This window comes from Peromyscus eremicus, chromosome 1 (assembly GCF_949786415.1).
Source record: "Peromyscus eremicus chromosome 1, PerEre_H2_v1, whole genome shotgun sequence".
In the NCBI taxonomy this organism is placed as follows: domain Eukaryota; kingdom Metazoa; phylum Chordata; class Mammalia; order Rodentia; family Cricetidae; genus Peromyscus; species Peromyscus eremicus.
The window spans coordinates 23,060,325-23,112,147 of NC_081416.1; the positions used below are offsets into that span (position 1 = coordinate 23,060,325).

General features: G+C 38.1%; 1 protein-coding gene, 1 non-coding gene and 1 pseudogene across 2 annotated transcripts; all 3 read right to left on the bottom strand.

The window, feature by feature from the left end:
• Positions 1-7,002: 7,002 nt before the first annotated feature.
• LOC131896315 (cytochrome P450 2C26-like) lies at positions 7,003-25,004 on the bottom strand (annotated as a pseudogene).
• A 6,326-nt stretch (positions 25,005-31,330) lies between these two features.
• Positions 31,331-47,355, bottom strand: LOC131902784 (cytochrome P450 2C27-like). Its single transcript, XM_059253752.1, has 6 exons — positions 47,290-47,355; positions 46,507-46,683; positions 38,821-38,962; positions 34,264-34,451; positions 31,534-31,672; positions 31,331-31,485 (listed from the first exon to the last, which is right to left on the bottom strand). The coding sequence occupies exons 1-6, from the start codon at positions 47,353-47,355 to the stop codon at positions 31,331-31,333; spliced, it is 867 nt and encodes a 288-aa protein (XP_059109735.1).
• A 2,704-nt stretch (positions 47,356-50,059) lies between these two features.
• On the bottom strand, positions 50,060-50,132 carry Trnak-cuu (transfer RNA lysine (anticodon CUU)). Its single transcript has one exon. It is a non-coding gene; the product is annotated as a tRNA-Lys (tRNA).
• Between the last annotated feature and the right edge of the window lie 1,691 nt (positions 50,133-51,823).

Here is a 51,823-nt window from a genome sequence, read left to right on the forward strand (position 1 = left end):
TGAAACTCTTCTGTAAGACAAGGACACCATCAATATGAAAAAAATGGCAGCCTACAGAATTGGAAAATATTTTCACCACCTCCACATCTGATAGAGTGCTAATATCCCAAATACATAAAGAACTCAAAAACTAGATGTTAACAAACCAAACAATACAACTAAAAATGAAATACAGATCTAAACAGAATTGTCAACAGAGGAATCTCAAATGGCTGAGAAACACTCAAAGAAATGTTCACATCCTTAGCCATCAGGGAAAAGTAAATCCAAATTACTTGAGATTTCATCTTACACCTATGAGAACAGCTAAGATCAAAAACGCAAGTGACAGCTCATGCTGGCAAGGATGTGGAGCAAGTGAACACTCATCCATTGCTGGTGGGAGTGCAAACTTGCACAACCACTGTGGAAATCAATAGGGTGGTTCCTCAGAAACCTGGGAGTTAATCTACCTCAAGACCCAGCTACACCACTCTTAGGCATATATCCAAAAGATGCTCCATCCTACCACAAGGACACTTGCTCAACTATATTTATAGTAGCTTTATTTATAATAGACAGAAATTGGAAACAGCCTAGGCGTCCTCATGTAGCTGGAGAATTTTTCTCCAGCTCTCATTGCCAAGTCCCGCCAGTCCCGGAGCCCACTTATAAAATAAACACACAGACTCTTACATTATTTAAACTGCTTGGCCATTAGCTCAGGCCTATTATTGTCTAGCTCTCATTCTTATATTTAGCCCATTTTTATTAATCTTTACTTTGCCACGTGGCTTGTGGCTTACTGGTACTTTATATCTTTCTTGTCTTGGCAGTGGCTCCAGCCGGTCTCTTTTTCCTTCCTCCTTTCTCAATTCTCCTCTCTCCTTGTCCCGCCTATACTTCCTGCCTGGTCACTGGCCAATCAGTGCTTTATTTATATAGAGCGATATCCACAGCACTTCCCTTTTTTTTCTCTTTTAAAAAGGAAGGTTTTAACTTTAACATAGTAATATTACATATAACAAAATAATTATCGAGTAAGAATTATAGTTATAATATAAAAGAAGATATCTATCTTATATTTGTGAGTTTAAGGTTTTATATCTAACTTATCTTTTATCATAACTAAGGAAAATTGTAAGTATCTAGTCTTTAACCACATCAAAGACCTCAGAAGGATATAATACTACCTGAGAAATGAGAGAAGGATGCAAGCAACTTTCGGGAGTCTTGTAGGGTAGACAGAGACAGCTGACAGCCTGGACAGTCATTCAAAGTTCTCTTGTAAAATTGGGGCATCTGTCTTCATCCCACAGGCCTATATTCTCTTATTCACTTTTTTCTGTGTCCTGTAGAATGTCTGGCAGTTTCCTCTGCAAAGCAGGAACCTGAAGGACCATTTTGTCAAGCAAAGCTCAGTGGTCACGTTTCTATGGGTCCTGCATGTCTAGTTGATCAAGCAGTCCAGGCAAGAACAGTTTCTTGCCCAAATGGCTATTTTTGTCAAGGTGAAGATAAACTCCATGTTGAGTGTCTTCAATGTCCATCCTCCTCTCTGAAGTAAATCGGTGCTGTCAGGAGCAGACATGTCTCACTGTCCAGAAAGTCTAAATTTTTAAAACATTTTAAATGCCATATTCTGTAGGTCTTTAAAGTGTTTGAAGACTACCTATCTATCTGAAATATATCTATATATACCTAGAAGACTTAACTAACATGGCTACAAACATGATTATCATAGATGACTATTAATCTATTTTTAATTATCCATTACAATTTTAAATGAGTTACATAAACATAATACCTCAAACAAGAATAGAAATATATATACAGTATAACAAAATTAAGTTTAAATTTGTATCAATAAACTAAAATCTACAGCAATGTAAAACATTTTAAACAAGTTGTTACTCTTTAAAAGTAGGTTTTCTCTCCAGTATGTGTTCTTTTATGACTTTGAAGATAACTCTGAAATGAAAAGGCTTTACCACACTGTTTACATTCATAGGGTTTCTCTCCAGTATGTGTTCTGTTATGCCTTTGAAGATCATTGTGACATAAAAAGGCTTTGTCACACTGAGTACATTCATAGGGTTTCTCTCCAGTATGTGTTCTTTCATGACTTTGAAGATGACCATATTGTGCAAAGGCTCTACCACACTGATTACATTCATAGGGTTTCTCTCCAGTATGTGTTCTTTTATGACTTTGAAGATGACTGTATTGTGCAAAGACTTTACCACACTGATTACATTCATAGGGTTTCTCTCCAGTATGTGTTCTTTTATGCCTTTGAAGATGATCTTGACATACAAAGGCTTTACCACACTGATTACATTCATAGGGTTTCTCTCCAGCATGTGTTCTTTCATGAGTTTGAAGATAACTCCGACATACAAAGGCTTTACCACACTGATTACATTCATAGGGTTTCTCTCCAGTATGTGTTCTTTTATGAGTTTGAAGATATCTCTGACATGAAAAGGCTTTACCACACTGATTCCATTCATAGAGTTTCTTCAGCCTATAGGCTTAGTGTATCTGACAGACTCATTTGTGAAGTAGGATGTACACAAGGTCAACAGTTCAACCTCACATTGGGTGAGAGCAGTCCATGTACCAGAAACACCTGAATTCCACTAGTGTCATGTCATGATTCAGGATTTTTAATTCTGGAAATTGTTGATGGTTTTTTAATTCAGCTGTCCATTCTTCTTGGCTGTGTATATATGGCTTCATCTCAGCATCCCGTTCTTCTCCATATCCCTCTATCAAATACCAGTCTAATATTGAGAGGCGTGAGCTTAGTTACTCTTCAAGAATAACTGTTTCAGCTGCTGTTCCATAGCACATCAGAAGCCATCAGCCCACTGGCACCCAATGGCTCGAGTTTCCACCTTAAACCTGAGAAAATTTAATAACCAATTCTAAACAGAGACAAAAACAGGTTCCTGCTTCATGTCTCATACAGGCAGCTAGACACCACAAAACATGGGTTTGAACTACTGGCGGGTTCCTAGCCTGCGCGTTTGACCGGCAGTATGGTGGGAATGAGACGTGTGCCAGCGGCACATTACGCTGTGTGGTAGATGTAGTCTTTACTACTATATATATATAAAGAGGTTTCTGGGCTACATGCTACTTTGATAAAAGTGTAGACCCACTATTTCTGAGAGTTACGGCTCCCAGAGCTGACGGAAAATGGACCACCACCACGTTGGGAAGCTAAAGTGGGCGGAGCCAGCAGCCATAACACTGTTTCAGTCTTAGAATGCTGCAGTTTAAAGCAATAGGTTCACAATAAGACTGATTCAGATGGAATAGTTTACAACGTGTGTAAAATGTACGTAGGCTTAAAAGAGAGAAAAAAATATATACAGTTATATAAACAAATAGATAGTTTTTAAAAATAAAGTCTTTAAAGAAACATTAAAGGTAATAAGCCACATAAAGATGGCTATCACACAGAGAATCTGGATTATGTTGTCTTTGATATTCGTAACTGAAGAAAAATATTTGATTGTAAAAGCTGTTAAGTTATGCCAAAATGTAAATTTTAAAGATAACTTGACTTCAAAATTTGGATATAAGGATATGTTGCTTTGGAAAAGAGTCTCTGCTTTTGTTTCCACAGAAAGTCAGAGGCTATGGATTTGTTCCAGATTAAGACACATCAGGTTTGACCAGCCAAGAGAGCTCTCTGAAAAGGGGCCTACTTCTTGTGTGTATGTCTTTACATAGTCTAGCTGTTCTGCCTTCTCATTGGTTGTAAACCCAAACACGTGACTGCCTTGTCACTGCCTGTATGTACAGCCCTGCAGGTCCTCTACTGTATTGAGATTAAAGGCGTGTTTCTCCAATGTTGGCTGTATCCTTGAACACACAGAAACCTACCTAGCTCTATCTACCAAGTGCTGGGATTAAAGGCATGTGCCACCACCGCCATGCTCTTGCTATGGCTCTAATAGCTCTGACCCCCGGGCAACTTTATTTATTAACATACAATTAAAATTACATTTCAATACAAATAAAATACCACCATATTCTCACCCATAAAATGGATAAATAAATCATGGTACATTTATACAATGGAATATTACTCAACTGTTATAAAAAATGACATCATGAAATTTGCAGGCAAATGAATAGAACTAGAAAAAAGAATCCCCCCTTATGTGTAAATGAGTGCATATCATATCAAAAATGGTATGTTCTCATTTATAAGTGAGTATTAGCTGTTAGGTAAAGATAATCAAATGACAATGCATAGACCCAAAGAGGCTAAGTTACAAGGAGGGCTGGGGGCATGCACATGGATCTCTCCTGGAAAGGGGAAATAGAAATGATTTTGCAGTGGATTAGAGACTGGTGTTCACGGGAACAGGATGGATCAGGTCAGGGAGGGAAGGACAGAGGGACAAGTACAGGGAGAGACAACTGGAAAGGGAGTATTTGGGGCCAATGTGGAAACCTAATGCAATAGAAACTACTTGGAACCTAATACAGTGACCCTAGTGTGTTATTTTTAAACTAAATCTCAATCTTACAATTTTGCCAGTAAAAACTCAGAGGTCAGATGCTGGGCTGAAAACCTGATGTCTCAGAGAAGACAAGAAGCAACCAGCTGACCTTCCCTATTAGCCAGCATCTCAGAAAGAGAACTTCTCTTCTGCTTTCCCAAACCAAAAAAGCCACCAAACTCAAAGACCCTCCACCCTACTTCCTGTGCATTTCTCTATCCATTTTAAAAAATTCCTCTTACTCTCTATAGCTACTTCCTGTCAACTAGTTCCTGGCTCCACTTCTTGATCCAAGGTTGATGTTATTTAATTAACACGATCTCAGGGTTCACAGTGTGATCAAATACCCCACAGCACTAGTGAGGACTGCTAGTAAAAGAGATACAGAGCCTAACGAGCTTTCAGCTGTAATCAGGCAATATTCTCAGTCATGGGGCTGGAACACCAACCCAACCACAAAGACTTTGACCCACATCTGTCCTGGGCCCCACAAGTTGTGCTGTGGTAAAGGTGGCTCAGAGCTTATGGGAGTGTCCAACCAATGACTGGTCTAACTTGAGGTTCATGCCACAAGAGGGAGCCCATGCTTGACACTGCATGGGTGGCCAGGAACTGGAAGCTGGATGGGTCAGAGACCTAGGGTAGAAACAAACATAACTAACTGCTCCCCCACAAAAAAAAAAGTCAGTGGTATTCTGCTCATAAATTGGTGCCTGGCCCAATCACTATCAGAGAGGTTTCCTCTGGCAACTGATGGGAGCAAATACAGAGACCAGCAGCTAAACATGATGCAGTGCTTGGGGAACCCTGTAGAATAGGGGGAGGGTTTGTGCCTAGTCTTACTGCATCTTGTTATACTGTGCTTGATTAATATGCCTGGGAGACCTGCTCTTTTCTAAAGGAAAACAGAAGGGCAGTAGATCTGGGAGAGAAATGAGGGGAAGGGGGACTGGGAGGAATAGAGGGAAGAGAGGCTGCAGTCTAGATGTATTCTAAGAGAAGAATAAATTTTAAAAAAGCATTAAAATGTTATCATTTAACATTTTAAAATGTTATAACATGGCAAAACAGCCACCTTGTGTGTGTATTCCTCCCTGTGACTTGTCCTCACTCTGTTTCTTTGCAGGCTACTGCTGCTTCTGGTCACTGTTTATCTGTTTCAGGTGAAAATACTGCTGGCTACTCCAGCTGCAGTTCAGTCCAAGAGCTTTCTTACTGTCTTCCACTTTACATTCTCTTTTGTGTTGGAGAAGGGGGAGGTAGGGTGTGCATGATTAGGTGAATGTGTGAGAACAAAGACATATCCATGTAGAGGCCAAAGGTAAACCTTGGGTGCTATTTCTCAGCAACTGCACATTCTGTTTTGTGAGATGGTGTCAGAGACACTAGGACATGAGGCTTGACTATTAAGCTAGTATGGATAACCAGTAAGCCTAAGTGATTCTCCTATCTCTGCCTCCTAAACACTGATATAACAAGTATAGGCCACCATGCCTGGACTTTGATTGAACTGACTTTCCACCACTCCCTCTTTACATGCTCTGTTATTCTCATTATGTGGATCAGCATGATAAGTTGAGAATATATGTTCTTTTGTTTCTACCGTGAATTTTAATGAAATTCTGAGCAAAAGCATACCAATCAAACGTCCTTATCATTAAAATCATGCAGAAGATAAATTACTGTTAATTATCATAAGATAATAATCTCTTGGTGTTTCAGTTAAACCACAATAACTGAAGTTTAGATATACGTGGGCACAAGTGATGGGAACACTGTTACACAAAGTAGGAAAATGAGAACATATGTGTGCAGTGACTCCAGAATCTGCATTTTGAAATACGTGTGTTTCTTGATCTTAAAAGATTTGGAAGCTATGAGAGGGGAGAAAGGACACAGGGTCCTCTGTAATATGAATTGCTAAATGGTCTTATTAATAAAATAAAAACCAGGAGCCAGATATTGGGGTAAAAGCTGAAAGATCAGAGGGATAGAACAAGCCAGCCATAGCCACAAGTTCTTACTATTAAGAAATCCTCAGGCCAAGAGAGAGCTACTTCCTGTATGCTCTCACCTATATACCTTTTTATGCCCTGCCATCTTACTTCCTCTCTCCACCCAGCTACATCACTTCCTCTTTCTGCCCAGCTCTATCACTTCCTGTCTGTCTGTGCAGACATCCAGACTTCTATAGCTAACTAGTGCTGGGATTAAAGAAATGTACCACCATGCCTTCCTCTGTTCCCAGTGTGGCCTGGAACTCAGAGATCTGGATGAATTTCTGCCTCCAGAATGCTAGGGTTAAGGGTGTGTGCTCCCACTGCCTGACCTCTATGTTTAATATAGTGGCTGGCTTTTTTCCTCTATCCCCAGACAAGCTTTATTGTATTGGGGCATACAAATAAAATATCACTACAGTACTCAATGTGGGAAGAGGTATATGAGGGCCTGGAGGGGATTGCAGAAGACAACACATCAGGAGCCAGACATTCTGATCTCTTCAGAGAGGAATGAAGCAGAGCTCATAAGGGGGTGGCAGAGAGGCAAATCCATTGCTCACTGGGGTCATATTGATGTCCTTTGGGTGAACCAGAGATTTCAGCTTAAAGTTCTGTAAATTGGTGGTCAGAAATAGAAACAGTTCCATGCGGGCCAGGCCCTCTCCTACACACATCCGTTTTCCTGGTGGAGGGAGGTAGAAACACCAAAGAAGGTAATTATTCCTTGCACACAACAAGTATTATTCTGAGATGCACTGTGCTGGCACAGATACAAGAAAATAATAGTAACTGCTGAGTTGTTGGGTAGGTGGTTAGATAAATGGATGAGGGAAGGGAAAACTAGGTATAAAAATAGATTAAGGGAGGCATATTCCTAATTAACATATAGTCTGAAGGAATTTGTCACTCAAAAATATTTTTCAGCTAGACATATTTGCTCACACCTGTATTTAAAATACCAGGGAGGCTGTGGAGTGGGGATTGTGAATCTGTTATAAAGATCACAAAATCAGTCATTGGAGAAAAGCTCTGTGATGAGAGTTAGGGTATTCACCGATCTGATCACTGGGGCAAGCCAGTTCAGTTCAGGTGCCCTCTCCACTATTTCTAGTAGTCCAAACTGGGGTCATCCTTGGGGATTCCTGGCAATTTCCCTAGCACCAGGTTTCTTTCTATCCCCACGATATCTCCCTCCATCATGGTATCTCTCTCACTGCTTTCCCACTCCTTCCCTGTTCCAGCAAGACCATCCCCTTCCCTTATGTTCTTATCCACCATCCCCTACCCTCCATTGTCCACCCCTCTCCCCCAGATCACTCATGAATATCTCAACTATTTCCCCTTCCCAGGGCCATCCATGCATTCCATTTTGGGTCTTCCCTGTTAGCTAGCTTCTCTGGAGTTGTGGGGTTTTGTCTGGATATCCTTTGCTTTACATCTTGAGGGGTCCCCAGCAGTAGAATCAAAATTTATCCCTGGTGCATGAGGGGGCTTTTTGGAGCCCACTACCTATGATGGGACAGCTTATGAAGCATTGAGGCAGGGGTAAGTGTAGTGGGTAGCCATTCCAGCTTTTATCTGGAAGTTCCAACCCCCATTGAGACTTCAGCAACTGTCACGCCTACAAGGCGGGGCCAAAGGAGGCACATGGAGACCTGAGATCTGGATGGGCAGCGCACTCACTCGGTTCCAGGACCTTGGACGGTGAAGGTGGGCCAAGCAGAGCTCCAGAGAACACCACTGGACTGTGATATACCTTCCCCAGACCCTGAGACCTACCTATCCCCTAACTTGTAAGTTATGCCATTAAATAAATCTCCTTTTAACTACGTGGAGTGGCCATAATAATTTCACCAATATCTGGCACCCAATGTGGGGCACGAACCCACGACCCTGGGATTAAGAGTTCCATGCTTTACCGACTGATGCCCCAACTTTACAAGAAAACTTTAAATGACTGTCCAGGCTGTCAGCTGTCTCTGTCTACCCTACAAGACTCCCAAAAGTTGCTTGCATCCTTCTCCCATTTCTCAGGTAGTGTTATATCCTTCTGAGGTCTTTGATGTGGTTAAAGACCAGATACTTACAATTTTTCTTAGTTATAATAAAAGATAAGTTAGATATAAAACCTTAAACTCACAAATATAAGATAGATATCTTCTTTTATATTGTAACTATAATTCTTACTCGATAATTATTTTGTTATATATAATATTACTATGTTGAAGTTAAAACCTTCCTTTTTTAAAAAGAAAAAAAAGGGTAAGTGCTGTGGATATTGCTCTACATAAATAAAGCACTGATTGGCCAGTGACAAGGCAGGAAGTATAGGCGGGACAAGGAGAGAGGAGAATTGAGGAAGGAGGAAGGAAAGGAAGACCTGCTGGAGCCACCGCCAAGACAAGGAAGATGTAAAGTACTGGTAAGCCACGAGCCACGTGGCAAAGTAAAGATTAATAGAAATGGGCTGAATATAAGAGTGAGAGCTAGACAATGATAGGCCTGAGCTAATGGCCAAGCAGTTTAAATAATGTAAGAGTCTGTGTGTTTATTTTATAAGTGGACTCCAGGACTGGCGGGACTTGGTGGTGGGAGCTGGAGAAAAATTCTCCAGCTACAGGTAAGTGCTTGGACTTGCCTCTACTAGATGTGCCTCCCCATGGGAGGCTCTGCCTCTTGTGGCAGGGAGTGGGGGATTAGGAAGGGAGGCTGGGGTGTGGGAGGAGGAATGAAGGGGATCTTTGATTGGTGTGTAAAATGAATGAGAAAAATTTTAATAAAAATAATAATAATAATAATAATAATAATAATAAAATTTTTTTAAAAAGATCACAAAATCAACAAAGGGAGCTCAGGATCCAAACAGCACACATATTGCAGGTATGGACCCAATGTTCATTGCTCATACCCTGAATTTGGGGGAGGGGAGCCTGTTACCACTTCTGGGCATCATGGTCCATCTACAATGTCTCTATCATCCCGAGGTGATCTGGAAGATTCTGAACTTAGAGGAAACATCCTCCTCCAGTGGTTCATGCCCTTCTTTAAAATGAGCTGAATTATCTTCTGAAAATTTTCCATGACCTATGCACTTTGAAGCAGGCAAAAAGTCTTTTAAGAGAATGATGCTCTATTTTGTGCACAAAAAAGTGATATATGAAAAAGTAAGGTGTAAATTTCTCTCCAAGAACCCTCTGGCCTTAGAATGAGTAATGATCTCACACTACATTGGTCCAACCACATTAACATGAATTATTCACTCTGGATTTCCAAGTGTGTCTCAGTCCCTTTTATGTTTTTCTGTGTTTTTGAATACATAGTTCAGCATGGAGGTGAGTAGCAGAGCAGAAAGATATTAATTTAAATAATGAAGAAATCTCCATTTTCCTGGTGAGTAAAGTATAAATAAAGTTTGCTTTCTAGGATAGTATCTTTAGTATCTCTGTGATGTATCTAAAGGAAGATAACAAGTGGCCTACACTCTACCTTTTTCAATTTTGAATAATGATGGAACAATAAAATGTCTCAGTTCTGTGGCTGGACAGGGAGGGTGCTTCTTAAAAGGACAGTGCATGAGCACTGGAAGTCATGTTCCTGATCATGCTTAAACTGCAAATCTACCACCCCCTGTGGAGTCACTGTGTGAGTCCTTACAACCCTTAGGGCACTGCAACCATGATAATGAGTTTCTATTACCTGCTGAGAAAGGCATGAAGTAGTCACTTTTCTTAAAGTTTCCATTCCCATCTAGAAAGTGGCCAGGGTCAAATATCTCTGGGTTGGGGAATTCCTTGCTATCACATAGCACTGATGACAGTGATGTTATTACTGTTGTTCCCTGCAATGACACACAGAAAAAAAAATAGGTTACAAAGAAATCACAGGGCCATAGTTCAATCTTCTGTTCCATAGAAGGAACTAGTACAGACTAGCAGGGACATTTCTAATAGTCAGAACATGTAGGGAGCATGGAGGAGTGTGAGGCCAGTCACAGTGATGTTGTTAAAGTGCTTTCAGTACATTTTGAATTCCATAGTTGAGTGTTGATCATATCAAAAACATCATTTACTATAACCAAATTGGCTTAATTCCTGAGATACTGGTCTGGTCAATATACAAGATGAAAATACCCCTCATATACACAAAGAAAAAAAATCATACTTAGTGAGGTCACCTACCTCAAAGATACAAATGCTTCACGTTCTTTCTTACTTGAGAGTCTAGGCTTAAAATTATTTGTTTTGTTTTGTATATCTAACGTGAGTTACATATGGAAGGTAGGAAACTAAAAACAAGTCATTAACAGTGGAAGACACATTTGGGAGGGGGAGTAGAATATAGGTAAAATGAACGTAGTAGAGGCAGGTTTCAAGCAGGTAGTGTAGTGGCATAAATGGGAGAGTAGGCAGCAAAATGAAGGGTTAAGGAAAATGCAATGTACATGATGAATCTATGTGGGAACCTCTGATCTTGCAATCCAAGTACAAAGATACATAAAAGGGGGAGGAGGAAATAGGAGAACATGTCACATTAAAGAACGGAGAAGAAGCTGGGAGCTAAAAGTTTAAACATGGATAGGGAGTTGGGAGGAAAGGTCCTCACAAGATTAAGCCAACTAACAATTCAACATGGATTGTTACATAGCTCTTAAGACCTCACCTCTACTAAAGCAACTCAAAGAGGGTCACTATTTTTTAGGTGTGTGGCAACTGGTATGATACCTGCACCTCAGGATGATCCAAACCCATGTGCATACGGGCAATACTAACTGGACTCAATGGATTAAATAAATAAATAAATAAATAAATAAATAAATAAATAAATAAATAAATGTAAGACATAATTGGGAGGGAGGTGTGATGGGGTGTCCTGGCAAAGAATGTGAGGGGTGAGGGTTTGGTATAATCAAGATTCAGTGTACACATGAATGAATTTTTTGTTTTAAATTTTAAAAAAGGAGAAAAACCTTTAAAAACATAACAGAGAAGTCATGAACAATGTGTGGCCAAGCAAATCTAAATGTATGCATGTGAGTACAATACATACACTCAATGATGAGAGTATAGTCAATATATAGAATCATAAAAATGGGTGCAGAAAACATATCTGAATAGAAGGTACATATTTTCTTGGTCAAAATCCATGCCAAAGTAAAGATATGGGAAATGTGCATAATCTGATCAATAACTCTTTCCAAATCTTCTTAAGTCATCAAATTTGACAAGCAAGTATTAAAGCTACATTCCTTTTTGTTGCTCAGAAATAAAACAAATAGATGCCCATTACAATCGGTTATGTTCAATGAAGGGAGGTCCAAGTCCCTCCCCCTGTATCAAAGCTGTGCAAGGAGTCCTACCATAAGTAGTGAGTTCTAAAAAGCCCTCTCATTCACAGGGGATGGATCCTGATCCTAATTCCAGGGGGTCCCTTAAGCAAATCAAGCTATACAACTGTCTCCTTTATGTAGGCCTACCTCTACTGAATGTACCAAGCTCTGCTGACACCCCATGGGAGGTCTTACCTTCTTGTAGGAGGGAATAGGGGTGTTTTAGTGGGGGGAGGCTAGAGGGGCAGGAAGAGGGAATGGGGAAATCTGTGACTGGTATGCAAAATGAATAAAATATTTCTTAATAAAAAATAAAAAATAAAAGAAGAACAAGAAACAATCAGTTATGTTCAATGCTACCCTGGAATTATTTAACCCATGAAATGACATCATGAACAGAAATTAAGAACACAGAACTGGAAAAGTACATACAAAACACTAATCTACATAACACCTCCAGACTCCACATACATTTACAGACAAATCATTAGCAGTGAGTACTAAAATTCACGTTTGGTTAAAATCAGATAAACAAAGATATCAAATCAATTGTTTTCATAAAGCAGGTTAAAAAGGTTATAGGAAATAGAAAAAAATCATATCAAAAAATATTATCAATTAGGAAATCTCTAAGAAAGTATTTCTAAGCTACATTGCTGGAAAGAAAATATCACAGGTAAACAAAACCCAAAAATTAAGAATAGTGATGAATCAAAGGATTGAGGATACAGATTCTCTCCAATTATCTCAAGATTTACTTTCAAAATGATAGACATTCTAGAAAAGTGTTTTGAGGAATTGACAAAATGTTAGAACATTCACATGGAAATACCCAAATTTGCCAAAGCAATATTTGCAAAAAAGAGCAAACATGGAAGTGTCATTACTAGATATATCTATCTGTACCTGCAGTAGAGCTGCCCTCCAAATCATGGAGCAGCTTAAGAACCTGCAGCACTGTGTGACTTAGAGGACTGAAATCACACTATGAACCTGGGGGCATCAAGAGCACAGAGGTGATGCAGAGAAGAGACAAGTTTACCTTGGGGATGAGGTAGTTCCTGAATTTAACGTCACAGGTCACTGCATGAGGCAGGTTGGTAGAGGAAGGATGTCGATGAATCTCTGAACCTCATGAATCATGGCATCTGTGTAGGGCATGTGTCTCCTGTCCTGCATGCTGGGGCTGCGGTTTCTGCCAACTACACGATCAATCTCTTCCTGGACTTTAGCTGGTTAGTCACAGTGAGAAGTGTTGGAATAGAACAGAACTGACATGTTTGTCACAATTCAGAGCTACACGTTGCATGAAAAAGTAGCCCCAACAGCATTATAAATGTATTTTATATTCAAGAGTACACTTAGATAAATAGAGATAATACATATGGACTCATACTACTGCCTTACAAAATAACTATTATGATATCTCAGTATGTACTTATTATAATAGCCAATAGTTAAATACTCCAAATAATAAAATAATACAATTAATCCTTATATCATAGTCTAATGAAGGACAATTAAAAATCAAATGTTGAATTTTTGTCACAATACAATATATTTTTAAAATCATTCATAAGTGTGTTTATGTGTGTCTGAGTGTGTATAATTTGAAGTAATATCAAAACTTGCCAAGTTCAAAATTAACATTTGTTTCTGAAATATAAGCATATTTGTAACAATTAATGTTTCCTATATGCCAGATTACATAATATCTATTGTCTTTCTGTCATGAAAAATTAAAAATATGAGTTACAGTTACATTCCATATACTAAAAGGTATCTACAAATAGATCACACACATTTCCTATAACTTCATTTTATATTTTTATCTTCAGTACATGTTGAATTGCAGCACTTAAATATTAGAATATTCATTGTGAGATTCATTGAAGGTACATAAATATTATTCAATAACATGAAAATTATTAATTTCCATTATTAGTGATCATTTTGACTGATATCTTTTCAATTTTGTTTGTAATTTTCCATTTCATGTGTTAGAATTGCTTCTAAGGATTCAAGTGGATGCTTTAGCTCCTGGAATAAAATCTCAGTTGATAGGGAGTACAGACCACACATTACTTCTTATTTTTTCCTCAATCTCTGTTCATGCCTACAGCATCCATGTGGTAAACACATAATCTGGAGCTTTGTAGGCTGAGTGCACAGAAACCTATCCTATAGTCTTCCCTCCTCTCCAATATGGGTTGTTCCAATTCCTGAAGTCAGTGACTTCCTTGACTCTGCTTCAGAGAAGTATGTAAAAACATTTTCAATTATTTCATGAAGAAAGGGAAAGTTAGCATAAACACTGAGGTCTATCCCTACATTTTTGCATAACATCTAGGCAGTCTCAATGCAAATAATTCCATGTAACTCAGGGGTCTCCCTAAAGAATTTTATGCTTCTATCCTAGTGTTCTGAAATTCAGTGACTATTTCTTGGGTTTATTCTGAGGGGTACTTAGAGCTTCCTCTCAAGATGGTAAAATGAAGATATCTTTACAGTTGCTATCATATCTAAAATGTAGATCTTGCTGCTGAAATTCATAAGCAAGATGGAGAAAGGTGCTCTGTCCTCACAATTCAGAGACTGGAGCAGTTACCCTTCCCTTTTCATCCCTATACATTGCTCTTTCTCTGTCAACCACTTGAGATCATTGAGTATAGGGCTTCTTACACTTCCTTTCTTTTGAGAGCAATTCTAGCTTCTGTGGGGAAAACTCAGTCTCCTGAGGAATGAGGGTAGGAAGAGGACCCTGGTGAGGATAGTCTCCTCTTATAACCTTATTCTCTACTTAGACTCTTATTGTTTTCAGATTGAGGTCCATACTGTGGCTGGAGAGATATAGCTTATCTTTCTTAGTTTTCATACATATTCATCTAACACCTATGTTACAGCGTCATGTTCCCTTCCCCATTTTTCCTCACTCCTCAATACACTATTGTATTTCAGAACTCTTGTGAAGCCCTCTTGAATGTTTGCTATTTTCCTGTCCTCCTACCATTTAATTTCTGGCATTCAGGTTTATGCTATTGTCATTTCAATGTATATTGAGCACAGATGAAAGGTGAATTTCATATATTCTAGAACATCAAATGTATTTAAAAGTAAGTTTTATCTTGTCCCATTTGATTGCCATCTCCTGGAGGCCTGCTCCCCACTGAAAAGGAAACAGAGGGGGACCTCTTCTGCTTTAGAAAACATTAAGGTAGTTCTCATGGTTACTGTGTTTATTCTGTGACAATAACATAAGAACAAAGGCTGTCCACTCTGTCATTCTCTTGGTTCCTATCTCCAGATGGAATTTCTTCCTCTTAAGTGTGCAAGAACCATTGTTATACTGGGGAAAGCATAAAAACTATGTGCATATGATATATATGCATATAATATTCGAAGCTAATGGATCGCGTGAGTGTCATAGTTGAATTCTGATTTTCAAAGATAATACATTATTTCTTAAATGTTAACTGCATAAATGTTTATAAACATATTAGATAATTTAATAAAAACTGTAAAATAAAAAAATTAAATTCTAAAATAATGTTATTTGTAGAAGAAAGTACCATTGGTACAACTGAAAAAAAAAATGTGTTTTTGCATGGAAATGGACTTTTGGAATTATAAAATTCCTTCATTCTGCCTAGGAGAAATAACTTTATAATAAATTTATTTATTTTGAATACTTATCAAATTGGAAATTATCTGGGATAAACTCAAGAAGACCCAGGATTTTACTCATGCTTCATCAAGGTGTGTTTTCACCTCTGTGCAATACAAAATTTGCCTGCTCTTTAAAAAATCTGATTTGGGGACTAAATGTAGGTACAACAAGCCAAAGGATGCTGGTGCTGACTGCCACAGATCACTTCTCAGGGAACCCAGACACTGATCAGCATTTGATTGCTTTTCCTAAGGCCTGTTTCTTCATTCCTCTCAGTCATCCTGCTCACTATGGCCATTGGCACAAAAGCTTAAAGACTGAGCCTTCTCTAAGAATAACAATGAGAGGGACACTAACAGCATCTTTCCAGTTCCTACAAGAATGCTGTGAGTTACCGTCTGTGTCCTCACCTGTGACATGGGGGTGCTTCAGCAGGAGCAGGAGAGCATATTTCAGCGTTGTGCTTGTTGTCTCTGTCCCAGCACTAAACAGATCAGTCACAGTGGTTGACAAATTTTCAATTGTATATTCCAAGTGTTGATTGTGGTTTTCCTAAGAAGTGTTTGATGTAATTATCAGGTAAATTGTTTACTACCACATCTGATAAAAATGACTCGACAATATTGTACCATTTTATATTGTTGCCAGCACAGAACTTGAAAGTATAGTTCCAGGAGAAATTAGCACAGACTGCAGAGATTGGCCCAGAGCATCAAAATTTCATTTCCTACATCATTTTTTGTTTGCTTGCCAAAAAAATTTGAACTTGGACTCATGGGATCCTCTGCAGCTAGATGTGTACAATGCAGGATAATTTGTCTTAAAAAGGTGTAAACAGATTATTTTTTGATCATTCATTTAAAACCTATGCTGAATATATTGAGAAAAAGTCAAAAGCTTTTGACTGTAACAATTTGGGGTTTCTCTGTTGTGCTATAACTGGTCTGTAATGAGATTTGTTGCACTATAGTTAAATCACCCCATTCTTTATTTGAAACATTCATAACTAGATTTAAATTAATAGAATTAGATAAGTAGAGATACTGTGTTAGATGTTACAAGCCTATTCAATATTTTGCTATTCATTTCTTTGTAAAAAAATTTTATGGACTCAGTAGTGCTGCAGACTCACAACAAAGTTGTAATTGTGTAAAGGATAAAAGTATAAATATATAAAAGGAATAGGGAACATTCAGGAATAGGTTCACAAAGTTGAGATAACTTGGCCTCATTCAACAGGGTGGTCAACTAGCAATATGGACTGGTTAGGGAAGGATGGATGGATGGACCACACACACTGGGGAGAGCATAAGTCATGAAGATAGGATGCAGACACAATGATGGCTCAAATGGGATGAAGGAGACAGTAAGTAAAATTTCAAAGCTGAGTAATGAAGCTGAGAAGATAATATGCAATAGATATTTCATCATGGTTACAGCAGTGGATGTTTAGTGAGGATATCATTCTTAAGTATTTCCTAACTTAGAAAGTGATGAGTGTCTAATACTGCGAAATCAACACTATTGATGCTATTAAAATGACTCTCTATGTTGACATCCACTGTGTTTTTGTATGTTGGTATGTTTCTCTATGTTGATAACTAGCAGCTAGAAAAGACAGTCATCTCCCTTTGTAATATCAGCTTTATGTTGTTTTCTTAACAAGTTACATATGTCTTAAATGAAAGTAAAACTATTCTAAAGCAGTACACTTGTAAACCAATTGTGTTTACATATTATGAGAAGCCTTTGGATATTTAGTTGTTACAAGTCTTAAGAATACCATTGTGGTGGTATTATGTTCCCCAAAATATTGTACACCCTAATAAACTTACCTGTGGTCAGAGACAGAACAGCCACTAGATACAAAGGCTAGAAAATGGTGGCACGCACACCTTTAATCCTAGCCTTTCAGAGATAGAAATCCTTGTGGATCACTGTGAGTTCAAGGCCACATTGGAAGCAATCAGGCATGGTGACACACGCCTTTAATCCCAGAAAGTGAGCCTTTAATCCCAGGGAGTGATGGTAGAAAGGAAATATATGTAAGGCATGAAGGCCAGAAACAAGAAGCATTTTGGCTGGTTAAGTATTCAAGCTTTTAGGTTTTTAGCAGCACAGTTTAGCTGAGAGCCATTCGGATATGAGGACACAGAAGCTTCCAGTCTGAGGAAACAGGATCAGCTGAGAAGATGGCCAGGTGAGGTTAGCTGTGGCTTGTTCTGTCTCTCTGACCATCCAGCATTTCACCCCAATAACTGGCCTCAGGTTTGTTTTATTAATAAAGACTCTTTAAGATTCCTGCTACATACCATATAGGAGGGGCTGGAGAGATGACTCAGTGGTTAAGTGCATTGGCTGCTCTTTCAGAGGTCTAGAGTTCAATTCCCAGCAACCACATAGTGGCTCACAATCACCAATAGAGGGATCTGATGCCCTCTTCTGGCATAAAGGGATACATGGTGATAGAGCACTCATAAAGAGTTTTTTAATCTAAAAATTAAAAAAGAATACCATATAAATCTAGAATTTACACAAATGTTGAACTACATTAAACTAAAAGTAAATGCCTGGAAATACCCTTCATATCATACATATGTTATCTTGGTTGTTCATACTGTTTCTTTCTGCACTGGGATTTTCCCTTTGAAGTAAGTCTGTTGGTTAATTTTTTACTTTTTATTATTACTATTTTGTTTTATTCATCTTTGTTCTTTTAATAAAGATATCTATAATATTCAGGAGAGGATATAAGACACAGTAGGATTGAGGTACCATTTTTTTCTGTGGGATTGATATTTGGGGCTAGTGGTTCTATCACTAGTCTTTCTCTGAGGATTAGAGAGTGTCCTGGGTCAATTCAGGCCTCTTCCTGAGTCTGCAGTTTGTGCTGTGTTGTGAAACTCCCTGTGTCTGTGACCTTAGTCTAGGGAAGCTTCAACTTTATCCCAGGTCCATGGCTTCCACCACCAAGGGTTGTGAAACTCCTCCCTCACCTATAGACCTTAACCTCGGTCAAATCTCATCCATATCCTGTAAGTCTTATCCTTGTTCAGATCAAGCTACCATCCTGGATGGGCATGCTGATTCAATGGAAGAATGACTATTACAAGGTTACTAACTACTTTCTGGTTGATTTTAAAACCTTCTCCTCCACAGCAGTGAATTTCATACCTGGAAATGTATTCCTGGTTAAAAGCCCATGGACAGTGAGGTCAGATGCCCTAGGACACAACCTACTGCTGTTAGTTTGCTGAAGAGTCATGTAACCAAACTGTTGTCTAAATGTTTACAATTCTCCCCATAAACCTGGCCTGTTATAAACTTAGGTCAGAGAAGCTTCTTTTTGCAGAGATTAGCAGTCAATTCAGAGAGGTGTAAGTGGTCAAAGTGCTGAGAATAAGAGAGCAAGTGCTCAGTCTTAAGTCTAACATCTTTATCAACCCCATCTTCCCATTATGTTTAGGTAACACTGTGCAAGAATTGGTAGAAAAACTGCAAGAGCAAGAGGATGGGAAGGAGAGCTGTGAAATGTAGCCTTCTGGACATAACAAGCTTATTCCCCTCATGAAGTCACTGCGGCTGTGGTTATCAAGACAAGACCTGAACAAAATCGAGACACTCAAACTTACAGCACTGATGGGGGCTATGCAGGTCCCACTATTTATTGAGATGCCATTGGTTGATAATAACCACTGGGGAGAAAGAATCATTCTTTTGAAGGTATAGCTACTGAGAGGTTTCCCATGATGCAGTGCATGCCCCCATACCTATACAAATATGGGGAACATCTACTGGAATTGTGGGTTATCAAAAAAAGAATGAGAGTATGAACTTGTAGACGGTTGCTACAGGGAGGATATAGGAGAGTAGCAAAAGAAATGGGGAATGGACATGACTATAACCTCATTGAATATATATGTGAAATTCTCAAGAGTAAAGAAAATTTTCTTTTAAATAAATGGAAAAAAGGTCCTTCTAAATATATCTGTTATAAATGTTACAGATAGTGGATGATTAAGGAAATTAAGCATTAAATTAATGCCATATTAAAAATTAAAATCCCCATTAAGTATAATCTTATAGATAAATACAAAAATTAACATATTTTCATATTAAATTAAATTCTATATTCTGTACCAAAATGTTTAATGCACAAGACAATTACAAATGAATACTTTGCCTATACAATGTGTCAGAAAATAATAAATGAAAACAATAATGGGATGGATTTGGGAAAGCAGTGAAAGATGTATATTACAAAGATGACAGGATGTAAGAGCTTACACTCTATGACTTGATCAAGGTTAGTTTCCATCTTACTTACCCTTTGTATTATTGTTCTCCTCAGCTAGATTGCTTTTTTATGGGAAGGTAAATTTCAATGTGTAAATTCCCCTTATCTTTTCCCAAATCCATATTGCATACTCACACACATAATAAATATTCAAGTTGTTTTTTAAATGAAAATGGCCTAAGTATTTAAAGATCTTTGAAAAATATGTAAGTATTCAATAAATGAGTAAATACTTGAACAATCAAATAAATGGGTGTATATCAACACTTTACCTGCTTTGCTTTAATCAGGTAATAATCAATAAAGTCCTGAGGATTTGTAACATCCAATGATTCTTGATGTTCTTTTATTTTCTCCAGAAGGTAGCTTTTAATATCATAAAAATTTTTTAGCTAATTTCTTATGACTTCCTGGACAGTAATCAATGATTACTGGGAAAGTATTGCAGAACTATAAGAGAAAATACACAATTTTATTAAATGAATGTGGTAAAATAGAGAAATGCACGTAATGACATAGCAAATCCAATTTAGATTTATAGTTCTGCATATGGCTGGTGTCCACCCTGAAGAAGAGGTGATTCATTTTATATACAACAATTTTCTATGCTAGTAGGAGATTTGAGGGAGAAAATCCTGCCCAGATGATCAACGTTCACAGTAATTTTTTCACATTCGTGAATAATTCATTTCTGCCCTATGATTTTGAAATATCATATAATATAAACTACTATAATTCATACTTTTTAGATGCCAGCAAATGTTAGGACAGTTGGGTAACTTGGTTGACTACAGAAAGCTAGTACCTTCAGACTTTGTTCCTATCATCCAACCTCTGACATGGAGTGAGTATGTAGAAGTGGGTGGGCTGGTAAAGATGCCTTGAAACTAATTCCACACCCTTAGTGACTCCTCTGTGGTCCACAGTCATTATTTAGAGAGAGAAGGAGATATCAATTTAGGCAGAGAGCAGGAAAAGATTGTGGGCATCTTTGTCGTCAACACACCTTAAAACCATTTATATTGTCATTTCTTCCTGTTACTTTGTTATCCAGGAATCCAAACTGAAGCATGAAACATCTAAAAGAACTCAGTGTATCCTAGAAGGTTTGTTATCCCAAATATTCTTTAGCAGAATATTTTATCTACACTATGATATTTCTGTCAAATACTGGAATGAAGATGGACTTAATTTTTGAAACACAGGACTTGTGGGTAGTGTAAGAATGTTCTATGAGTGACTGGACAGCCTTCTCAAAATGAATGAAGTAATTTATAGAAGCAGCTCTCTGGTAGTCAAGGAGAAAATCTGCAGAGGTGCCTAAGCAGCTTGAGCCAACTTGGCATTTGCTCTTTGCTTTCCTATTTGTTTAGCAAAGGGCTTAAACCTCCCTTCCAGATACCCTTTCCACAATACTCTAGGCAGGATGTGCGTTATGTCACCTCAACATTAGTCTGTATAGAATTTGACCTGTGAGAAAGAATGACCATAAGTGTGTTCTCAGAAGGAAAGGAACTTGAATTCACCTGTACCCAGGCAGAGCTCAGAATCTGGTCATTCTCATTTAATTTTTCCAACAAGGTGAGAAAATGTTTATCTTTGTAATCAAAACGATTCTGGAAAATAATGGAGCAGATGACATTGCAGGGAGCACAACCCAGGATGAAGGTGGGATCAAAGGGTGACCCTGGAGAGTTGGAAACAATTGTGAACATACATCAAAAACATTTTCCCTTGTTAACAGCTAAACACACTTTAGAAATTTTAAGCAATATTTTACTTACAAATTCCCCTCACAGCTAACAAATTCGGTGTACATGGAATCAGCATACCTTAAATCTGAATTAACCTTAACCTCACTAGTTGAATAAGAGCAAATCTTATCTACTGTACTGACTTGAATCCTTTAGCTGACTGCTATTTTCAGGCAGGAAAAAAGGAGTTTTACAAACTTCAATATGCTAGTGCTCAGAGCAGAATCAATTCTCCCTGTAAAGTGAATGGAGGGAATTTCTTTGATTATGCCAGTGGTATGCTAAGCTTTTAAATATTACCATACTATAATCTGTCAGAAAATGTATTGTTTTTAACAAAGAAGATAATGAGTAATACTTCAGGATTTTTCTTTGCCAATCACAGGTAAAATGTGATTTTCAGTTTTTCCTCACTCTGTTTTGAAGAAGAACTTAAAAGGAAATCTACTTCAGAATTTAAGCAGATAACCTGATTCTTCCTTGGCAGGTACTTCCTGGGTGAATAGCATTCACAGTGGTAGCAAATTAAGATCTGCCCATCCTCTAAGGCAAAAGAGTGACTATGTAGAGACATGATTGTCAGGACAGAAAACAGAGCCAGAATACACTCAGAGAAAGATGATATAAAGTGTTAATAGAAATAGTTCAAATTCAGTTAAATGAGTCTGGTCCCTAAGCTTGGTTGTGTGTTTTGCAGATTGAAGCTGTCATGTGTATTGTCTTAAAACATATAAATAACAACAAAAGAAATCATGATAACGTTTTGAAATCATGATAAGATTCTATTGCCTTGGCTAAGAAATGAAAAATATACATTGAATCATTACTACCTAGAACTGTGAACATAAGCCTGCAAGACACCTTGGGACACCAGGGAAGCTGGGGAGACCAAAATATGTACAAAATAAAAACAAATATCATCCAGATTGGGCTCGACAGGGGAAGATGTAACCATTATCAGTAGCAATTATTCTCTGGTGAAATGATAAGCAATCAATAAATCATATTTGTGCTAAGGAGAATGCATAGGTCTGTAACTCATCAGAAAATTAAAATGAAAGCTGTGCTCTTTATGTCTGATTTGAAAACAAAAGAAAAACCTTTGAGATAGAATAATATCAATAGATCTTTTATACTCAAACCTACAACAGAATGGAAAAGTCAGAACACAAAACTTTGCTCACCATTGGTTTTCCTCAGTTCCTCCACAAGGCACTGTGCTTCCTCTTGAACACGGTCCTCAATGCTCCTTTTCCCCATGCCCAAATTCCGAAGAGTCATAAGTGAGAAGCGCCTTATCTCTTTCCATCTGTTTCCATGGCTAAAAATGATTCCTAAACCAATAGGAACAGAACTTACAAAGTTCATCCCAGGAAGAAAAAGGATATCAGAAAGGACACAAGTATATAGAGAGGCCCAACCTGAGCCTTCAGGAACAAGTCGGGCCTTTCCATTCTATCTTCTTCCACTGTGAATGCTACCCAGCTCATACATGAACATGCACACTTACTTACCAAGGTCTTTATTAATTTTTTCAGCTACTGGGAAGCTTCCTCTTCCAGAAAACTCCTCCCCATGGTCAATCAGAGCTTCCTTCACTGCTTCATACCCATGCAACACCACAGTGGGCTTCATGCCCAAGTACAGGGTGAACACAGGGCCATAGACTTTTGAGAACTGGAAATAGGTAAGAAAAGTAATTGGTAATTATCATGTGTGGATGGGTATAATGTGTTATGTGATGGCCCAGGCAGCTGAAACCTAGATTACAATGAATCATCACATCATTGTTTAGCAGGTCTCCTGATAATGTTTCAAAAAGTAACTGAGGCAAGAGTTTTCCAAATTCAGTTTGGGGCTGAATTGCTAATGAATAACAGACTCAATGTTGATACTCTGCTTTTTTATCCTTGATACCTAGGCAATTTATTCTTCATGTTCACTCCATACTGAATTGTAGATGTAACCAACTGTCTTATTAAATAAGAAACACAGAACCAATGCAAAGAAGAAAGCCAAGAGATCAGAGCTAAGAGCCTTACCCGCCTGCTGCAGCTATCCTCTTCAGCCAAGAGACCTCTCCAAAAGAGAGCTACTTCCTTTCTGTTTGTCTTTATATAGACTTTCTGTCCTGCCTTCTCATTGGTTGTAAAACCAACCACATGACTGCCTCATCATTGTTGGCTGTATCCTTGAACACACAGAGATCTACCTACCTCTGCCCACCAAGTGCTGGGATTAAAGGTGTGTACCACCAACACCCAGCTTTTGTTATGGCTCTAATAGCTCTGACCCCTGGGCAACTTTATTTATTAGCATACAATTAAAATCACATTTCAGTACAAATAAAATATCACCATCCTGAATTAAGTATCAGTTCCCAGATGACTAACTGTGGAACTTATCCCCATGATGAAGAGTAGAAATCCATAGTGAACATCCCAGGTTTTATCTATCATTACTACAAACATGGAGAGTGGATACCACCAAAGCCGCACACACCATGAGCATCTACTAAGAGAACAGGTTCTTACTCTGGGGCATTCATTGTCTCAGGTAGAGAATAAAAGTCAATTCAGATAACATTAAATATGCCCTGGTACTTTTAGTTCTTTTATTCCCTGTGTTAATCCACATCTACAGATATTTTCTTTTAATAAAGCATCAGTTCTTCAGAGAACTTCAGTACCAAAGGCTAATACCAATAAAGACACATCTCCAAAGTGCTACCTGACTTGTTGAATGATGTGATGTGTTCTTTACCAGAGACTTTTAGCCAAAAAATTATGGGAAATGGCTATAAAATAAAGATGGGAAGAAATATACATACCTTTTGCAATTTTCCGGATTTTATTATACTATACAAAAACCCAAAAGTCCTCTCATTCACAATAGAAATTGTTCATTCCTCAATTTCTGGTACTGACAAATTAGAAAAGGTAGAAGTCACCTGAGACTTTACAGAAGTTTTTATCTTTATGATCAAAATTACAATACCGTTTTGGCCACTCCTGAAAACATAAATACAAATAACATTATACAGACTATACTGGCTGAAATTTTGAAATATTTAAGTATATAAATATACACATATGCATATAACAACAATTAATAAGAGAAGAGACCATGAATTTGAAAAAGAACAAGAAGGGTTTGGGGAGAGGAAAGGGGAATATATTATAATCTTAAAATAATAATGATTTAATTATATTATAATAGCAAAAATTTTTAAAGATGAGTTAAATTTATCTTTCTTTGCAAAGAACTGAAGACTTAAAAGGCATACTTACTTTGGTTAAGGATTGATTGATGTCCTTCACATCTATCTGGAGTATATTGCCAATAACTGGGAGAGGTGTGGGGCCAGGAGGGAGCTTCCCTCTCTCAGAGCTCTGTCTCCAGAGTGAGAGAAGAAGCAGACAGGAGAGACTGAGCACCAGGACCACAACTAGATCCATGGACACACTTCTAACTGACAAAGCTTTGATCAGGCACGACAGAGCATTTATAACACTACCTGCTGAATCATCATGATGTCGTACTTGACTAATCAGCTAGATGTTCTTCAATATCTCTTTTGAGTGGACTTTATCCTAGTGATAAAGACAGAAATAAGGTGTTCTGCTGTGGGATGTATGACAAATGTGTTGCTAATTAATCAATAAAACACTGATTGGCCGTTGGCTAGGCAGGAAGTATTGGCGGGGCAAGGAGGAGAATAAAGCTGGGAAGTGGAAGGCTGAGTCAGAGAGACACTGCCAGCCACCACGATGAGGAACAGCTTGTGAAGATGCCGGTAAGCCACGAGCCATGTGGCAAGGTATAGATTAAAGGAAATGGATTAATTTAAGCTATAAGAACAGTTAGCAAGAAGCCTGCCACGGCCATACAGTTTGAAAGCAACATAAGTCTCTGTGTTTACTTGGTCGGGTCTGAGAGGCTGTGGGACTGGCAGGTGAAAGAGATTTGCCCTGACTGTGGTGTGGGCCAGGCAGGAAAACTCAAGCTACAGTGTTCTTCATATGTGTGCTTATTAACAGATATGCATTAGAGATTCTGGCTTTATTGTACTGGTTGATAAACAAATAGTGCAATTTAAAATGCAAAGCAGATGTTTAGATGGTGTCACTATTCTTGAAAATATTAAAGTTAATGACTGGATACAGGAAAATTTCTCAAAATTCTATCCATTAATTCCACTGATTCTGAGATTAATTATCAGGTCAGGACTTCTGACATCATGGATATCTTGTATGTACTATGAAATAAGTTTGCTTTAAACAAAGTCTCATTGTGTAGCTCAAAATTGCTACTCATCTGCTTTATCTTCCCAATTTTAGAAGTCTATTCACACTCCATTATACCCAGGCTTAAATGTATATTTAAAATATTCATTTGTTGCCTTAAACATTTGCATATGCATTCTCAATACGTGCAGCCTTATAAGTACTTAATAGACTCTGACAAATACAACTAAGTAGCCGGGTGGTGGTGGCGCACGCCTTTAATCCCAGCACTCGGGAGGCAGAGCCAGGCAGATCTCTGTGAGTTTGAGGCCAGCCTGGGCTACCAAGTGAGTTCCAGGAAAAGGCGCAAAGCTACACAGAGAAACCCTGTCTCGAAAAACCAAAAAAAAAAAAAAAAATACAACTAAGTAAATAAAGTGTGCCTAGTATTACTCAGAAATCTTGAATGGAAAACTGTGTATTATCCTGTCCTTGACCACTATATAACAAAGTCATGAGAAACCAAGATTATTATTTGTTCAATGGTGACAAGACAGAGAACTGTCAGTATCACACAGTTCATAAATGTACAAAAAAAAATAGAACTCAATGAGATTTTCTGATGGCCATAGTTGTTGTCTTTATTACAATTACTTTTTATTATTGAAAATAGATTCTTGTCTCCTACCATACATTCTGGCCACAGTTTCCCCTCTCTCCCCTCCTCCCAAATCCTTCACCTTTCTTCTTCCCCAAATTCACTTCCCATCTGTTTTCCTCTTCAGAAAAGAGCAGGCCTCCAACAGATGATAGCCAAAAATGACAAAATAAAAGATACAGTAAGATGAGACAAGAGCCCTCATATCAAGACTGGACAAGACAATCCAAAAGGGGGAAGAGTCCCAAAAGTCTCAAGAAAAGAGTCAGAGATACACCCACCCTCAGTGTTAGGAGCCCCATGAAAACAATAAGCTATCAGATGTACAAGCTCTTTAATATATATATATATATATATATATATATATATATATATATATATATATATATATATAGAGAGAGAGAGAGAGAGAGAGAGAGAGAGAGAGAGAGTCCTCCTCATTTCACTCTAGAAGTGATTCTAGCCTGATAAACTGAACACAGAGAACATAGAAAGTAGAAAGTAGGAACTGTGGGTACTTGACTTATAGTCTCCACTGGAGATGTGTTTCTGTCTTTTTTTATTCTTGTCTTAATTGGGATTACTATTGCTGTGATGAAACACCATGACCAAAAGCAAGTTGGAGAGGAAAGGGTTTATTTGTCTTATACTTCTACATCACTGTTCATCATTTAAAGAAATCAGAACATGAACTCTAGTAGGGTAGGATTCAATTATAGAAACAGGAGCTGATGCAGAGGTAATGGAAGCTTGGTCATCATGGCTTGCTCAGGCTGCTTTCTCATACAACCCAGGACCACCAGCCCATGGATGGTACCACCTACAATGGGATGGGCCATCTTCCATCAATCACTAATTTGCAATATGCCTACAGCCAGATCTGACAGGAATAATTTCTCAACTGAGGTTTCCTTCCTTCAGATGACTTTAGCTTGTGTCAAGTTGACATAAAACTAGTCATCAAAACTCTCTAATTGTTAAGAATAAAAAAAATATTTACTACACAATAAAGAAAGTTAAATACAGATCAATTTCTGCAGCACAAATCTTAAAGAGTCTTATTAATAAAAACAAACCTGAGGCCAGTTATTGGGTTGAACGCTGGAAGATCAGGGAGACAGAACATGCCACAGCTTCCTCACCTCGACAGTTCCTCTGGTGATCCTGTTTCCTCAGACTGGAAGCTTCTGAGTCCTCATCCAGAATGAATCTCAGCTGAACTGCTGATAGAATCCTAAAAGCTTAACCAGCCAAATGCTTAACCAGCCAAATGCTTCTAGTTTCTGGTCTTCACACCTTATATATCTTTCTGGTTTTGCCATCACTCCCTGGGATTAAAGGCTCACTTCTTGGGATTAAAGGCATGTTTCACCATGCCTGGCTGTTTCCAATGTGGCCTTGAACTCACAGAGATCCAGAGAGATTTTTATCTCTGGAATGCTAGGATTAAAGGTGTGAGTGCCACCATTTTCTAGCCCCTGTATCTAGTGGCTGTCTATTCTCTGACCGCAGATAAATTTATTAGGGTGCACAATATTTTGGGGAACACAATACTACCACAAATTTCTATGTCTTTAATAAATCATGGATGCTTAGATATATTTGAAATCATAGGATAAACTGACCAGAGAGTGCAGAATAAAATGCAAGGACACAGTTATCATAAAGATTCAAATATTAGTGAAATGATATGCACTATTCTGATTATAGTGGCAAATCACAAGTAAAACACTTGATTTGCAGATGTGTCTTTATATTTGTTCTAAATTGACTAAGCAGATATTCATAAGCTTTCTTATCATGAAAAATTGTCTTTTAAGGCTAATTTATATAATATTTCATAAATCATATTACACAGATTCTGTGAATTTTCTTGAAATGCTCATACCCATTTCTCTTTTGATTCTTTCTACTTTTCTTCACCTAAACAAAAATTTTTCCCTCTAGGGACATAAAGCTGAGCCTTGGAGATTCAGTGCTTTGGCAAGACAGAGACTACTGGTAGGGTTTGAGGCCTCATCCCAACCTTTGCTCCACACAGACATTTAGTTCTAGTGCATCCACAAAACTTCACTGTGTACTGTGATTCAGTATCAAACTTACTCAGTGACATTCAAAGTAAACATGAGTTTAATTAATAATTACTAAAATTATTAAATAATTTTAAAAATTAATTTTTAACATGGAGGTCATTAAAGTTTGATTTTAATGGTCTTTAGAATCTAGTTAATAATTAGATCATCTTTTTTGTATATGGAGTTCAGAAAAGTCTGATTTCAATAATCTTTACAATCTAGTTAATAATTAAATCATCCTTTTGTCAAGGAAGTCAGAAAAGTCTGATTTCAATGATCTTTAGACTCTAGTTAATAATTAGATCATCATTTGTTGACATGGAGGTCAGATTTTAATGGTCTTAACACCTTTGGTCACACAAACACCTGTCATCATGAGCAAAGAAAGCAGAGATTTTTCCTGACTCATGTTGACCTAAAACCCCAAGGACACAAAGAAAGAAAGAAAGAAACATTTACTGGATGTAGGCTAGACTAGTAAGCACAGGACTTTGTGTTGGAACTTATATTGAAAGTCGATAAATCTTAACTGGGTAAAGGTCCTAATGAATTCTATGCCTGGAGTACTAGCTGAGGACAAAGCCTGTGGAATAGAGACATGTGCCCCATCCTGTTGTATTTTCCATTAGAATCACTGTGGCTGACTGCTCAAATCATAAGCTACTCATCAACCTCAGAGGTAGTCAGTACACAAGAAGCATGGTCTTGGTCCTTCCCCAATGTTGAGCTGGTCTCACAACTGGTCTGAGCTATAGGTTCAGGATGGGTTACAACATCAGCATTAGTTTCCAAAAGGCTGCCCACACCATCCCTCACCCAACCCAAGGAAGCACAATACACAGTAATTGTCTTTAGAGGAGAAATGGGAAGTGGGTACCAAGTTGTAACATAAAAGATTATTGTTGTAGAGAATCCACCAGAGAAGACTGCTCAGACATTAGTTTGAGCCAATAGAAAGTCTTTATTAGCCAGCCAGTGACTACACAGGGTGTTTGGGATCCCAAGTAGCCACAAGCCTTTCTCAGGGTGAGTATTTTAAGCATAGAACCAATATACTGGGTTGACACACTTCAGTTAACAAAAATAGTTAGCAAGAAGCTGAACTACAAAAGCCAAAAAGTAAAGTCAGTCCATTTAGACGCTTTCCCACAACTTGACTTTTATGGATTAGGTCTTTGTTTTTATTTTGGCAGGTTATACTGTCTGTGTGCTGAGTTTTATGGCCTGAATGGTACTTCCATCGTGAAGTCAGTTGTGCTAAAGTCTAGAGCCTGTTAAGTTACTGCTGGTCCCATCATATTTATTGTGTCTATTACCAGGCAAACTCATACAGTGTCTGACCACAGATTGGTGACTACTCCAACCCAGAGAACAGACTATCCTCTTTTTAAAAAGATATTTTAAAATTTCATACATAATTGGATGATACTCATCCTCCTTTCTCATCTTCTCCTAAATCTGCTCTTTATTCCAAACAGATCCAACTTTGTGTCCTTATTCATGGTGTTGGGATTTTTTAACCCATAGGTTCCTATTAGTGCTGTCTATTTAGGGTGTGTGACAATCAACTGTAGTGTGTTACACCTATGAGGGGCCACACCCTTAAGAAAGCTATTCCTCTGCCAGAAGGTAGCAATTACCAATAGCTTCTCAGCTAGGGGTGGGGCTTCATGTCCATTGCCTACCTCCAAGTTGAGATTTTTGTCTGGCTTGAACTTGGTCAGGCCTTATGTATGTTATTATTACTGCTCTGAATTCATATGTGCCTTATGATGTCAGAAAAATGTTGTTTCATTGTAGTTGTCTACTACCCCTGGCTCTTACATTATTTCTGCCCATTCTTGTTCATTGATCTCTGAGCCTTGGCAGATGTGTGTGTGTGTGTGTGTGTGTGTGTGTGTGTGTGTGTGTGTGTGTGTGTGTGTGAGATATGGATGTCTCATTTAGGGATGAGCACCCCACAGCCACTTATTCTCTGTATTTTTTACCAGTTATAATTCTCTGTATCAACTGAAATCTAGTGAGAAAAGAAGTTTCTGTGGTGAGGGTTGAGAGATTCTTTTAATTATGGTATAATGAGAATTTGTTAGGAATTGGCTTAATACTACATCCCATTAGCAGAGTAATAGTAGTGGGTTCACACATAGGGCCTATGAACATGTCACAGATTCTTGGCACTAACAGGTGTGCCTGTTGGGTATTGATTCCATCTTCTGAAGGGGGCCTTAAATCCAACCACAACATATATATTCACATAACATTTGTGCCACTGTTTACCAGTAGACATATCTCCCAAGCAGTCATTATTAAAGCTCACGGTGTACATAGTTGAATAAGACTGATGATTACTTTTCTCTTCTTGCAGCATGCATAGCACCTTCAGCAACGGAGATGAAGTTACTAGATCATTATTAGGTTGGTTTCTCCTTGTTCTGTAGCCCAAGTATGTGATATCTTCAAATCTTCAGTGTTTGTTGTACATCCTAGTATTTCCACCTTGCTCTCTCATCTCCAACAGTAGCAATAATCTTTTTTCTGTTTCAGGTTCCTCTACCGCTTTAAGTATCCCAGGTCATGCTGAAATATACACCACCAACTGTGTAATTACATAAACCAGAGATTTATGTAATTTATATATATGCTATAATACTTAATACTTAAATCTCTGGTACCACATCTCTATCTCCTTAAACATTTGTCACCTGTGGTGGGAAATGTCAAATGTCTCTCTTCTATGTCATAACAAATGATATAATATCTATTGTAAATGACTCATCTACATTGCTTCAAACACTAGGATTTATTACCCTTCTTATCTGACTGGTTCAACTTTTTTTTGCCCATTGGTATTCTGTAAAGTCTCCTGGTTTCTGCAGCATACCCACCCCTTGTACAAGTGACTCTGCCTTCTTGCGAAGACCTTTCTCCAGTTCCAGGTTCACCTGTAGCTCCTCAAACTCTTCAACTGCCAACATGGAAACTGAAGCAGACAAAGAAAAGAGCAGAGACAATAGGCTGTGCAAATTACCAGCAATGCTTGTAGAAAAAGATCCTTCATAAGGCACATGGATGACCGCATCTATTCCTGGCTGGTGTAGAGTGATGAGCTTTATGGAGGGCAGTTTAGAAATGTGGATGGAAAATCTAAAAACATTCACATCCCTAGACTAAACAATTAATGCACATCCTAAAAGAGTAAGTCAGAACAGAGATGTGGTTGTAAGCATGTTCTTGGTACTACTGGGTAAATACCAAAGGATTGGTAAAATACAAGAAATACTACTCTGCCATTAAAAATCATATTGTGAGAAGGTAGATGCCCCAATGTTACTGAGAAACTTGGGATGACTGCCCAGGCAGCCAGATCTATGTCATTTCTAGAATTTGGAAGTTGCTTACAATGCACTTCCTGTTTAATTAGGTAATATTATATCCTTCTGGGGTCTTTGATGGAATTGAAGACTACATAGTTATAATATTAGTTTTCCTTAGTCATGATAAAAGATAAATTAGATGAAAAACTTTAGACTCACAAAATAGGCTAGATGATATATTTTCTTTAATTTTGCCAAATAAAAATAGCCTAGATATTGTAACTGTAATTCTTGCTTGATAACTGTTGTGTTATATATAATTTTACTATGTTAAAATTAAAACCTTCCTTTTTGATTAGACATAAAGGGGAAGTGCTATGGGATGTCTTTCTGTATGCTATGAATATGTGTGGCTCCCATTGGATAATAAATAAAGCTGTTTTGGCCTATGGCAAGAAACCTTACAGCCAGGTGGGAAATGCAAGAAGAGATACAGAAAGAAGGGTGGAGTCAAAAGAGATGCCAGCCACCAACAAAGGAGCAACAAGATGCCAGCAAACAGGTAATGCCACAGCCACGTGGCAACATATAGATTAATAGGAATGTGTTAATTTAAGATGAAAGAGTTAGCTAGCCAGAAACTAAAGCCATAGGCAATATAATTAGTAATTAATATAAACCTCTAAGTAATTATTTTATAAGTGGCTGCAGGACCACAAGCAGGAGAGATTTGTCCAGACCACAGGGCCAGGAAGGACTGGAGGATCTTCTGACTACAGATATGCCACGCTTTTCTTGTCCTTTGTTCTATTTACCATTTAGTTGGGTTTAAGGACATAAACATAAACAAATTTTGTATATTAGCATAGACCTCAACAGCCTTACCTCAGGAGTGTCCTTTAGCCAGAGCAGACTGGCAACCACACCCATATACTAAGTCTGTTATTACACAGCAAATCCTATTGCCACTGGCAGAGTTAATTCCATCATCTCTGCATGATGCTAGTAACAGGAACCTTACCAATCTCTTTTTGTCCCAACCTCACCCTCCAAAAAATACAGGACTGCTCTATAGAAAGCAGCTTCATCCTCTGTGAATGAATTTATTACTATAAATTTCATTTTTCATCTATAGTATTTGGTAATTAATGAGAAGTTTTTGATGTCTTCAAACTAACACTAACTGGCCACAGAAATGAACTAAGTACAAACAGAACCACATTAGGAAACATTTTTAACTTAGTTTTATGCAAACAGCTCTGTTTTAGTATGAAAATTCTAACAATTTTAGGGAAGAAATCATGGACAGAAATTTCTTTACATAGAAGTCATAAGCAATGTATGGTAGAGAAAATCAATGTACATTTTTTTATAGCATATACAGTCTATGACCAAGGGTAAACAATGCATAGAACTATAAAATGGGTACAGAGAACAATCTTGAAAATAATATATAGACTTGTGACTAAAAGTCTTCTCAAAGTAAAAATCTGTATTCCTGGGACATGCTCACACATAATTGGCTCCACAGTAACGTATCTCTTATACCATTAAAAAAAAACAGCCAAAACTTTTCATCTGATCTATATAACTATCAGTGTATTCCAAAAACATCAAACTTGATAGGGAGATCCTAAAGTTACAATTCTTCATCCTAATTAGAAATGAGACAAGTAATGCCCACTGCAACCAGGTCTGTTCATCATTATGCTATAATTCATCAACCTGAAGAGCAACTAAGACTACAGGAATATGAAAAGTACCTAGAAAAGTATTAACCCAATAACAACTTCAAATTCCACATATGTTTAATGATACCTCATTAGAAATAATAAAATTCACATATCTAGATAAAAAATAAGACCAATGGAATGATTACATCAATTTTTCCATTAAGCAGATGGAAAGAATAGCAGAAGCATTAGATAAATAATAACAGAAAGATGTTCACCCAGATATATCTGTACCTGCAGAAGGTCTGCCCTCCTGATCATGAAGCAGTATAAGTCACCAGCAGCACCAGGTGACACAGAGTACTAGAACAGCAATGTGATTTCGGATCGTTAAGAACACAGAAGTTTCTTGAGACAGTTGTGTAGCTTGATCTGCTTAAGGGGCCCCCTCGGAGTAGGATCAGAATTCATTCCTGGTGCATGAGCAGGCTTTTGGGAGCCCACTACCTCTCACAGCTCTGAGCAGGAGGAGGGGCTTGGACCTGCCTCTACTAAATGAACCTCCCCATGAGAGGCCTTACCTTCTTGTAGGAGGGAATGGGAGATGGGTTGAGAGGGGGTGGCAAGATGAGTGGGAGGAGGGAAGAGGGGGATTTTTGATTGGTATGTAAAATGAATAAAAAATTTCTTAATAAAAAAAAAGAATAAAGATAGTTTCACATCTGGAAAAAAAAAGAGCACAGAAGAGCAACAGAGAAGAGACAAGCTTACCTTGGGGATAAGGTAGTTCCTGAACTTAATGTCAGAGGTCACCTCATGTGGCAGGTTGGTGGGGATGAGGTCAATGAATCTCTGGACCTCATAAATCACAGCATCTGTGTAGGGCATGTGGCTCCTGTCCTGCATGCAGGGGCTGCAGTGTCTGCCAACCACATGATCAATCTCTTCCTGGACTTTAGCTGGTTGGTCACAATGAGAAATGGGGGAATAGAAGAAAAGTGATATGTTTGGCACAATGTCAGGCCATACACAGCATGATGTAAGTGTTCCAAAAGAATTAAAAATGTACATTATTCATTCAGGAATAAAAGTATTTATACATATATTTATAAAGAAATGCTGTATTGTAGATTTATATCATTATCTTTCTATATAGAAAATATGATAGGTCAGCATCCACTTATTATTTAGTAGACATAACAGCAAATAAGGTATAAGAAATTTGAAGTATCAAATAAAACAGAATATAATTAGTCAACATGCTTTAGTCTGTGATAAAGAACATTTGAAGTCAGATTCCGAATTTGTATCTAAATGAAATATTCTTTCACAATCACATTCTAATGTATCTGTATTTGTGAATATGTGTGTTGCATGTGTACAATTTGAAAGATTATTCTTTTTTGTTCCTACACCCAGTAATGAACAAGTTCAACCTCTTTAGCTACTTCTGAAATATATTTGTATTTGCAAAATGACTATTTCTTATATGCCCCCATATGCACAACATTTATGACTTTCAGATATAGGAGATGAAAATTTCAGTTGCATCTACATCATCTACATAGACAAATAGATACTAAACACACACATACACATGCACACTTACCCCTTGCCCCTCACTTCATTAACAGCAGTGTACTGAAACCTCATGAAACTGAAAACCTGCACGGTAAAAAACCACCATCATTAGGACAAAACAACAGGCTACAGCAAAAGACTTTTACCAACTACACATCCAATAAAGGGATATGATCTAAAATATATAAAGAATTCAAAAAATTAGATATCATGAAAACTAATAACCCAACTAATAAATGGGGTACAGATCTAAGCAGAGAATTCTCAAAAGATTAAACTCAAATTGCTGAGAAAGACTTAAAGAAACTTAGAAAAATGTTCAAAAGCCTTAGTCATCATGGAAATGCAAATCAAAACTACTTTGAGATTCCATCTTACACCCCTCAGAATGGTGAAGATCAATTTTTTTTAAAAAGTGACAGCTCATGCTGAAAAGAAGACACTTATGCATTGTTGGTGGGAGTGCAAACCTGTACAGCCACTATGGATATCAGTGTGACAGTACATCAGGAAGAAGAGAATCTACCTCTAGATACAGCTGCACCACTCTTGAGCGTACACCTAACAGTTGTTTCAGCATATCATAGAAACACTTGCTCAACCATGTTCATTGATGCCTGTAGCTAGAGTTTTCCTGCCTTGCCCACAGTCAGGACAAATCTCTGTCACCCAACAGTCCCACAGCTGCTCAGACCCAACCAAGTAAACACAGAGACTTATATTGCTTACAAACTGTATGGCCATGGCAGGCTTCTTGCTAACTGTTCTTATATCTTAAATTAATCCATTTCTATAAATCTATACCTTGCCACGTGGCTCGTGGCTTACCAGCGTCTTCACATGCTGCTTGTCGTGGCAGTGGCTGGCAATGTCTCTCTCAGCCTTCTGCTTCCCAGAATTCTTCTCTCTCCTTGTCCCGCCTATACTTCCTGCCTGGCCACTGGCCATTCAGTGTTTTATTTATTGACCAATCAGAGCACATACAGACCATCCCACAGCAGATGCCTTATTCATAATAGCCAGAAATTGCCGGGCGTGGTGGCACACGCCTTTAATCCCAGCACCCAGGAGGCAGAGCCAGGCGGATCTCTGTGAGTTCGAGGCCAGCCTGGGCTACCAAGTGAGTTCCAGGAAAGGCTCCAAAGCTACACAGAGAAACCCTGTCTCAAAAAAACAAAAAAAAAAACCATAATATCCAGAAATTGGAAACAAAGTAGATGTCCCTAAACAGGAGAATAGACTTTTTTCAATGGGTATATTTATACAATGGAGTGTTACTCAGCCATTAAAAAAGAATAAAATCATGAAATTCTCAGGTAAATAGAAGGGACTAGGAAAAAAATCACCCTGAATGATGTAATCCAGACTCAGAAAGACAAATACGGTATGTATTCACTTATATGTGGATATTATCTGTTAAATCAATGATAATAAAGCTACAATCTGTAGAACCACAGTGGTTAGATGTAAAGTAAGGGACTATGGAGGACAGATAGATCTTGTTAGGAATGGGAGATAGAATACATATGAATATATTGGGGGTAGTAGGGAGGGGAGAGAAGGATGAGGGAAGGAATACAGGGAGAAATACCTAAAACTCAGGGACATTTGAGAGATAGTATGGAATCTTAATACAGTGGAAAAACTCCCTAGGGGAGATAGGGCCCCAACTGAACATTCCTTGTCGCCAAATGAAACTTCCAATACCAAGGTTAGGTTACATCTGATTGAGTTGTTGGTCAAAGGAGTTCCAAGGTTATCTCCAAAAAAACCAAGGCTATTGACAAGACATTAGATTGTTCTCCACAAACTGACAGCAAAGCCTCATTACTGAAACAACACCCACCCAACACTGTGATCATGGAGAATATATCAATATTAATTGTTAGATTAATTGTAATTACATAAATATTATTCATTATCATGAAAATTATGATTATTTTTCTATTATTAGCAGTCCTCTTGACAAATGGATACCTTTTTATTTTTTTGTAATTTCCATTTCTTGACTTAGATTTATGCTGGAAATTTAGGTAGATATTTTTAAATGCTGGGAATAAATACTCAATTAAAAGGAGCATTAGACTATAAATTATTTCTCTTTCATCTCCCATTTTCTGTTAAACACCTACAGCACCCACATGGTAAATATTGAATTGGGAGCTTCCCAGACCTGTTACCCAGCAACCTCTCTGATACTCTTACCCTCCGACAAGAGCTGTTCAGACTTCAGGAGCCCATGACTAACTGTGACTTTACTTCGGATATTAGGATGATAAACGTTCTCATAAATTTCATGAAGAAATGGAAAATTGAACAAAAATTATGGCAAACCTGGAGCCCTCAACTGCCTTTTATTTTATAAAATCATAAGAAACTAGATGATCCTGAGGATTCTGATGTAGTCTCAATGAGAATAGTTTATATGAGATTCAGGGATCTCTGGGAAGGGTTCCATGCTTCTATTTAGTCCTGAAACTCCATGAATGTGTCTTGGGTGAATGTTTTGAATCTGTTCTGATTAATACATGGAAAATATTTTCCCTTAATGTGGTGAAATAAGGAGTGCTAATTTATTCCTTTTGTCTGGATGATAGACCCTACTGCTCACATTTATGTAAAAAGCCAGAGAAAGGGTCTGAGAGCCAGAATTCTGGACTCAAATGTTGCCAGCCTCCCATTTCATCCCTGTGCATTGTTCATTCCCTGTCGATCATCAATGTCTCAGGTAAAAGGCTTCTTAGACTCAGATTCTTTTAAGTATTTTATTTTCCTGGAATGGGGTCCCTGCTGAATGGGAATAGGAAGAGAACCTCAGCAAGGCCAGCATCCTGTATACAACTTTGTTCTCTACATAAATTTCTATTCCTTCAGAATAGGAGCCTACAGTGGTCTGTAGATACAGATCCACAGCTGGTTTGTCTTACTACATGCATGTTGATCTAACATTTATGTTTCAACATCGTCTTTCTTGCTCTACATTTTTATCATTCTTCATACTATTGTTTCAGTAATTTGCTGAAGCATCCTTGTCTGCTTATTGTTATCTCTTCCTATCCTAAAAATAAAAATTTTTGATTCACACTTGTGCTTTTATCATGTAGTGTATATTGGGCACAGGAGAGAAGGTATGTTTCATACATGCTGGACCACTGGATCTGTTTTAAAGTACAGTGTAAAAGAAAATACTATTGATACAGTTGAAAAAATCATTATTCAACAGAAGTTTAAGAAAATGTACTTCTGAAGTGAAAAAAATCCTTAATTTACATTTTCTGCATTAATGGAAAATGTTTCTAGAGAATCTAAATATTTTGAACACTTCTTAGAATGCACATTATCTTAGCCAAACTCAGTACATTCTAGGCTTTTTGCTTATGCTTCTGTGAGGTGAGTTTTCTTTTCCCCACCCCAAAGGTAGATGCATCAAAATGAGGAAAAGAAACTGAAAGGTTTTAGCTGATCTGAAGACATGATTTTTGAGAATGAAAGAACACATATCCACAGGACAATATATACTGACTACTCCTGTCATATTTTACCTTCCAGATCATTCACACACTGACCAGAATTTGATTGCTTTTCCTACAGTCAGAGTCTGTTTCTGTTAGTCATGCTGTTCTTTACAGCCAGTGAGTGGCACAGAAGGAGAAGGACTGAGACTTCTCTAAGAATAACACACAGGACACTAGCAGAGTCTTTCCAGCATCTTATAGGAACTCTGTGCATCACCACCTGAGTCCTCACCTGTGACATGTGGGTGCTTCAGCAGGAGCAGGAGAGCATATCTCAGCATTGTGCTTGTTGTCTCTGTCCCAGCTGCAAACAGATCGCTCACAGTTGTTGCCAGAGGTTCAAGTGTAAATTCTGATTGTTGATTGTGGTTTTCCTAAGAATAATTTGATGTAATAATTATAAATTCTTTATCAACACATGTGATTACAATGGCTCTACAGTTTTCCACAGTTTATATATTTGTTACTGAAAGTGTAAAATTTAAAGTAAAACTCCATAGCTCCCATTCCAAATGGTTGTTCTAATTGTATAGAAATTTAATGAGTTACATAGATTTGGGATCTAGTTAATTTGACATGATGTTTTATTTATTTGCAACTATTTTATAGTAAGACTTCTCCACAAAATGTTTGTTTTATATTGTTGCCATCAAAAATCCTGGAATGTAGAGTAGAGTAGAAACTAACAAACAATTTCAAAGACTATGGCACAGATTTTTATAATTTTCAATTTCTCCCTAATTCTTTACTGGACTAACTCTTGCACTGATGTTATTATCTGCACATAAGTGAGTACAGTTTTGTACTTTTATGCCTTAAAAAATATAAATGAAATGTTTTATTCATTATCTATTTTCTCCCATCAAAACCATATGAAAAAGATTTGGGGTATGTCTAATCTGTAACATGTAATCTTCACCGGTATTGGGGTGAATTCTGAAAGATCAGAGAAGCAGAACAAGCCACAGCTAACCTCACATCACCAGCTTCTCAGCTGATCCTGTTTCCTCAAACTGGAAGCCTCTGAGTCCTCATCCAAATAGATCTTACCTGAACTGCTGCTAAAAGCCTAAAAGCTAAAAAGCCTCTAGTTCCTGATCCTCAATCCTTATATACCTTTCTGCTTCCTGCCATCACTTCCTGGGATTAAAGGCATGTGTCTTTCCCAAGCAAGACATGAGATCTCAAGTGCTGGGATTAAAGGTGTGTGTCACCATGCCTGACTGTTTCCAGTGTGGCTTTGAACTCACAGAGATCCAGACTGATCTCTGCCTCCAGAATGCTAGGATTAAAGGTGTGTGCTACCACTGCCTAACCTCTATGTTTAATATAGTGGCTGTTCTGTTCTCTGAACCCCCAGATAAGTTAATTGGAGTGCACAATATATCAACCATAATTGTATTGGTCATTTGAATTTATTCTTTCAAGGATAATATCTAAACCTATGGGGGAGCTTAAAATAAAAAAGATATGAAAATGAAACAGTGTAAAATTCTTTAAGGACTACAATCTATGACAAAGTGATAAATACCCCCAAATTCTATGGTTACTTAAAAAAATCAGTCACCACAATATAACACATTATTAGAACAAAAGAAACAAAGGCACATAGTCACTACAATTGACACAGAAAAACAGTTGACAATTATGGATACAAACTTCCATGGTATACATACTTAGAAAGTATGGCTAGAAGACAAGGTATATGCCACAAAGAACACCTAGGAACATTACAAATATAAAGTATACTGTGTTACAAAAGATGCAAAGTTTATTCTAAATTTAATATGTAATTAAAATCTAAGAGCATGTACTTTTGAACTACTTGACATAATACTAGAAATTTTAGTCTGAAAATTAAACAAATAAATGAAATAAGGGAATCCAAATTAGAAAGGATAAAATGCAATGATATTTATGAAGGAATGTCATAAAATATATAGAAAATCACATGTAATCTGGAGTTGGATAAAATCAATCAAAGTTAATAAATGATTGTAGTACAATTTTAGGACAGCAAGTTAAGTCTAGTTATGCCTCTGTATGAAATGAAATCAGGGCAATAAGCACATATACAATATCTGCAAAAGGGTGAAATATCTAAGAATGCATAATCAAAGACATGAAGATGCACACACTTAAACCACTGCTAGTGATAAGAAATAAAGAATATCCAAAAAATGTCTAAGAATCAGAAGACATAGTAGTGGTAAAAGGGTAATAATATTCCTCAGAATAATCTAATGAGTCACTTCCATATGCACAGAAATGCTAATTGGAAAACAAATCTTCAAATTCTAGTGGCACTGTGAGAAAGTCTGAGTCCTCAAACTTCGAAAATGAAATTAATCTAAAGAGATGGGTAAAGACATTGTATATTCATTAAATAAATATTCACCGAGAGGATATTAATTCTAAACACTTGTGCACCAAGCACATGGGCACCCAGTTTCATATGACAAACACTAATAGATATAAAATCACAGAAAGGCTCAAACTTAGTGACAGTAGACAACTTAAATTCCCCACTTCTGTCAATAGATAAGTCATCCAGACAAAAACTAGAGAAAAATATGGAGCTAAATGACATCATCAGTCAAATGGACCTAAAAGATATCACAGAACTTTTCATCCAAGCACTAAAGAATATAATTTCTTCACAGAAATCCATAGAACTTTCTCCACAATTGACCACATAGTAGAGCACAAAGCAAATCTTGATGGATGTTAAAAAATTGAAATTGTATCCTGTGTACTGTCTGACTATAAAAAGATAAAAATAGACAGTAATAACAATCAAAAGGAAAAAAAGGACACAACTCTTGGAAGTTTTTTTCTTCTTTATTAAGAAATTTTCTACTCACTCTACATACCACCCACAGACCCCACTTCCTCCCTCCTCCTACCCCTTAGCCCTCCCTCCCAAGCCACATCACATCTCCACATCCCCCAAAGCAAGGTCTCCCATGGGGAGTCAGCAAAGCCCAGCACACTGAGCCTAGACAGGTCCAAGTCCCTTCCCACTGCACCAAGGCTGCTCAAGGCATCACACCGCAGGCACCAGACTCCCAAAAGCCTGTCCATGCACCAGAGACGGATCCTGATCCCCCTGTCTGGGTGCCCCCTAAACAGTTTGAGCCAAACAACTGTCTTCCATATCCAGAGGTCCTAATCCAGTCCCATGGGGGTGCTCCACAGCCACTAGTCCACAGTTCATGGGCTTCCACTAGTGTGGCCGGTTAGTCTTCCCATCATGATCTTGATGTCCTCCTCCTGCAGAAACTCTCCTTCTCTCTCATCGATTGGATTTCCAGAGCTCAGCCTGGTGCCTGGCCATGGATCTCTGCATTTGCCTCCATCAGTCACTGGACAAAGGCTCTATGATGACAGGGTATTCACTAGACGGTCCCCAGAGTAGACCAGTCCAAGCACCCTCTAGACCACTGCCAGCAGTCCAAGGTGGAGTCATCCTTGCGGATTCCTGAGAGCCTCCCCAAAACCCTGCCTCTTCCTATTCCCATGATGTCCTCATCTATCATGGTATCTCCCTCCCTGCTCTCCCACTCTGTCCCTGTTCCAGCTCGACCCTCCCATTTCCCTATGTTCTCATCCCCCACTCCTTGCCCTCTGCCACCCCCCACTCCCAGTCCACTCATGTAGATCTCATTCACTTCTCCTTCTCTGGGTCATCCATGTGTCCCCCCTAGGGTCTTTCCTTGTTAGCTAGCCTCTCTGGAGCTGTGGGTTGCAGTCTGGCCATCCCTTCCCTCACATTGTGAATGAAAACAATATTAAGAGAGAAATATAGAAGGAAATTGAAGCATTCCTAAACTTGAATGAAAATGAAAATATAACATATGAATCTATGAAAAACAATGAAAAAACCCTATGAAGATTATTTATAGCACTAAAATCTACATAAAAATGTTGACTTCAAATAATAATAATTTAATAGTGCATATGAAGGCCTAGGAAAAAGAAGAACAAGCAACACTCAAAAATATTACACAGAAAGATAACAGAAGTCAGGGCTCAAAGTAATGAAATAGAGCCAAAAAGCAAAGAGTAGGAATTTTACTAACAAGATTGGCAAACTTTTAGCCAAAATAACCAAAGAAAAAAGACCCAAATTAATAAAATCAAGATGAAAAGGGTGAGCATGAGTTGGTAAGGTAAAAGAGGGAATATGAGGAGAGAGAGAGAAGTTACACTAAAAGTCCTTTGAAAAACTTAAGGGAAACTACTAATATAGTAGCTTCAAAAATACATATACATCATGTACATGACCTAGGACCAATAAAAGATTAAATATTTTTGAGAAACTGGCCAATAGAGTCACATAGATCCTTAAGTGTCTCAGGTTATTGCCAATATTGTTGGTTACTCTCCAGAACTTGGTGGTAAAAACCTATTTTGATGACACTATATATATGAGTCACAGAACATAAAGAAATCAAGCTGCTACTCATCTAGAAGCCTCAACCCTATTGGTTAGTATTTGTGGTGCTGGTATGTGAAATGTGTGCTACTGGGGGAGAAAAGTTACTCTCAGTCTCACACAGATAAGAACCTGCAAGTTACCACAATGCCTTTTGGTAAGTCATGCCCAATAGTGCTATAGTTACACTGATGTCATGGGAGCAAACAGCCATTTTCTGATGGGATCTAAGTCCCACTTCATTAATTAGGACCCGTATCTGCCACTGTTAAAGGGGATAAGTATCTGTGGTCAAATCAATTAGTCTAATGGACTAATGGGCATAGTGTTAAAGTGATTCCTAATGACGTACTACTATATCCGTAGATCAGAACTGTCTTACTTTTCATCAGAGAAGCTTCTCCTTACAGGGATGACAATTAATGTAGAGACACTCAACTGGTCAATGTGCAGGGAATAAAGCATTGTGACAAGCTCACCCCTAAATCATAACACACTCCTCCCCAGAAGGTATAAGTATCTTTGTGAAAGAGGGGCAGAAATGTTGTAAGAGCCATCAGTGATCAATAACATCAAGGAAGTAGTGTTTTCTGAACACAAAAGGACAGATGAACATAAGAACTCCCAGGGACTGTGACAGTCTGCTCAAAAAGTGGGTGGGCTTCACCAGATAAAAATCCAGCACACAGCTGGGAAAGGATATATAAAATCCCACCTCTAGATGATTAGCTCCTGAGAAGGAGAGTCAATTTCCTTCAATGATGTGACCCTTAGTAGGCTGATCACAGGTCAGGCCTGAGGCTAGGTGAGCAACAGAAACTGGACTCAACGAGGAAGAGAGAGAAAAAAAAAATCACCAAGTATGGTAGTAAGAGATGAGAGGATGGAGAGGAGGATAATGAAATTGAGGGTAATGTTCAAATTATATCATAGGAAATTCTCAAAGAATTAGTAAAACATTGCAAAAAATAAAATAAAACAAATGCATTAAATGTAAAACAATTGTTTAAAAAATTGTATTGCAGAGCTACAGTAATAAAAGTAGTGAAGTATTGATACACAAATCAACATCAAAACCAACAGAGCTTTTATAGCCAGGAGTTAATCAAAACATTTATCATTAAGATTTTTACAATAGAGTTCCAAGACTGCTCCATCTAAAGGAAGAGTCTTCAGCAGGTGGTGATGGACCAGCGGAATAACTACATGAAAAGGAGGATGGTGGAAGAGGAAAATAGGGATAAGCCTCATTCCTTATGATTTGAACTCATAGATTAAGGAACAGAGTACCAAAAACCCAGAAAAACCAGACTTCATCGATGACAAAATGCTAATGCATTCAGGACGTAATTAAGAATGTGAAAAGTACAACCTACAGGATGAAAATATGTTTTCATGCCATTTATATGGAGAGGTTAGTATCTAGATGCATAAACAATTCAATAACTACACACAGAAAGCAATCCAATAGGAAAAATACTGTAATAAAATTCTTGAAGACACAGAAAGGCCAAACAGCACCTAAAATGATGACCACTTTCACTGCTTGTTAAGAAAGTACACATTAAATCTTCTCTGAAATAACACTTCACACTCATATGTGAATAATAAAGTTTCAAAATTATATCTTTTGGCAACTGTTTGGAAAATAAGGGATCACACAGATATAAAATAGTGTATTAGTGTGAAATTTGTTTAGCAGTTGCTCAAAAAAGAAAGACAGAAAGGAAGATATTGTCATTTGACTCAGAAATCCGAGTCCTGGGAATATAGACAGAGGAAGTAAAAATAAGCTATGAATAAACATGTCCATATATGTTCATAAATATAGCTTAGAGGAGCCACAGGTAGAAATAACACAAATATCCTTCTGAGAGTAATAAGTACACTGTGCTATTAACGCATGAAAACAAAGTTTGCTGCAAAGAAATGAGAAAGTATTGAAATAATATGCACTTAGATCAATGTCCAAGATTTACGCAAGTGCAAGGCAGAAACTGAAAGCTACACATACTGAGTCAGTTTAGATGATCCATTCATCATAGGCAAATCCTATTAATGGAGAAATCACATTAACTACTACTACAGATGGTGTGGAGGGAAAGGAATGGTCAGTAGTGGGCACGGTGTGTTTTTGCATAGTAATGGAATCCTTTCCAACTAGAAGGAGCTGGTAGTTGCAGGGTTTTGCAATCACATGAAGTACCACTATAATGTAAGTGAAACATGGTTACAGCCCTGAGATATCACTTTGCATTCAGTGGTCTTTGTGAACTAGATCTTACAAATTTAAAAGGCACAAACTAGACAAAATAATCTGTCAAAAGAAGCAGCAACATTAGGGGACTTGGATGCCAGGATATTGAGTATTGTTACTCAGTTGCAGTAATGAAGAACTCAGGGTAGTAGACTGCTAGCAAAGGACAAACTAAGATCACTGGAGGAGAATCCATGCCCACAACCAAACCCAAACATCTATAGTCAGCTTGCTTTTACTGAGTCCCAAGGAAATCCAATGGAAAATGTCTTTTGAATAAACTACACAATGCCAATGCAGATCATGCTAACAGGATCCCCAGTAGATACAAATCCTCAGCCCCTTTTGGTGAAAATTAGCTTGAACTTACACACAAAGCCTTACTCTTCCATATACCTACTCCTTCCCACCACATACCTCTCCATATACCACTCAATGCTTCTGAAATTAACTCCTATATCTATCATTTTAAAATAAACATTATGGCCTGATCAATTTTAATCCAGTAGACATGCAGGAAATCTATCCATACTATGTGCATTTATGATGACAATTTTCACAATGCCATTATAGTTGGTTACTTTCTACCTGATTAGAATTTTTTCCCATCTTACCTGCCTTTTGTATTGTTTTTCTCCTCTGCAACACTTTTTAAAGAACAGAGGGATTGTTCTACAGTTAATAAATTCCCTTTATGTAATCAGTATTCGTATGGCACATCCAAATACATAATAAATACTAAAGCTGTTTTTCAAAGCTACTGACTTTAAACTAATCTCTGACAAACATTTCAGTGTTCAATTAACCACAAAATGCTGAAGCAGTAAAATAAATTAATATTAACATTTTATTGTTGCTAGAGTTTTCCTGCCTGGCCCACAGTCAGGACAAATATCTCTCACCTGCCAGTCCCACAGCCGCTCAGACCCAACCAAGTAAACACAGAGACTTATATTGCTTAAAAACTGTATGGCTGTGGCAGGCTTCTTGCTAACTGTTCTTACAGCTTAAATTAATCCATTTCCATTAATCTATACCTTGCCACATAGCTCATGGCTTACCGGCATCTTCACATGCTGTTTCTCATCGTGGTGGCTGGCAGTGTCTGTCACTCAGCCTTCCACTTCTGACCTCTTGGCTTTCTTATTTGAAAAAAAAACTGGCAGATGAGAGAGATTTGTCCTGACTGTGGGCCAGGCAGGAAAACTCCAGCTACATTTTACCTGCTTTTGTATAATCAGGTAGTAATCAATAAATTCCCGAGGGTTTGCAACATTCAATGATTCCTGATGTTCTTTTATTTTCTCCAAAAGGTAACTACTAATATAATCATAATTTTTCAATACCATGTGATAACTTCCTGGATAATAGTCAAACAATGAAGGGAAATTATTGCAGACCTACAAAATCAGACCAAGAATTTTTTTGTTGAGATGCATTGTTCTTTTAATCTGTGTGTGTGTGTATGTGTGTGTGTATGTGTGTGTGTGTGTGTGTGTGTCGTGTGTGTATGCATGCATAACTGTGTGTGTCATCTATGTGTTGGTGCCTTGGAGGCCAAAGCTATTAGATCCCTTGAAGCTAGTGGTTTTGAGCCACCTAACATGTGCTGTGGGATGTTCTGTATGTCAAATATGTTGCTCTGATTGGTTAGTAAATAAAACACTGATTGGCCAGTAGCCAGGCAGGAAGGATAGGAGGGACAAGCAGAGAAGAGAATTCTGGGAAGTGGAAGGCTGAGTCAGAGAGACACTGCCAGCCGCCACGATGACAAAAAGCATGTGAAGATGCCGGTAAGCCACGAGCCACGTGGCAAGGTATAGATTTATAGACATGGATTACTTTAAGATATAAGAACAGTTAGCAAGAAGCCTGCCATGGCCATACAGTTTGTAAGCAATATAAGTCTCTGTGTTTACTTGGTTGGGTCTGAGTGGCTGTGGGACTGGCAGGTGAGAGAGATTTGTCCTGACTGTGGGCCAGGTAGGAATACTCTAGCTACAAACATGGATGCTGAAAATTGGACTCAGGTCCTTTGGAAGATCAATGCACACCCTTAACCACTGATCCATCTCTCCAGCTCTTGCCAAAGAACTTTGTAAATGAACAGATATAAGGAAATACACATATCTATAATATATATTAAGCTCAATTTGGGTTTCTAGATTCAGACATGAATGAAAAATGGTGTCCAGCATCCCAGCCCTACAGAAAGCAGTAGAAGGAAAGTTCCAACTTAAGGAAGCCAGATACACCCACGAAAACACAGGCAATAGACAACACCACAGCAGTAAACCCCAAAGAGAGAAGTACATACACACTACCACCAAAAGATAACAGGAACTAAGAATCACTGGTCATTAATATCCTTTAATATCAATGGACTTAATTCACCTATAATAAGACACAGGCTAATAGAATGGATACGAAAACAGGACCCATCTTTCTGCTGTATAAAAGAAACACACCTCAAATTCAAAGATAGATACCACCTCAGAATAAAAGGCTGGGAAAAGTCTTTCCAATCAAATGTTCTTAAGAAGCAAGCAGATGTAGCCATCCTAATACCCAGCAAAATAGACTTCAAACTAAAATCAATCAAAAGTGATCAAGAAGGACATTACACACTCATCACAGGAAAGATCCACCAAGATGAAGTTTCAATTCTGAACATTTATTCCCCAAACACAAGGGCACCCCCATTTGTAAAAGAAACATAACTAATGCTTAAACAACACATAAAACACCACATATTTATAATGGGAGACTTCAACAACCCACTCTCACCACTAAACAGATGTGCCAAATCAAAACTTAATAGAGAAATAAGGACTTAACTGATGTTGTGACTCAAATGGAATTAATCGATATCTACAGAACATTCCATCCTAACAAAAAAGAATATACCTTCTTCTCAGCACCCCATGGAACCTTCTCTAAAATCAACCACATAATTGGCCACAAAGCAAATCTCAACAGATACAAAAAATTTGGAATAACCTCCTGTGTTCTATCAGACCACCATGGTTTAAAGTTAGATTTCAACAACAGCAGAAATTTCAGAAAGCCTACATTCTCATGGAAACTGAATAATACTTAACTGAATCTCCAATGGGTCAAGAAAGAAATAAAGAAAGAAATTAAAGACTTCCTAGAGATAAATGAAAATGAATATACCACATACTCAAACTTATGGGACGCTATGAAGGAAGTGCTAAGAGGGAAATTCATAGCACTAAATGTCCACATAAATAAGTTCGAGAAATATCACACTTAACAGCACACCTGAAAGCTCCAGAACAAGAAGAAGCAAAGTCACCCAGGAGGAAAAGATGCCAGGAAATAATCTAGTTGCAAGCTGAAATCAATAAAATAGAAACAAAGAGAACAATACAAAGAATCAATGAAACAAAGAGTTGGTTCTTTGAGAAAATCAACAAGATAGACAAGCCTTTATCTATACTAACTAAAAGGCAGAGAGAGTGCATCCAAATTAATAAAATCAGAAATGAAAAGGGAGATATAACAAGTGACAATGAGGAAGTCCAGATGCTGTGGGATGTTCTGTATGGCAAATGTGTTGCTGATTAGTCAATAAATAAAACACTGATTGGCCATTGGCTAGGCAGGAAGTGTAGGTGGGACAAGAAGGAGAATAAAGCTGGGAAGTGGAAGGCTGAGGCAGAGAGACACTGCCAGCCACCATGATGACAAACAGCATGTGAAGATGCCGGTAAGCCACGAGCCACGTGGCAAGGTATAGCTTTATAGAAATGGATTAATTTAAGCTGTAAGAACAGTTAGCAAGAAGCCTGCCATGGCCATACAGTCTGTAACCAATATAAGTCTCTGTGTTTACTTGGTCAGGTCTGAGCAGCTGTGAGACTGGCAGGTGAGAGAGATTTGTCCTGACTGTGGGACAGGCAGGAAAACTCTAGCTACATCCAGAGAATCATCAGGTCATACTTCAAAAACCTGTACTCCACAAAATTAGAAAATCTGAAAGAAACGAACAATTTTCTGGATAGGTACCACATAGAAAAGTTAAATCAAGACCAGATAAACTATTTAAATAGACCAATAACTCATAAGGAAATAGAAACAGTCATTAAAATTCCCCCACTTAAAACAAAAACAGAAACAAAAAAAAATCCAGGACCAGATAGTTTTAACACAAAATTCTACCAGATTTTCAAAGAAGAGTTAATACCAATACTCTTCAAATTGTTCCATACAATAGAAACAGAAGGAATGTTTCTGAACTCCTTTTATGAGGCTACAGTTACTCTGATTCCCAAGCCAAACAAAGTTGCAACAAAGAAAGTGAATTACAGACCAATCTCCCTCATGAACATTGATACAAAAATACTGGCAAACAGACTCCAAGAACACATCAAAACAATTATCCACCATGATCAAGTAGGCTTCATCCCAGAGATGCAAGGGTGCTTCAACATATGAACATCTGTAGTGGGTAGCCATTCCAGCTTTGATCTGGAAGTTCCAACCCCCATTGAGACTTCGGCAACTGTCACGCCTACAAGGCAGAGTCAAGGGAGGCGCCTGTGGACCCAAGATCTGGATCGGTGAGCGCTCTCGTTCTGGGAACCTGGATGGTGGAGGTGGACCAAGCAGAGCTCCAAAGAACACCACTGGACTGTGATAAACCTTCCCCAGACCCTGCGACCTACCTATCCCTTAATTTGTGAGTTACGCCATTAAATAAATCTCCTTTTAACTACGTGGAGTGGCCTTAATAATTACACCAATATCTGGCGCCCAACGTGGGGCACGAACCCACACCCCTGAGATTAAGAGTCTCATGCTCTACCGACTGAGCTAGCCGGGCTGGTTCCCTGACTGGGAATCGAACCCGGTCCACGGCAGTGAGAGCACCGAATCCTAACCACTAGACCACCGGGGATTTTTGGAATGATCTTTGTAACATGCCATTTACCTATGCTCTATACTTCTCTGGATTTTAGTATGTGTTTCTTGCATGATATTGTTTGCATTGGTTGTAGTTCCATCTTATCTAGGTCATTATCCCTCATTATTCCTGGACAATATTTGATAACCATTCCATTGTATATAGTCTTGTATTAGGTTAGAACTATCTTATTTAGACAAAAATGGGAAGATGTAGTGGGTAGCCATTCCAGCTTTGATCTGGAAGTTCCAACCCCCATTGAGACTTCGGCAACTGTCACGCCTACAAGGCAGGGCCAAGGGACGCGCCTGGGGACCCGAGATCTGGATCGGCGAGAGCTCTCGTTCTGGGACCCTGGATGGTGGAGGTGGACCAAGCAGAGCTCCAGAGAACACCACTGGACTGTGATACACCTTCCCCAGACCCTGCGACCTACCGATTCCTTAATTTGTGAGTTACGCCATTAAATAAATCTCCTTTTAACTACGTGGAGTGGCCTTAATAATTACACCAATAAAAGTCTGTCAATGTAATACACCATACAAACAAACTGAAAGAAAGAAAACCACATGATCATCTCACTAGATGCTGAAAAGGGGAACCTTCCCACGGGAGCCCTGCCTGCTGGACAGCAACTGGGGCCGAGTTGGATGGGTCTTCTGTGGGAAAGATTGGGGCCCAGATATGATATTTAGGGGCAGGCTTCCCTGGGTGTGAACCCAGTCACTCACCTCAAGGCTGGATGGGAGCTCTTGGCCAGATGGGAACTGGGGGCTGGTCTCCAGATTAAGGCTTTTTAGAGAGATTTTTTTCCCCCAAGTTTTCTAAGAAAAGCTTAGTTTAAGAGATTTTTTTGCCCCAAAGAAGAAAAACCAACTTTTCCCAAAACTTCTGAACTTTAAACTTTTTGGCTTCTTACACCCACAATTTTGCCTCAGGGAGAAATCACTATCTTCTGCACTTGGACTTAGCATTTCAGCTGTCCCCGGCCAAAAGCTTCCATAGGAAACTTTTTTCTACCTGATAAGTTCAAAAAGAGCTCTTTTTACTACCCATAAAGCTCAAAGAAAGATTTTTTCTTCCAGTTTGTGTTCATAGTCCCCAAAGTTAGAAAATTGAAGAGTTTTTCTGTCTAGTTGCTTTACTTATATTAAATAATATTTTTCTACACAATCTTACACTTCTAAGTTTTTCCTACAATATATTACTACACTATACCTTATACTTACTTCTCACAGATAGAAATTAAGAGATAGAAGATAAAATTTCAATAGAAGAGGTTTTTGCGCTGCAGCATGGGACATCCTTCCAGTCCATTTTTTCCTTTTTTCTCGAGGATAAAGACCCCTGCCCCTTATTAACATTCATATTCCATTACAACACTGGACATGTCTGCCCCCCCTTTTTTATCACTGGCAGGGTCTGACCATGCACTTTTGCCAAAACCTCTATAATAAAACTGTTTTTTTTCCTTTGCCTTTAGTCCTTAATACTTTGTCTTTAGTCCCTGTTCATTTATCTTTAGTCCCTACTTTTATTTTTTTTCCTTTAGTCTCTGTTCAGGGTGAAAATCTGTGGGGCATTTACCCACCAACCCCACAGTTCCCCAG

What these genes read in the sequence shown, in the direction of transcription:
- LOC131902784 (XM_059253752.1), bottom strand. Translation starts at nt 47,355, where the DNA reads ATGGATCAGTGGTTAAGGGTGTGCATTGATCTTCCAAAGGACCTGAGT. An exon ending in ACCTGATTATACAAAAGCAG is followed by an intron (nt 38,963 to 46,506) that starts GTAAAATGTAGC and finishes AATTATTCTTAG; the next exon opens with GAAAACCACAATCAACAATC. An exon ending in GGAACTACCTTATCCCCAAG is followed by an intron (nt 31,673 to 34,263) that starts GTAAGCTTGTCT and finishes TTAATTGTTTAG; the next exon opens with TCTAGGGATGTGAATGTTTT.